The 72,089-nt window shown below is 41.9% G+C and overlaps 1 protein-coding gene across 1 annotated transcript; it reads left to right on the forward strand.

Moving 5' to 3' along the window:
* Window positions 1-26,524: 26,524 nt before the first annotated feature.
* TNFRSF11B (TNF receptor superfamily member 11b) lies at window positions 26,525-43,705 on the forward strand (the record flags this gene model as incomplete). Its single annotated transcript, XM_080340524.1, has 5 exons — window positions 26,525-26,944; window positions 36,150-36,519; window positions 40,176-40,370; window positions 40,691-40,915; window positions 43,317-43,705. Exons 1-5 carry the CDS (start codon window positions 26,831-26,833, stop codon window positions 43,703-43,705), a joined length of 1,293 nt encoding a protein of 430 aa, XP_080196650.1. The 5' UTR covers window positions 26,525-26,830.
* Window positions 43,706-72,089: the final 28,384 nt, after the last annotated feature.

Raw genomic sequence — 72,089 nt, forward strand, 5'->3', positions numbered from 1 at the left:
AGACCTTTAAGATCATTGGGTCCAATCATTAACCTAACACTGTCAAGCACAACCCAAGTTGTTCTCCCATATTCTTCAGTCAGTGAGACTTGCATCCATCCTTCCACACTTTTCAATACCTATAAAAACCAGACCACAGCTCATTTTGTTAATTCATTTAAGCTGAAGCAAAATTCAGTGTTTTTCAATAGCAACCACCAAGTGAGGAATGGACACAGGGAAGTATGTATGCCAGGGCCTCATCTACAGCTTGCATATTAAACAGTTTCTAAATGAAAAGGTGGTTTGCTGTGCTATAAAGTCATCTTTTTGCAGACCTACAGCCCACCGGAACGAGGGGACAGGATGGAGTGTGCCTTTTCCAGTATTCCCCACCCACTGACCCAGAGCATGAAACCCACAGAGTTCTTGGAACTGCAGACAGTGTTTGAATTCAGACTAAAACTGGAAAACAGAAACTGGCCTTTTTTTTTTTTTTTTTTGAGTCACATCAGTCAATGCTATTTACAAAATCGGTTTATGGAGACCACAGGTGGACACTCTGACTCATTACACATGAATACTAAATATATCCAAGACAATCTTGGAAAATCCCATAAAGAAAGAGGGAATAGCCGTCTGATTTTTATATTTATAACATCGGGTTTTGGATGCCAGTAATGGAAATTATATTGTTTTCACAAAAAGCAGGTGAGGGACAGTAAGGGACTGAATGATTGCCAGGCTGTGTGTGGCTGGACGGAGAAGAAGGCTCTCAGTTAGACGAGAGGAAGGTTTGTCATGCTGCCGTAGGTTGCCATTCGCATTTGTGGCAGGCTGTGGTGAGGTTAGCAATGCATTCCACAATTGTCAGGAGTTAAGCAAATGTTATGTCCTTTAGCCAGGGTGAAAAGCACACCTGCCCAGGAAGCTGGCGCAAAATTCGGTCCTGCCTCAGCTCTCCTTCAGTGCTACATGGAGAATTTGAGTAGTACTTACAGCCTCATATCCTGCCACACATTTTAGTCTCTCTGATCTTGAAAACCAGGGAGGTCCGAGGTCTGTAATATATAAAGGAAAGCAGATAATGGATCCCTTTATGTTTGTCGTCACTGAATTCTGTTTTGATGGATGTTCCAGTGCCCAGGCTTCTTTTGTTCTCACTGCTGAAGGAGGGCTATTGGTAAACTCCCTGTAGTCCCTCACTTAGCCCTGAGAAATGCAACAGGATAAAAATGAAAAAAGGCATAGATAGCAGTTCTAGCCCAAAAGCTCACTTTATACATAACCTGAGACACAACAGCTTCTGTTAGGAGAAACAGAGGAATGAGTTGGCTATTCTAATGTATACATTTCCCTGAATGGCTAGTAAAGTGAATAAACTAGATGCCAAAATGCAAATTTTTTACTTACAGATCACCCAAACGTATGTTGTGGGTTTATGGTATTTTTCATTGCCAAGATCCCAAACCAAATTCTGTCTAGGCAGAGCTGATCAGTTCCTCACTACTCCAGTCTTTGAAACAGCCTCAAGGGGTAGTGGTCTTCAACTAAAGGAGGGGAGATTCAGGCTAGACATGAGGAAGAAATTTTTTACGATGAGGGTGGTGAAACAGTGGCCCAGGTTGCCCAGAGAAGTGGTAGATGCCCCATCCCTGGAGACATTCAAGGCCAGGCTGGATGGGGCTCTGAGCAACCTGATCTGGTTGAAGATGTCCCTGCTCATTGCAGGGGCTTGGACTGGATGACCTTGGAAGGTCCCTTCCAACCCAAACTATTATTTGATTCTAACTACAAAGAACTTCTCTGTCGTTGCTGTCTTGCTCAAAGTAGCAATGTGTGGGTGGCTGTGAACACAGACACAGTGAGAAACTACTGATGCAAAGTCAAATTAGAATCACAGAATCATATCAGTTGGAAGAGGCCCTCAGGGTCATCGAGTCAAATCATAACATAACATAACATAACATAACATAACATAACATAACATAACATAACATAACATACATAACTCTAGCACTAAACCATGTCCCTAAGAACCTCGTCTAAATGCCTTTTAAACACCTCCAAGGATGGTGACTCCACCACTTCCCTGAGCAGCCTGTTCCAATGCCTGACAAACTTTTCTGTGAATAATTTATTCTTAATATCCAATCTGAACCTCCTCAGGCACATCTTGAGGCCATTTCCTCTTGTCTTATCACTTGTTACTTGGGAGAAGAGACCAACCCCCTCCTTGCTCCAACCTCCTTTCAGGTAGTTGTAGACAGTGATAAGGTCTCTCCTCAGCCTCCTTTTCTCCAGGCTGAACAGCCCCAGTTCCCCCAGCTGCTCCTCATCAGACTTGTGCTCCAGACACCTCACCAGCTTTATTGCCCTTCTCTGCACTCTCTCCAGCACCTCAGTGTCCTTATGATAAGCGGCCCAAAATCGAGCACAGGATTGAAGGTGTGGCCTCACCAGTGCCGAGTACAGTGGCACAGTCACTTCTCTAGTCCTGCTGGCCACACTATTCCTGATACAAGCCAGGATGCTGTTGGCCTTTTTGGCCACTTGGGCACACTGCTGGCTCATGTTCAGCCAGCTGTCGACCAGCACCCCTAGATCCCCCTCTGCCAGGCAGCTTTCCAGCTACTCTTCTCTGAGCCTGTAGCGCTGCCTGGGGTTGTTGTGACCCAAGCGCAGGTCCTGGCACTTGGACTTGTTGAACCTCATACAATTGTCCTCAGCCCAATGATCTGGCCCGTCCAGATCCCTCTGTAAAGGGAGAAGATTAAGTGGTCCTAAATGTTCTAGTCGAAGCTGTGTAGCAGAAGTGGTGTCACTTCTTTGTGAATACAGTTTGTATCAAGTGGTTCGTTGGCTGAGCAGATGTAATGGGGATTTACTTGTGGACTTTCTGACTACTAAGATCTTGTATTATAATTTGGCTCAGCTTGCTGATCCTTTGGCAAAATAGACACAACTTCAGAAAAGCTGTTCTTCTGGTACCCTGAATGACTAAAATTCAGGAGCAGGAGCTGGAAATTCCCAACCAGCCTATCTGCTTGGCTTGCTGCAGTCGAGCTCTAATGAGCTCCCCTCCATTTGTTCTGTGTGTCTCAGTAATGCTCCTTCCAGCCTGCTGCTGAAGTAGTTCTAATGGTGAATTCTGTTTCTTCAACTGCTTTCAAAGGAGATAATTCTTCCGTGTATTACGCTTGTTTCCATCCATTCACCTTTCATACTATCTACTTCAGTAGACTTAAACCAAAATAAAACATTGCTTGAAGTGTTCCGGATGTTGTTGTCGTTGTCTGTTGAATTTAACTCATCACCAGTGCAGAAGAGGCAAACAGTACAGCACAAATGGAAAAGTTTATTGCAAAAACATAGACATGGCGAAGTAGTATCCCATTTTTTTTTTCCCCTAGAAAAATGAATGTCTTTGTTTTGACCTTAAGTCCAGCAACTTCTACCAGCTCACTGTCTGCAAATCTTCATTCTGCATTGATCATCATAGTCATATGAAATTATTTAACAGGTATTTTCTTGCCAAGGTCACATGAAATTCATTAATGAAAACATAGAAGTGAATTTGCCAGCTTGTCTCTCATTGAAACACTCTTTTGGCTTAAAAGAACCTGCTAAGTTGTAAGAATGAGCAGGATTTGGCATTTTCCCAAGAAAAAGATGGCAATAACAGAGAGGAATGTTTGGCTATGGTGTATGGTAAGTGAACGATGCTTCCACAAATTTTATATGTTTATATTCTTAGACAATTCATGATGACTTAGATCTAGAGCTACTTTTAAATTACCCAGTGCAGGAGAATCCCACTGGTCTGCAGCCATCGTTAAGCCTTTTGCAAGTACCCCCAACAACAGTAAAGGGAAATGTAAGTCTTTTTGTGGGAGGGGGGATATAGGGGGGGCAACTTTTGTGGGACAAGGATAATTTTAGAAGCCTGTGTTTCATTTAAAGCTTTGCAATGGCTCTTCAGTTCCAGTCAGTGCAGACCTCGGTCTGTATTACAAAGAAGATTCACTCTCTTTCATGAGGTAAAACACAAAAGTATTTACAGGACTTCTGAAGCTCAAGGTTCATCGAAGTGAGTAAGAAACCTTCTGTATTTCGATAAACAGGGGATGAGGCCTTTCAAGAAAGAATCATGCCTGCTCTTGCCTTTAAGGCAATTGCTCTTTGACTGTTCTGGCTGCTCTGCATCCTTCAAAGGAGACCACACTGTGTCAGCTAAATGACTGAAAAAATAGATTTTTTCCCAGACAGTGTAAAGTTGGACTCTCCAACGTGTTTTAAACAAAGTTGAGACACCACGAAACTTTAGCTCGGTACGAATTGTTCTTTGTGCTGCTTCCACTAAGGAAAAATGCATAAGGTATTTCCTTTGCTGAACACAAAAATTCTTCTCACTTTTGCTGCAAGAGATTTGGGTTTAGTTCAAAGGCTTTACTTTTTAAACCATAAGAATTTCTTGCTAGACACTGTGTATGTGAGCCCGTGTGTACCTTTATGATTTTAAAATAAACATATTACAATTTTAACCTTTTGAAATTCCCCACAACAGCATTCTGCTTTCATTTCTTTTACTTCATTCCCAAATCAAGCCAACCAAAAGTCTTTCTTGACCTGATAGGAACCTGAACAAAGTCCTTTTTTTTTTTGTAATTTCAGTAAATTTGTGAGAAGGAAAGTTTGGATTGGTTTTTGTTTTTTCCCCAATAGTAATAAAAGAATTGGTGATTCAGTGCTTTCTTACATTCCCCAAGGTCATATAGATAAAATGTTGCAGCAACAAACATTTTGAGTCCTGGTCCTATAATATAATCATTGTATCACTGTGAGGGAAAAGGAAAAAAACTAACAATTCTTCGAAAAGAAGGAGAGCCTTGGGGCATCTGAGGATCTGCCAATATTTGTTGACTCCATTATGATAAACAATGTAGACGAGAGGGGACTTGCAACATACCTTCTTGTTGCCTGCTCTTCTAAGCCAAGGTTTAGCCACAAAAATTAGTGGGGAAAAGGTAAGGGTGAACATCTATATGAGAACCTGACATTTTAGGTAAAACTCTCTGTAAAATCTCGAGGGAGTTTGAGAATCTAGCAAACCAGAAACCATTTCCTCTGACTTGGGAGATTTGTTTCTCCAATTGGGGAAAACTCCAGCTGCAAGGAAGTTGGTGGCTGTTCCACTGCTGTGCCCTCGTTATAAAAAACAAATGCTTAAAGTATAATAGCTGCTGCTGCAAACATCCTTGTGGCACTCCTGCAATGAATAATCTGCCTAAGCAGTGCTCCAAGTCCCTAGGAGCACCGTGTGCGGCACTGTTTGAATGGACGGCACTGCCAGAATGAATAGGATGGACACCAGTGGCTTCCAGGCTGTGCTTGGCCCCTGCGTGGTGGCCTTGGCTGGGCAGGGTGGTCTGCACAGCAGCAGGTATGGCTGGGCAAAGCGGTGCCAGTGATGGCCGGTGGGCTGGATCTCCATCGCCTCCTCCAAAGCCAAACATGCCAAGCCATGAGAGGAGGACAGTCGTAGCAGGGAGCCGGTGCCTTGCTGTGTCTGTATGAGGCAGCAGCTCGTGCTGAGGCTGGGATGACACCCTCCTTTTCTTTCTCATCTCTACCCAGACCACTGGTCTCAAGCCACTGTGCTGGTTTGACTGAAAATCAGTTAATTTTCTTCATGCAGTTAGAAACCTTTCTTTTTCATAGCTAGCACAGTCATTATTTGGACTTAGTTTGAGAACAAGAGATAACACCCAGCACAGAGTCAGTGTTTTTAATTGCTCTGGTCTGAGAGCCAAGGACATTCTGAGCGCTCTGCCCACAGGTGTGAGGCACCGAGGAATGGGGGCATGGATGGGGCAGAGCTTGACTGACACCCAGACTGATCAGTAAGAGCATTCCATCCCATTAGCGTCATGCTTCATATTTAAGGAGAATTGGAATCTTATGTTTTTTCTCTCTCTTTGCCCTTTTCTTTGCTCTCTTTATTGGAGCTGGGGGAGTTCTGTTTGAGAATTTTGTTAGTTCAGCCTTTGCCATCCTGCCTTTTGCAGAAGCCTCCGGGCCTCTCTGCCTTTTTCCTGGCTGCTCCATGTGGATGGAGTTCATGAGGAATTGCATGAGTATCTTTTATTTTATATTCTACTTATATTATATACATATTTACTAGTAGTGTATTATTAATTTTTAAAAATTTTATTAAACTGTGTTTATCTTAATTCAAGTTTCTCCCTTTTCTTTTATTTCTCTCCCGTATTTGGGGGTGGGGAAGGCAGTGAGTGGCTATCATGGTTGTATGGCTAGCTCAGGTTAAACCACAGTAGCCATGAATCTATAAATCAGGAAAAGGACATACTACCGAAAAACAAAGATAGTGTGTTTGTAACTCATGAACACTGGATTCCAGAAATTCCCTCAGCTCAAATCCTAGTTCCAGTGGTAAGGACAAATAACCAGCCCAGCCAGAAACAGAGCCCAAGGACCAGGAAATGAGCTGAACAGATCTGCAATGTCTGTTGTCTCCCCTTGTCCCCCTCAGGCAGCTATTAAATATCATTAGGCTGAAATGCCTAAGGATAGGGTCTGATTAACACTTTTCTGGAATATACAAGTATCTCGTAAGTGGAATACAATAATGTAATGTTGTTCATTTCCAGAGAACCTACTGAACACTAGCTTCTTAAGTATACTGTGCACTATGAGTTATTTACTCAGCTTTATTGGTTACATTGAAGAAATGCTGCATCTTTTTTTAATCTAATGCAAAGCAGTGTTTTTATGTTTTTGTATGTCCTGTAGTCATCAGTGATTAACACCTTGCATGTCTCAGCAGTTTCTTTTTTCTTCCTTGCATTTTAAATAAAATACGATGGAAATTCAATACTCTGATCTTTATTCTCCCTTCTACCCACATAATTTCTCAAAGGTGTCAGATCTTATTCACAAGCCTCACTTCTTCTGTCATCAGAAAACTATGTCAATATTCCACCTCACCTGATGCGTCCTCTTGCCACTTTATCTAAAGATCAGAGAAAACATATGAAAAGTACTAACCAAACTGTGAACTATTGTAACTGTTGGGCCTAGAAACAACACAGTTTGCAAAACATGTTGTCTTTATTATAACTTACATAATAGCCTCAAAGTGAAAAGGCTGGGTGTGTGCAATGATCTCATGTACCCGTTATTGCCTCTAAAATATAAATATTGAAGCAGTTTGGGAAATCTGTTTTTTCCTCTGAATACTGGAAAGAGTATAAGCATAAAAAAGTCTAAATCCAAGACCACACTTAAGGTATTTCTGTAAGGAGGAATGTATTATGGAGCACACTGGGAAAGCTGATAGCTTGTGTCTGAGCTGATATCTATGCTTATTTTTATAAAATTAAAACAACAACAACAACAACCAATCTCTTAAACTGGAGTGGAATGCATCATTTGTATTTATTTGTCTCTCCAGGTCCACAGAATGCAGCTCTAAGTTGATTCACAGTTAAGAGATTCTTCAACTGGAAAGACTGAAGGTCCATTGAGTTTCTTTACTGGAAAACTCTGTCAGCAGTCAAAACGTTGCCCAGGAAAGAAAGCTGTTGTGATTCCAGTGTGAATTCCACAGTATAATGAATTTAAATTCCCACCAGTTACTGGTGAAATTTAACTGTGGGATACCTTGTTCAATAGTTTTCTTGTAGATGATGAATGCTTGAAGAGAAATATTTGACATGGTGCAGTCTTAAGATCTTTTTAATACCAAATTCACTGTGATACAATATACCCGTGGCAAACGTAGGAAACAAGAAAAAAGGGGCCACAATTCTATGTCAACTTCTTAGCTGTGGCCATTGGCAAGAACCTGCAATGGCTACAGCGATACTGCCAGCCATTCTTGGAAGAAACACCACCACAGAGGACAATTAATACTGCTTGCTTATTTTCTGGCAGCCTGCAATGCATACTGGGCAACAGAGGGAGAGCCAGAGGCTGCTTTAATTTTCAAGAATTAGCAATAAAATGCTGTGGCAGGATTTCAGAAATCAGACTGAATCCATATTAGCTTTATTGCACTCACAAAATACTGAGGCCACATGGACACTAGTATTGTCCTGTACACTCATAAATGCCACTCAGATTCTGGCACTGAACATCTGATTACATTTCATTTCATTTCATTTCATTTCATTTCATTTCATTTCATTTCATTTCATTTCATTTCAATCTTATGTTTTATTGTTCCCCCCCAGAATTACTTCCCCTCTCCTCCAGCCTGCCCCCTAAATTTCCTGTAACTGAAGAACGCATTTCCTTCCATCTCCTCTCTCTGTTTGGTAGAAACAGCCTCAAAAGATCAAGAAACAGAAGGATGGACTGTTCTTGGTATTTCTCCCAGGAATGAAGGTTTGGTTGCCAGTGGCTTTAATGTCATTGGAAGAGGCAGCTGCTATCCTGCAGCCAAGTGAGAAGATTAAATGATTTGGGGATAGTGAGTTCACCCAGAAGAGAAGGGGTGGAGAAGACAGTGTCTTGGCACAGTGAGTTGCTTTTGTGTTGGGAGAGCAAGTGCCTGGACTAGGCTGTGCTGGGAGGTACAGGCTAACCCAGAAATTACTAAAACAAATGGTCCTTAAAACATGTTTTGGAGTAGAGCCTACAGCATGTCTGCAGTGCACATGAGATAAATCCTAGAAATGGTTGTAAGGGACATCTGACTGCAACAAAAGGCTGCGTCTTACTTTAAAGTGCTCAGAAAGGATGGAAAGGCCCACTAGAAAAATTGACTGGGTGCTAAGAATGACAGATGCTACATGACTGCTGAGAAATTCAGTACCCGATACTGCCCCTGGGATGGGCAGAGGATGTGCCTTGCTTAGATAAAAGCACTGTGGTGTATTTAAAAGCCTCACCCATCCTTAAACTTGCTTCCTGATTCTTCAGAAGAGATTTCTGCAGTCATGGGAAAGATGATTGTTCCAGATGTGCATCTGGGTTTCTCTCAGCCTCTCCAGGCCACCCCCAAACAAAGGGTCTATTGGCAGATGCTCACCTCTCATTGAAAAGGTGCTCAGAGCATTTAAGTCAATATACATTAATTTTATAGTGATAAGAGTCCGTAGTTGTATTCCCCTGTGCTTCTTCACCTGGTTGGCATGAATACCTTCCCTGCTTTCCTGTGGAGAACAGACCCCGAATTCAGCCCTGCACTTTGAGCTCTCTGAAAATCTGAGCCTTGCTACTTCCCCTGTATCTAATGAAGCATTTCAAACCTGTTCTGCACCTATTTACTGCTTCTTAGACCTGCTGAGCAAGCACTAGCAGAGAAACAGAAAAAGAAGCTCTGCTGGGAGAGACTTTTCTTCTCTGTTTCCTGAAAAAAGCCTCTGGCCAGTATTAGGAGAAAGAGATTTTCTGTGTGTAAAACTTCTTTCTGGTGTTACTGGCAAAAACAAGGACAGGTTTAAATAGCTCCTGGGCGGATCTCTTTTTGCAACCAACATCCCCAGCTCAAGCTCTCTTGCAGACTGTCTGCCCTCCTGGTGTGCCCCTAATACACAACACATCTTTGCTGCCAAGTACAAGAATTTATAGCAGAGTGGTGGAACTGTAGTCAGAGGAAAAGGCACACAAGCTTAGTGGGAGAAAAGAGCAGTACGTCTATATGAACAATAAATAAAAAGCTCTCCCCTGGTAACTCTGCCAAGAATTCATTAGTTTGGTTTCCTGCCTGGTTGTAAACATCCAGTGGCAAATGTCCTCTAACCACATGGCTTCATCCTTACAGCTCTGCTCGCTCTCTCTCCCAGTGTGGTGCCAGTGGGTATACGGGGCCTAAAGTCTTCAGGTGCACTTGGAAAGTGTCTCCCTAAACATTTCGGAAATATTGCCTGGTTCTTTCCTGGGGCTTTCATACCTACTGCAGCTCTTGTGATTTCACTGTCAGTTGATGGAGAGCAGAAGTTGGGAGAGTTTGTCCAGGACTGGCTATTCCTTGGAAAAGGGCCCCAAGAAGCCAGTGGAGACCGTCTGCTGTCTCCAGATAAAATCAACTCGAGCTGACAAAGGTTTCTGTAACCTCTCCTTATACAACCCTAATGACACTGAAGCCATAGCTTCTCCACACAGTCTCTTCCAATATTTAATTGTCTTCCAAGAAGAAAGTATTTTTCCAGAGTCCAGTCTACACCTCTTTTGCTGTCATTTAACTTGATCTCTTCCTCTTCTGTGCTCAACATGGGTAGAGAAAAGCTAATTTTGCTGTTACTATTAACTTTTTTAGAAAGTTTGTCCCCTTTTCTAGACTAAGTCACCCCTGTTCATTCAGTCTTTTCTTTGCACAACGCTTCATTTCTCTCTCTTTCGTTTGTCCATTTGCTTTCTGTTTTGAGTAGATAAATAGCTACAAAAATGTTCAAAATGCCCCTTGAAGGATTCTGAATAAAAATCTTGTAATCTCTGTAGCCATCATCTCCTTTATCCATACTAATAAGGGAGGACAAGGTATGGGTAAGGAAACAAGCCCAAGGCACAGATAAAACAAAACATGTGTGAAGGAGATGGTAAGTCCCTGTTTTGTAGTTCTGGAGTTGTTTCAGTTGTACAGGTATTTCAGTAAACAGATTTCCCCAGAGAAGAGCGGCAACTCTGAAATACAGTGAGAGCACCTGTGTCTAGTACAACCAGCATGGAGTCCTCACCACAGGCTCTCTGCCACTGCACCATGCTCAAGAGCAAGGGAAAACTGGGGTGCAGGGCACCCAAAGATGACTATGAGTAAATGCCATTTCCCATTCTTTGTTCTTTCTATATCAGAGCTTATGTTCCTGCACAGTGGTGGATAGCTCTATGGCATCCTCCCTTCAGGCCTCTCAGGGGTACCTCCGTGTCCTCTAGGGCAACAAACCAAACACTTCAATGGCCTGTGACAATACTTACTGAAAGTATTTATATTGTATGTTCTCCCCATCAGCTTGCACTTTTGTAGTAGCAATTGTGCCTGGCTACACATAATGCTGGCAGTTGGAGAGTCCGTTCTATTGCCCGTAAACCACTTCTCTAAAGCTTCCGGCTACAGAGCTTTCACATCATTTGCTAGGATAGCACAGCCTTCTGAAGCTGTTCCCTGTAAGATTAAGTTTAGCCGCTGGCATAAATATAGATATTTGGCAACGTATATTTCTTGTTAAGATGCTGAAGATGCATGATGTAAAGAATTAAATGCTTTCCAAGATGAATATATAAAATGTGCCATGATGTATTTAGCATAGCTGCAGAGAAGAAGAAAGAACATTTACCAGCAGACTGGGTGAATGAAAATGCCAGGGTAGTTTTTGACAAACGTTATTTAACTTGCATCATTGCTTATATGCATTTTCAATGTAGTATAAGAAATGCAAACTGGTCATATTTCAGTGTAACCCTCTATTAGGGAAACATTTATAATTTCCACCCAAAGTACACGGGTAACAAGACAGCCTTGTTAGCAAGCTGTGTGTCTGAGTGAGTCACCAGCCTTTTACACCATCATATGGATCAGAGAGGATGCAAATCCGTGAAGATTTCCCTTTGGATCTGTGGATTTTCTACAAGTGCATCTGCTTCTGTTTGCCATCCCATCTCTTCGTGGAATGGAAATTAGTGGTCTGTGATTTTCCCAAAGTGGGCTTTATCTGATAAATTTACCAGCCACCTATTCCACTTGTGTCTTTTGAGAGGAATTGAAGAGGTAAGCTCGCTTAGTCAATCTGAATCTTCTTCTTGTGTGGACATGTACCAAGCAGATTTTTACTCTGTTTTGGTCTATACTGCAATATTGAGAGTCATAAGGTTTTCATGTCCTGTTTCATTTTTTTCTGATACAATTGCTTTGAGAAAGGACACAGCGATATGTTCAAGAGATCTTTTGAATATGGTTTTATGTGTGAGTTGACTCTTGAAGCCCAGAAACCTTTAAAAAGACATGGAGGAGAAAAAAATATTTACAGCATATTTTATTCTACCTTTTTTTCTGATATTTTAAAATTACTTAGCATTAACAGACGAGGCTGGCACCAGGGACAGACAGAGATGGGTAACTGGGGAGGCCTGGACTCTTACTTTCTCCAGGACACTCAAGATTAGCAAAACCCAGTCTGTGCTCAGAGTGATGTATCTTGTTGACAGAGATTGAAGTGATAGAAGGTTTTCCTCCATGAGACCAACTGGGAACCAGAATTCCCAGAATTACTCTGCTGCCATTCACCCCATTACAGTGTTAGAGCGTTACAACATGCCCCATAAATAAGTACTTTGAAATGTGTTGAATACTGACATTTGGTATCTAGCCTTGGTATGCCCAGACTGAAACTTCCCAGTCCTATTTTGAGGAAATGTGTTAAGGGTGAAGTTCCCCTTTCAGTGCAATAACTTCAGGAGTTTACCACACCACATCAGAATAAAAGCTTATTTTACATTATGATACCATTGCTATACCCATAACTATTAAGAAATACCATTGCAGAGCCAAAGCCATTATTTTTTCAATAAAGCCTTCATTAAAAAATAATCCTGTGAGTAACAACTGTTGGAAAGATCCACCTGTAAAATTAAGATATAGTTTCTCAATGAAGCTGTAAAATGATGACTGAAAGACAGACAGGTATCTTCCAGTGAGAAGTGAAGGAGAAATACTCAAACACTTAAGAATGAGAGAGATTTAACCTTCACAAACTGCCAAAGGAAGAGAGAAATTTTCTTTCTTGACATTTTCACACCAGTACTTTCCTGGGGGATTATGTTATAGTTGAACATAAGTTATTGGCAGTCATTGGGTGGTATTCCATGACTAGTGTTATGCAGGAGGCAAGGCTACATGACCTAATGGTCTGGTCTGACCTATGAATTGTTTAAATATAACTAGTTATTTTATGCATTTTTTTTTTTTCCAATTCAACATAGCTTAGCAGTTAGTCAAGATAGAATTTGGTTATTCCTAGTAAGGAAGAGATAGATGAATGTGGATAATGTTTACTTGACGTTTTCAATGGTCTGCACATCTTGATGTGGTTTCTGTCATGGTTTTGCACATGAAGGACTCCACAGAATGTGGGACATGACTGAGCTCATGGTCTGAGGTTATACGGTATGATATCCAGTTTTCGCCAAAAAAATAGAGGGCTTCTTTGAATAGACTGCAGGAATCCTTTTCCAGGGAGATCACCGCATGGGGTCTTCTCCTTTGATGTCATGTTTTCCACTGTGAAATTTCAACTAGTCATGAAGACAATAAAGGTCAAATTATCAACGGGGCAGAGGGTGCACACAGAGGGCACAGGAAGCCAACAGTGGCTCTGATCTTATGGTTAGTTCTGTAGCTGCCCTGGGCCCTGCGTATACTGGATATATTGGGTAAGCTGGATATAGTTTGCATACTGCTTAGCAGATACCAATGACATGTAGGAAGCCCTGATTTGCTTGCAGTCACTTTGTACCTATTTCTGTTCCTTTATGCATGCACAGGAGATTGCTTCTATTGAGGGGAAAAATATTCCAGTAATTTGGGTGCACACTCCTGAAGTGACTTGCTCTTAAATGAGAAAAGGTCCTCCTGATAGCTCCTGCTCAGTGGAACCCAAAACTTTTCCAGCAGGGAAAGCATGATGTGTGAAACTGTTCACCTGGAGAACGGATGAGTCCTTATGCTGGGAACATGTGAGGTTCCACAGTTTCAGGCAGGGGGAACCAATGAGTTCCCAGCTGCACCCCAGCCAGCCTCAGCTTACAAAGCTCGTTGGAAAACAGTGATCCTAAAATTATCTCTTGCATCACCCTTTCTCCTTGAGCTTCATTACCTCCAACTCTGCCATTAATGGGCTGTGTTTTCAGTGCTTTTGTATAATTTATCATGGCAGGAGTGATGCCTGTTACAACCTTGCCTTTCGGTGCAATACATAAAAGAGAACACATAAGCATGTAGTAGCCTAAAAATATTATTTTTGTATTTTAAATACACTGTGAGAACACATTCATACATAAAACCATGAGAGGGCAGCATTCTCTCTGTCATTCATATTCTCTTTCTACTGGAAAATTAAGAGTGACTTTCTTTAACATTCATCTCATAAACCACAGAGAAGTGTTATATATAATTCAGAGCTTGGTTCAATATTCTTTGTAATCAATAGGAATGTTTCCCTTGATTTAAATAGGTGTTGGACTGAGGCTTCAGTTGTTCCAAATGACATCAGGAGGAACTGCCTGCATAATTTAAATCAGAAGATACTGAAAATAAGCAGTCAGGAAATAATTTTGGTGGTGGTTAACCATTGGAACAAAATACCAAGAATACTAGTGTGTTCTCCATTTCTTGATGTCTTTGAATGCAGACTAGATGTCTCTTTGGAAAAAGTGGACAAAAGCTGCTGGGTTGAATACTGAGGTAGTTCTGTGAACTGCATGGCATAAAAGAGAAGTTGATGCTGTATGTATGCAGACAAGATAACCCACGCATTCTTCTTTACACTGTTAGTAATTAAGCAATGGAACAACACCTTAAGGTTTCAGGGAGTGATTTTACAGTCAAAATGGGATGTATTTCCATATGACCTTCTTTAAGTCACTTCAGAGCATTTGCATCACCTGTATTACACAAGCAGTCAGGTTTGGTAAGCAAAAGGATCTTTCTGACTCTGGAGTCCATTAATCCAGCCAGTATGATAGATTCAGTGCAAACTTCTATAGCTGTCGTGTGATCCTACATGCAATATATTATTGTAGCAATAAATGATTGGATTTTTTCAGAAGAATTAACTGTGCTTTTTTTGCAAAATTAGAACACTTTAAGATAGAGAGAGTGGTTTTGAAAAGGGGAAGCAGAATTGTTTACCTCCAGATAAGCGCTTCAGAAATAACTTAGCTCACAAGAAACTATGGATTTTTAGCCAGATGAATATTTAGACATCTCACAATGTTGTTCCAATGTAGAGCGGCAAGTGCTAATTGGCATTCTTGCTTGCAGTTTCATCAGGGAGAAGGAGTATTTAATGAACATGGAAACCAAGCTATTCTTTCTATACTGCTTGACATGGTGACCCAACTCCGGACTCCGCGGGTTTGTGATGAAATTGTATTTTCTTATTTGTTTACTTCGTCTCCTGCTGCTGAGGGAAATTCCTGTATGTCTCTTATTCACTGTATTTCAACATCCCTAAAATGATGCACGAAGTTTTCACTGAGAATGCCCTTAGGAGGTACCACAAACTGTGGTTTCACAGGAAAGTCATTAGGACAAAAGCAATGGTGAGCAAATGTACGATTCAGAAACAGTGACATGCCCCAAGCAACTGTTTAGCATGTGAGAAAGCAAAGGGTGTTCACAAAGGCTGACAATAAAAGAAACAAAAATATTATTTGATCAGAAACCCATTTACCTTTAAATTCCACTCACATTTTCTGTCATTCATATGTAGCACCTAAAAAGGTTCCCATTGTCTTAGGGAGAAAGAAATTGTGCCTGTGATTTTTAATTAGGACCATCGTAAAGAAAAATACTAATTTTCTAGTTATGTTTTGAAGACTACTAAAGGGTGTTAGCATCTGTTAACTTGAAATATTTTCACATTGTTTCCATAACAAAGAAAAATGTGAGGTATTATTTAATTTCCCGTAACTTGCAGTATAAAAATGAACTCAATAACAAGTGAGCTTTGCCAAGACGGCTGTATATTTTTTTTGAGAAATAATGTAGCTGGTTCAGACTAGCCCACATTTTACATGGGGTTTGAATTAGCACTTTTTCAATGGATCTTAAAAGCCTTTTTCTTTGCTGTTCAACTTAATACTGAAGCTCCAGTTCAAGAATGTGCTTCATAGTGTGAGAAACCTTATTCAAAGCAGTGGGCTACACATTCAGAGCTGGACATGTGCTTACATATCTCAAGAACAAGGGCTTGGCATACAATGAAACTAACTGGTGTCTGTGGGACCCGCACATGATTTGAGTCTCACCTAAGTTTTTATGTGATGTCTGAGATAGTGCCTGGTGTGTAGGAGGCCACTGCCTCATGGTTAACCTTATCTCGATCTTATCTATTCGGGTAACATTCAAGAGGCCATAGCCCCATTGTGAGTGGTGTAAAACAGGGAAGTATAAAATGCAAATCGTCAAGACAGGCCCCAAAAGAAATGTCACAACATGTAAGGAAAATGAATAAGGTAGTAGCAGCAAGCAAGATAACAGCTTTATGGCTTTTCCTTTTTGGATGGAAGATGAGGTAAGGTTGAGAAGAGAGGGAAAGGCAGAAAGGCTGCTGGAAGATGTGGAGATGTAGATGAGGGGTGAAAAAAACCACAGCGTTTCTCTGTGGGGCAATAGAAATCCACTCAGGAGTGTTGAGAGGTCCCCAATCTGGGTTGTGCTCCAAACAGCCAGATTCACTCTCCCCCTCTCATGGAATCCAGCCCCTACCACCCACCATACGGCAGGGAGAGGGGAGATGGAGAGATAACCATCGCTGTCTGGCTTCTGCTGTTGCCACGGTGGCTGATGGATCTCCTTGGGCATCCTTCTCGTCTGCATGTCTGGCTGTAGTTTGCTTTTTTCTGCACAGCGTTGTTGGGGAAGGCCATGAATTTTGACTCATTTTAACAGTCAGCTGATGTATTCAACAGGGAGCTTATTTTGCTAAATAAGCTACAAAGCAAAACACCAAGAAGCATATTCCAGTGAAATAAAATACGGACTCTAATTGATGCAGTAGTTTTGAATAAATCTTTCCATTGTCACAGTCATCACACTAAATGCCAAGGCCTGTCAGCACCACTTCTTAGTTACCTACCCAAGGTAATTATACAGCTCTTCTTACTGCAGAACCAAACTGCATCCCAGTTTGAGGTATTAATCTTGTTAACAGTCCTAGTTTATGGCTTTTTACCCAAGCAGAATAAAAAGAAAACAAGGCAAAAATAAATGACAGGCTCCATCTTGCAAGATAATCAGATCCCATCTCTACTTGCAGAGCCAAAAGAACATGGAGATCACTGTAGATGTCTTGCTGGGAGTGGGTAGATGAGGTGGTGCCACAACAGAGAACTGAAGTCAGCTCTTTCCAGAGTCTTACACTGGGCCACCCGTCCTTTTGCACAGAAATGGCCTTGGGGAAGTAATGTGCAATTTCTTCCCTTCTCCTTTTACGTCCATACTCCCAGGCAGTCCCCATCCCCATGGGCACGAGGCCGAACATTCGATTTAGCAAACGTTCGCCAAACAGCCCATGCCACTCACATACAAGATTTATAAATAGCAAATTTGTTGCATTTGGTTATGGAACTGTGATGCTTTTCATCCCTTTGCAACTTCAAACTCTGCGTGTGTGCAGGAACAGCAGCTACTTTGTCCTCAGAGTTGCCCAAGTCTATACAGAAGAGAGGCATCCAGTCCACACTTAGGCTGAAATTTGTCCTTTTGGGTGACTACCTAAGGATATTTCCACTTTCAACATCTAAAATCAGTTTATAGGCAGAATGGGAGGAAAAATGAAGCCCCCATTTATGAGAAACATGGGGCAGAGGGAGCAGAAAAGGGGATGTTACTGATTGCAGTCCTCTGTTATTGCAGGGCAGACATCACATGGTTCTGTTCATAAAATTCATGGTTTGGTGAAAAAAAATGTTCTGATATGAGTCTGGCACCAAACTGTGTCCTTGGCACCTCAGTGACTTCAACTGGTATCTCTGGGTTGTAGGTCAGATTGCAATTAGGCCTTTGAAATTAGAAGAAAAAGAAAGGCTTTTGGTGGCATTTTGTGCAGAATAGGTTTAAATAATAAGTGTTTAGGCTTCCAGAACTGATATTATATTTTGAGGGGGGAAAAAAAAAAAGGAAATTTTTTATTTTCTCAATTTTCTTCTTCTTTCTGCTCTCCTCTTGCACTAAAGGGCCAAGATTTGTCCTTGTAAACTTATCTGTAAAAATCTATTTTGTTGAAGATTCTGCTATTGTGAAGAAATCCCATTGTATTTAAAAAGATGTGTTCAGGCAAGTCTTATAAAAAATATTTTTCTTCTGCAAAATCTACCCTAAAACCCCTTTACAATTTATTTGTGATAGTCTGTAGATTTTTTTTTTCCCCAAACTACTATATGGCAAGGATATAATTTTGAATTAAATTCTAACAGCCCAAGAAGTGTATGAAAAGATAATAATTTTCTATGAAATACCAAAGGACTTTCCTCCATGAGGATATAAGCAAGACCTACAAGAACTGGTAGTCATGCTGCAGAAGGATTTTTCAGGCTTAGAGAGCTTGGGGGAGGGTGTTTGAGTACATTAGTATTCACTCCACATCTTCGCCTGCTGTTCCACATGCACTGTTTTGTGCCTTCATAAACTGCTCTGGATGCAGATCAAAAATATTTAAAAGAATTCACAGGAAAAAAAAAAAACCAACACAACAAAACAAACAACAGAGCAGCAGTTTCTATGTATTTCCACATTGCATCGCCTTCATTTTCATTGACATTTACTGTTAGCCTTTTTATAGCAATATGAAAAAAGAAGACAGAAGCAGAGAACAGAAAGGCTTTCTCTGATAAGAAAGGCTTTTACATTTTAGAGAGAAGTTCTCACAACAAATCAGAGTGCTGTAAGCTTCCTTGTGCACTCAGCATCAACAATTTGAAGCATGCAGCACTGAATTCTTTAACTGAAAGGGCACTATAAAATAATTATTATTCTTTCTTGTTTGCAGTATCTGATTATAAATAGTAAGAAGTATGCTAATCTGTTCTGTGTTAATGCTTTTTAATAGGGTGAACATTCACTTCCTCTCTTTTAATTTTTCGCTCCTCATGACTCTTGAGTCCCAAGGCAGTCCAAGGGCAGACCTCACCAAGGAGCCACGCTTCCATCTCCTCGCGTTGAAATCAGAGCTGCAGGAACACTTATTGCAAAATCTTCCGACAGATCATGTGGGCAGGATCACCTGCAATATATGGCTTTATCAAACATGTTCTGCTTCTTACTAATTGCTTAGAGGGAGAAGCCTTTAATTTCTTGTTCACTGAGACAAGCCTGGATCATGGCCCACCACCACTGACTGTGGCCATTCCTTAACATTTGTCCTAGTAGTGATTTTCTTGATTCATTAGGAATGTGGTAATATGCAAATTTGTGTCACAGTACAAAGCTGTGTTCTCTCCTCTGATAGGAGGCCAGAAGAATTCCAGCATCTCTAGAAACATGGAAGTGTATGGAGATATCCTTGAAAATTGAAAGAACTGAGGCTAGAAAGTTGAGGGGAAACATCAAACCAAACACTGAGAGCAGACAAGCGTAGAAGACAGCTGTGAGGGAACCTTAGAATTTTTTAGAGGGGTGAATGAAGGTGGATTCAAGGAAGAGGTGCTTCTTGCACACACACATACATGCAGAGAAGTCAAACATCCAGTGCTTAAAATGCACATTGTATGAAATACAGCAAACCCAGAGTGTTGAGGCACAATATGGCAGATGTGAAATCTTCAAATCGACAGCATTTCCTTGTGGACAATAGTCACTTGTCTCTGAGAAATCTCTTTAAAATCCCAGGTTCCTGCTGGGTGAAGCGCTGGCATTTGTGCTGTTGCTCTCAGGGTGCCACCCTGCTGTGCCTATGGTGATGGAGAATAAATATGCATGAAGCTGACAGTTAGCTTGGCTTCCACCAAAGCTTAATTTAGCTCACTTGTCAGCACAGAATAAGAGAAATTAATAACAATAATTAATAGTTCTTTTAACACAGTGAGTAAAGAGCAGCATGTGATAAAAATGCTAAATCTAGGGAAACTTCAGAGCTGGGAGACAAGGAGTACGCAGTGCACTCCACATTGCTGAGGAGGTAAAACATACTTTACAGGGCACTAAAGGACTAAACAAAAGAAAATGTCTGGTCAGAGGGAACACAGGAATGTGCTGGAGCATCCAGGGAGGAGGTAGCTCAGTCCACACCAGCTGGAACGCATCTCCTGAGGAGGCTGAAATTCCTTCCACCTTCTCCCCCCTCCTTTTTATGGTTTTCAACCTTCTCTGCGAAGAAAAGGACAAAAGTTTTATTATGCCTGAAGTTTGGCCACAAGCAAAAGTACCTAAAAGGTGCTTCAGGGTATTCAGAACATGAGCGTGTGCTATTTCTGCAGGGACGTGGCCATCTTTCCGAGTGACTTTTGCCACCATCCACAAATTGCATATTCCTTCTGTGTTACTTCATGAAGGTCCCTCCTTTTTTTCTTGGCTTGCACCACTGCACTTCCTTTGAAGCCAGAAGCTGCAGAGCTGACATTGTACAAGGAATTTCAAATAAATTCTGATAGCTGTTTTGGGAAGGAAACATTGGGTGTTCCACTATTGATTTTGTTACTTTTATTGTGATTGTTTCTGTGTATACCTACAAGTGGGGCTTTTTGTGGGTGGTGCTGCACAAAGTTCGAGGAAGGCAGCATACTTTCTTGAGAAACTTTAAAACATTTTTAAAAGTACAGCAAGAAGACAGCAGAGAAGTATTATACATTCAATTTGTATAATATGTATACACACATATATTACATACACTTGAAAAAGGTCTTCCTTTATACCAGCCTGTCCTGTCCTTCAGACACTCATCTCTCACAGGCAGTGGGTGGCTCCCAGAATAAAAAGTAGAGTCTTCAAACTTGATTCAAGAAGGGTGACCTATGAACAGAGGACAGTGTTGAAGAAGACATAGAGATGGTTGTGGGACAATGGGCAAGCTGAGGCTGGTCTCAGTGGCGTGGTGAAGGAAACAGAAGCCGAAAGGAAAGAAACATGAAGATAATTAGGGAGGGAAAGGACCGTGTACCTCTCAAAGGCACGGACAAGATGCTTTAACTTAATTCAGTGGGAAAAGGAGAGGCTGTTGGAGAAGTTCAAAGGAGCGTAGTACTCATATGCCAGAGGGCGAGGTCAGAAACTTTGTATAAATAAGGGAAAAAGCACTGGCATGTGTGTCTGAAACTACCAGATGTCTGATGTTATCTACAAACCTCACAGGACTGACATACAGACTGCAGCTGGAAGATACTGCTTTTATGCCCAGTCTTCTTACTTTGGTTCATTCCCTCAAAAGGCTGCACTCTCTCACAGTGCTGCTTCTGTCCATCCTCAGCAAGGTCCACACTTGAGGTTCTGGTCTCTTGTCTCATCTGTGTTTCAGGTTCTTCAGCATTCAAAGTCCCTGCTGTACTGTAGAGGTTTACTGCTGCAAGAAGCAGCCACGGTCCTGTGCCAAGGAGCAGCTGGCTTCTTCTCATGGATGATAACTGCCTTTAGCTACTTTCCTGGTTGGAAGGGGAGAGACCAGCAATCCACAGGTGGTGAAACCATTTGGATGTAAATTATACAGGCTGTCCATCAAGCTGCACAAGCCAATAGCTGCTTCACAGTTGAATGAACCCAGCATGTGAGAGATTTAAATTCAGAGCATGTAGCAAGGAAACCTCAGACGTCCATGCAAAATTCATTGAAGGCCAAGCACGGCATCATTGCTGGCCTGACATCCTTGAGTATGTGGAAAACCAGAAGGAGGGAAAATTGGTGCTATGTTAATACCACCCAAATATACACAATGAAGTCAGACTGAAAGCAATGAAATTACAGCCGCTCCTCATGAGCTAACAGGACCATTTTCCTTAACCAGTGACCTTCAATTACAGAGTAGCAAGCAAATTAGTAGAGACAAAAAAGAAAAACCTGTTAGCCAGAAAATCTTACTGGCTAAAGCTTGTCTTGTGTCAGTTCCAGTTTACGTAGCTTTCGGTAAAGTGTGTGCTGTCTCTTTTGGAGTACTGGTGTTAACTGGAAATGTTGATTCTGGGAACAATGAACTCCTTCTTATCAAATGGCTGGGGCTTACAACTGAGTTTTTTAGAAGACTTTAAAGCTTTCTGAGTGCTTGAAGAATCTGAATCATTGCAAGAAGCCTCCTGATGCTACAGAGATCAACTTAGGGATAGATTTGAGGCCAAAAAAGGCCAAGGCAGGAATGACTAAATGAAACATCCATTTCACAGTTCCCAGGCCTCCAGCATCCCTTATGCTCAAGGTTGGTTGCCTGTAGGTCAGAGTGACGGTGAAGCAGACTGGGATGCAAGTGGGATGCAGGTTGGCGGCTCCCATACAGAGGTACAGGGCTTACTCTCAACTACAGCCATCTGAAATTCAGGAGTCTGATCCTACGTGGTTCAGGTTGCCTACACAACCTGAAAATTCACAAATCCAGATGAGTGATGTAGTATGAATCCACTTTGAAAGGAGACTAGAGAAGATAATGTTATCTGCAAGCTGAGGATGCCCATATAGGGAACCAGCACTTTTCAGATTTAAAGCTGACTTAATTCCTGAGGTAGGCAAACTTGAACAGCAAAGAATATATGGCCTTCTTCATTATGAAGTTGGAGATGTTTGTATCTAATTGTTTATGACTGGTAACTTTATACATTCTGTGAATCTAATTTTTCAGTTCCTCCGTTGCAGCCTTCAAATCCTATAATCCAAATCAAGTTCTGTTTTGATAGGACGAACTCCATCTTTCCTTCTCTGGATACATGGTTTGACAAGTGAGCTTTTCCTTTTGGTGTATTAGCACCTCGCATCTGCCTCAGATTTACAAAATGAGCCAAGGTCTCAATCAAAAAAATGAGGCAAACCCTTTTACAAGATAAAACAAGTCACACAATTAAACCGAAGATAACCACTTAGGTATAAGTTTTCTTTTGACAACATTATTAGCTAATAACCTTTCTCTTCCTTCAGTATATGTTGGCATGAAACTTTTTCCCCAGGGTTTCTGAGTTATATGAGAGAAAAGGGATGGGGATATATCTGCAGAGGATTTTCACCTACTTCAGCAAAATCTGAAACAGGCTTTACTGCTACCTGCACCATCACAGTGTCCACAGATTATCAGGTTTCCTTAAGCCTTCATTTTCAAAGTCTTCCCATGATAGTTCAGATCATCAGCTTTTAAAATTTAAACAGAGAGATTAATTTGTAAGGGACTGCTGTAACAGCATGGTAGAATGCCAGATTGTTTCCTTCTTGCAGCTACTAATATGTTTGCTTTCAGAAGCAATCGATCTTTTTGAGATCCCTCTTCCCCTTAGTTTGACAGAAATCTGTTAATGACAAAGCTCTGACTGTTCTCTAAATGCAACATGTGGTGAACTTTGAGTCCCAAGCCTGAAGCCACAGTCTTCCCACTGTTTGTTGCTTGGGCTCAATAAACATCACACTGATATACTGAGATGACTCAGCTACGCAGCGTCCACCTGGCAGCACCAACTCTCTGGTCTGGACTTGTGAGTTTTTCCAGATAGCAGACAGGCTGAAAGAGCACAGCCATTTATAGACCTGGTGATTATAATGATGCATGGGAACAAAAATAGATTTATAACAATCATAACATCCAGGACAGCAATACAAATAGTGAGCATAAAAAACAGGGAAAGATAAATACCTGTCTGGAAATATGACTACTGCTGAATCAATAAGCTGATGTCCTACCAAAAGCACGTCGTTACAGATTGAAAGCAATGTGGTATCAGTTACTTTCAGTCTGCCCAGTGAAGGTGGCCCTTTTCCTCTAGTTTTATCACAGAATCGCATACTGTTACAAGTTGCAGCGAACCATTTTTGTTAACTAGACAGCTGTTTAGCATCACTTTTAACTAATGATTTTTAAAACAAGTTAGTCATATTCCTGTAACATGCAATGTACTACTTAATGCCTATATTCACCACTTCAGGTTTGTTAGTAAGAGAAGAAATCCTGATATATTTATTTTAGTTTCTTTTCCTATTACATGCTGTATACTGTGTGATGGATAATGAATAATTAAAGGCACTTAACATTTAAAAAGCATTTCAGGCAGTGTCTCTTCCCTGTTATGGCATGTAGTCACAACGTGGTTCTTCTAAACACTGCTGAGAACAGCTTGGTTGTAGCATGGACAAGCGTTTATTACAGGGTTTACTGCCTTGTCCTATGATTCCATGCTCTGCAAAGCACATCTTAACTAATTCCCAAAGGCAAAGTGGCAACGCTGTAAAGCACTTGTGAAAACATTCAAACTGCAGTTTAAACCTTGTTGCAGCACAGTTCTTCTCTGAAAAGTGACACTGAAACCGGCATTGTGGGATCCTTTATTTATTGTCTATTTGTGATTTCCAGATCAAACACGCTAAGTACAACTATACAGTTCCCTCCTAACATCCACAGCCAGCTCCACAGACTCCAATGAGATTAGAAAGTTGAAACTTTCATGTTCATGTATCACTGAGGTGATGATCTCCTTATCATCGGTCCAAACCTGCTGTCCCCTCTGAAACAGATACACCTTGGCCCCCTTCCATTTAGCTGAATGAGCTTGAGGAGGATGCTTTCTTCTCATTAACCCCGGTCAGTGTTTTCACTGCTTATGGGAGTAAAGTGTCTTTTCAAGCAGGTCAGCAGGTCTAACTCTGAACACAAATATACACAGAGCAGATGTGTTGAAGAAGGTGCCACTTCTATACTATAGCCACGATTTCAGATACAGAATTTTAATGGCTTTTTATTTTTTTTCTGGCCTGTTTCAAAGCATAAAATATTGCAATCTCTAGAAAATTCTGATATGAACAATATTCTCTCTACACATTAACCTGTTGAAACATGGGCTTACGAGCTACATTTTTGTTTCTCTAGAGAGCCATCTGTTGTGTATTTATGGCTAGAACCAGCGATGAGAAGACACAGCCCAATCCAAGGCCCACTGAAATTCACTCACACTGTTCAATTAACCATGTGGAGCATGCGATGGGTTTGGTGCTTGTCTTTCTGCTATGTTTGAGTGGGGAGCGATCAGCCTCACTGCCTCCCAGGGACCTCTGTGTTGATGCTGGAGCTTGCTGTTCTCAATCAGCAGAAGAGACACTTTTACATGTCCATCTCTCGACCTCTGAGGCAATAAAACTAGTTTGGCTTAAATAAATTCTGCTGATGGAGCAGCTACAGCATTCTGGTTGACACTTCAAGGTGGTCACTGTATGAAAAATACCATATAGCTACCATTATATGGTAAAAGATGGACATTTCAAAAATAGTCCCTCCCCATTCCCTACAATGAAAATGTAGAGGTATATCCTGTTTATAGGCACTATTGTCCCTTTGTCTGGGAAGTATGTTCATAAATATATTTAAGAATAGATGCTAAAGTACAAAAAGGCTCTGCAAAGATGACAGGAACAGTTAGAGCATCCTTTCAAGGTGCAACAGGAATGAAGTGGTGACTACTACCCAACAGGTACTCCCTTGGTCAGTAGGGTTTCTGTGCCAGTTTTCACATCACCTTTTACAAAAAAATCATCACTAATTTGAGTGTGTCAAATTTTTATCATCCTGACGAGTGTAATCAGCATCTGTTCCAATCGTTGGTTATGTCTGAGGGTTGTTCAAACGGCTACAGATGTGTAAGGAGGTATGTGCAAGGCTGTCCTTCTTGAAGACAGTGGTTTCCTGACTTAGTGGAGCTGAATTTTTGTGAAACAATATGCCTCACTCTCTTGCCAATCCTGCACACCCTCGTGACTCAAAGGGGCAAAACTGAACAACCCAGAGCCAATGTGGGCCCCAGATCTCAAATGTTTGAGAGCTGGAATACCCAGAGCTGAGGTTTTGGTCTGGCCCGTGAAAAGGGAGCAAAAGCCATCTGTGAAAACTGGAGGCACATCTGGGTTTGGCTTCTACCCCAGGATCCCACAGCCTCCCATAATCACTTTCTGAACATCTGCAGGTTGGAAGAACAGATCCTTTCTCCACACCTTTCCTTGGGAACCCATGCTCAGCCCTGTGCCTGGTACACATGGATTCCCCGGGGCTTCTAGGGAGCCCTCTGAGCAATCCAGAGAGGCAAGACCCACAGGGTTTAATCCTTATGGCTTTAGAAAAACGTCCTTTTCTAACTAAAAGCACCACATGGCAAGTGGAGAAGGAAGAATAGGCCCCTGAGTGGCGCCTCTGCTTTGGACAAGAGCTTGCTGAAAACACTAAGCCTCCCATTTTTTCAGACACTGACTGTCACTGACAAATCACAACCACACACCGAAAAGCCCCGCATCATTTCCACAGGTCTCTCTCTCCTCCTCACAAAGGCCCTTGGGGCTGGGGCTGGCGGTGGGTGGCCCAGGCAGCTGGACCCCCACCATGTCACGCAGGCTTGCCCTGGCACAGGCAATGGCCGTTCCTTGCATTCCTGCCCCAGCAGGAACAGGAGAACGGTGGGGACCCTCCTTCCCCTCAACCTTCCCCTCCCTGGCCTTTGCTTCCCAGCTATCCCCGATCCTGGAAGCCCCTGTGGAGCAGAACGGAGAGGAGCCCTCTTCCTCCCCGGGAAATGGCAGCCGCGGGTGCGCTGCCACAGGGCCCAGGGCTCAGCCTCCAGCAGCAGCTTTTGAACGTGTCTCCCAAGAGCCAGGGGGCACCCAGAGACCCGTTGTCATCCCCAGAGTGTGGGTGCCCCTTCCAAGGCAGCTGCTCAGGGGAGAGGTGGTGACAGACAGCCAGACAGCCAGAGCCCAATTAAACCCTCCCCTGGCCAGCCCCTGACACTCCCTCCTGCATTTTCCAGTCTGTGGTTACAACGCTCAAAGGGTTCCATTAAGTCATCAAGTTTTACAGGTTCCTTAAAAAAAAAATATAAATAAATAAATAAAGAGGGGGGGAGAGACAGCGAGCAAGAGAGAAAAGTTTGGCCCTGGCAGGGAATGAGTGATCAAAGCTGAGCCAAAGCTTCCTGTTACACCGGGACTATATATATATCGTCTCTTTAATGTTGGGGGATGTCAGCCGGCTGCCGGGAGCCCGGAGCGGGAGCCGCGCTCTGCCTGATTTCCAGCTCGCTGAGGTTTCTTCCACCGACCACAATGAACAAGTTCCTGTGCTGCACGCTTGTGGTAAGTCCCTTCAGAGAGGTAGATGGGCTTTAAGATGCATTACGGCTTCAGAGATCAGGCTGTAAGGACGTACGATTTTTCTTCTGGGTTTTTTTGTTTTGGTTTGTTTTGGTTTTCTTTAGGTTTTTTTGTTTGTTTGTTTGGGGCATTTTTTTGTTTTCTCTCCGTTTTCTTGGTGAACCCTTTTTGTTTCTTCACGCCGAGCTTTCCTGGTGAGTTTTGGACACATCCAGCTCCAGGGAGGCAGCAGGGATTTTCATCCCGTTTTTAAGGTAGTGGCATAGTTTGCTTTGCTTTTGAGTTTTTTCCTGTCTGACTCTCTCCTTTTGTAAGACTTCATCCTACCGGAATGACACAGAACACTGTATCTAGAAATGAATTTAGAAACTATAGGCTGGAGTGTTTGAATTTTAAAAAGCTCCATCCCTGCCTGTCTCTAATCTCTGCTGCAGTGGCACTGGTCAGTAGCTCAGATAAAACTGGGAAAACTGCTGTGAAATCCAAGAAGAAAAAACCAAAAAGCTCAAGCATGTGGTGCTTGTTTGGCTTAGAAAATTCAGCTTCCTGTGCAAGAAAGTGATGAATTAGTAGCTGTGTCAGTAGCTATTACAGAAAAAGTCGTGTTATTAAATCTGGTATAAGCCCCTGCTTTAATGAGTTTCTGTTTACTTGGTGATTTAGCAAGATACTTCCAAATGCAAATTTAGAAATGTTAGCCCTGCAGTAAATCTTTCAAAATGTCATTTAATCCATTTAGCTGTATGGAATTTTATATGATGTCAGATTAATTAAAACCTGCATACAGACAGATACTGTGTAACATCTATTTGGAGGATATTCATCTTTTGGATAAGAAAACATTCAAAGAAAACATCAAAAATAATATTCAGAGCAGGCTGTTATGCATGCCTGCACAGAAACTTGCTCCTGGGTTGTTTTGGTGAGTACAGTGGCATTAATGTTGCAGCACAGCGTTAGAACTGAGATCCATTTATTTTCAAAGCTCTTTATAAATGCGACAAGATTTCCAGGATCTGATGAGTAATGCATGTTTGTTACTCTCTGTACAACTTTCTGAAAGAGCTTTTTGAGTAACAAACCCAAAGTAATTAATGGTGCAAGGGAAGCAAAAAGTTGTCAGGCTCGTGGTCAGCAAAGAAACACAGGACAACTTCTTCACCTCGTGCATAATGTTGTGCCTTCTTTGTCTATGTGAAAACATGGGGAATTAATCTGGGAATTTTAGCATTGGCATGTTGTCGGCTTGGCTTCTTATCTCTGACTGTCATAAAATAATCACATCAATATTTTGATTTTGATTAAATGTAATGTGCCTGTTCATGTTCTCCCATAAAGTAATAGCTTTTGGTGGAGTTCAGCATAATCCTCTGGCAGATGAGTCTCAGAGCTGAAATTCATCGTGACAGGAGTACATACCAGAGCGCTTCATCATTCAACTGGTTTTTTTAAATTATTCTTTAAAAGCAATTTGTTTAGAGTTATTGTGAAGTTTAAGTACTGCCAGATGAGCTAGAGCTCAGAAAAGTACTTTCAGTACCTGTTTTATAAGAACACTTGTAAGAGGCGCAATAGCAGTTCAATGTTGTATGTTTGGCTGGATACCTTAAACCTAATTTGGAGACACCATATCTAAAAAAGATTTTTTGGACATGATGTACTTTCAACCTTGGACTCTTTGCTAGAGTTTCAGAAAGGGGACCTGCTGTGATGGTGGATACATGTACGCGTCGTTCGCTGGAACACTCAAACTGCTTACAAACATTATGAAATCAGACTGAATTAAAAGAAATTCCCCAGAGCTGGATCTTGTTACTTGTCACGTAACTGTCTTGACCCTTAAACTTGACCCCTCTGTATTTTTGGCTCTCTGGGCACACGTGATGTGCTTTTTCTGGCCTGCCTGTTGTGTTTGGTGTGTGTAGGCAGCAGTGGCTTTGCAGCCCGCGAGGGTAGGAGTTATCTTTCTGTCTGACTTTCTTTCTGTCTGTCTGCATGTGTGTTGGTTAAAAATAAAACACCAAGGTTACCAGAAGAATTTTTAAAAGATTGTCACAATTTAAATAACACCCACTGTTCAAATCTCACAGAAACTTTAATTTTGTTCCTTCTGTATTTAACTTTTATGCTAGTAGATTTACTACTCTGATGGTCTTCCTGGAGAAAAACACCTGTTTGCTCATAATACTGGACAGGCTGTTTCTCTAGGTAGATGGTCAGTTGTTGGTAATTCTGTTCAGTGCAAAGGCAGACTGTAGTCACGGTGGTAACATCTCAAGTTTGGGTTATCTCTAAACCTTGCTGGCACTCTGGTGAATAATGCTTCAAAGCATGAGCTATGGACAAGACACATCTTTTGGTGAGTAGCTGGTTAGGCTTTTCTGTTTTCTTCCTCCACAAGCTTCCAGACCAATATAACTCATATAAATGAGGACTTTCAATTTAGCACTTTGATAAGATGCAAAACTGCTCTTTGACGGAATGTAATTTTCCTACCACTGAAAATGAAACAGTATTTTAGACCTCTAAATTGCTTTGTGAATCCTGAACTGCTTTGTGAGTGGCAACTAATTGTACCTCACAAAGTCTCTAAAAGGTTTGAATTGTCCACATATTGCTTTACTGTCAGAGAAATGGAGATGGTGGTTGATGTCCTCAGTTATGAATACAGGTGGCTTGGGGTACTCATTAGTTATATTCATTATATAAAAGAGCAGTCTCCACTCTTCCGTACAAAATTAGGTCCTGTTATGCCCCACGTGGGTGGATTGCACTGAAGCCATTGGCAGAATGGTGGAACAGCTTTATAAGCTAACCTCAAACCAGCAAAAATGGCTCTGTTTCAGCTTCTGTCATGTACCTGATTCTCAGCTGGGGTCCGCCAAAACATCCTTCATCTGGGCTGTGCCCATGGGGTGAGCTGTGCTGCATGGCTTTCAGCCCAAAGAGCTTAAATTTGGGAATTGCATGGGGCCCCTAGAACAGCAAGGTAAGGAGAATGAGATCTGAGTATCTCTCCACGTGACAAATATTTAGCACCGGTTGTTTGCGATAGGCAGCCATGGATCTGACCCAGCATGACACCATCATGTACCGGATCTAGAGATACTGTTTTGATCTGATAAGCTACTGATTAGGAGGACCCCTTTAACATCATCCAGTGCTATATTTTGCCACTGAGGTTTCTCTGAGGTCTGTGCATTGTTTCAGTGAGGCATTCTGCCTAAGGCCTCCTTCCTTAGCTTTGTCCAAACACTTGGTGTAGAAAGCAAAAGTAGGAGAGTTATGAGGTTTTACTTTGAACCCAATGCAAACACTAGGAGCAATCTGACAGATGCTTTGAACAGTTATTTATCACACAGGAAAATATGCTTCAGAATAGTTGTGGAATGTGAAACAGAAACAGATTTATCTTTCTCAGCAAATTAAACATTCTCCTTCGGTCTACAACCCAAAACCACAAAGCCAAACTATATAATAATATTTTCATATGCTGAAAAGCCACTTTCTTTTCTCTCACAAAGCAGTGATTTCAGGGGATGATGCTTGAAGGATTTTTCCTTTATGTGCTTTGTCTTCCAGTTCATTTTAATTCAACAAGAAAAAGCAAGTGGCTCTTTGCCTTACATTTAGAGATGAAAGGAAAGGGCGTGTAGTTTTTTCATGCCCAGGATCTGAAAAGAAATTTTACAATCACATTATTTCTCTTTGAAAAGCATCTTCTAAGGGCTCAAATAAATGGACTGCACGGGAGTTTTATGTTAGCATTGACATTTTGTGTATGCTGACATAAAGATGGTATAGAAAAATATAGCTTTAGGCCTAATGTGTTGAGTGACACAACCAAAGAATTGCTTTTTAACCCTAGGTAACTAATTTTGAATGAGTTCTCAGTATTTGCATTGACTTACATGAGACTTATATTTCAGTACTTACGGTTCATCCCAAGTCCTTGCGTGGAGATGGTCATCCTGAGGGGTACCCAGGATTTGGACCAGGGAGATAGACAAGGACTGAGCTTTTCAGTCCTTTCAGAACTGAGCCCATGACACTGGAGGCAAATTTCACCCAATGGGTTGATAGATGTAGCTAATGATACTAACTTATGTTTTGTTTTAGTAATTATTTTGTTACTGATAGCATTTCATATTCATAGAGAAAAACAAACAAAGAAAAAACCACCACTCTAAAACATTTGGGATTGATGTTGGTTTTTTTTTTTTTAATTAAGCTTTGTATTCCAGTGCCCCTAAGAAAACCCTTTGCAACTGAGCGTACTCTTAATCAGAGTAAGTTAATTTGTTGAGATGAACAACATAACTGAGTATCATTGTCTTACATTGGTGTTGAGATATCAAGGATTCCTTGGGGTTTAAAACTGAAAGGACCTGCCTAGATCATTTCATTCTGTTCCCCAGCTCTTCCAGGAAACCAAAGGGTGTATTTGCTTTCAGAAATGCATTGCGAGCTATGTTTAAACTACTTGGGTTTCTGCACCTGCTTCTCGCTTCTCAGTACAAGGCTGTTCCCAAACTTCCTCTGAAGAGAGAATCACCTTTTCGTTTGCCAGCATTATCCTTTAACAGAGAAGGTTCTTCTCCCTCTGTGTGTTCACTGCCTATTTTTGCTTAATCTCTAGGTAGTGTTTTGAATTGCCAAGGTATTGAACAACTGTATCTTTCTGACCTTTCTCAGTACCTCTTCCAGGTTGAAATAACCTTCCCTAAACAAGGATGAACAGAATTTTATGTGATCTTCTGAATGACAAATCCATAACTCGGCCAAGTGTAGTATTTATAGATTCCAGCTTTGGTTTCTTAAGGGTTAAAGGGTGAACATGTTCGTGGCCTCTACTTCTGATTCCAGTAAACTGAAGCCAGGCTTCTAGTTCCTTCCTCCTTTCAAACTGGAACGTGCCTTCTTCTCCAGCAAGTGCAAAAGAGGCCAGTGCCAGCAGGATTAGGGAGAAATCCTGCTTTCTGTGAAGCTTTGAGGAAGACCGATGTTCAGAACTAATAAGTTCTGATTGTAGCATTTTCATGTGCTTAGATAGTGCTTTTTCTTACAGCAGAGATGAAGATGTTTAGTTCATTGCCCATCTTTAAGTATGAGCATACAGGTCAGTCAAAGGTTTTATGTGACTGCGAATTTGCTAACAAGTTGGTCATAGCATGGCTTAGGAGGAGAAATGTCAGAAATAACACAAAATGCATTGAATTAGCATTTTAATTTGATTCAGGAACAGGCTTTTGAAGTGCCTCTCCTTAACATCCTTATTTACTGTATTTTATTTTGCACACCAGAGCAGACTTGCAGTGCACAAAGTGGGTTTGCAAAAGTAAACCGGATTGATGAAAGTAAATGTAGACATGAGCTCCAGAGATGCACCAGATGTGCTGTAACCACTAACGCATGCTCAGTCCCTGAGAGCAGACTGAAGTTAGTCCAAAATAACCCCCCAAATCATGCATAATGTGGATGTCAGGTGCTCAGCACCATCTGTTTTGCTCTACGAATCTGCAGTAACAGGTGACCCAACTTGCTAATGTAAGCAGAAATTCAGTGTGTCATAGGCCAGTAGAAAGGACAGTTTAGTGATATTCCTCTCTAGCTTATTCTGTGAGCTCGGGGACAAGAAGAGTCTTTTCAGTCTGTTTGTGTCAAGTTGCTGCAGTAAAACTAGTAAAAATCATAGTTAATTACGTTCCACCATTCTTCTTGCATTTTTGCAAAACTCCTGAAAAACAGATTGCTTCTACTTTGGCACTTGATGGAGGTTCAAACATAACTTCTGATTTCTGGGTTGCATATTAATACTCAGAATACTTATGTGTGCTAGATGTTTTCAGTCTGCATAGAAGGCAATCTTGCTGATTTGTTATCTAAGTATTATTAAGGGACCTGCAGTAGTCTTATGAAGAATTGTGGGTTTGGGAATTGGAGTATAGAAATGTACTTAACAACATACTAATGGTTGTACTGGGTCTAAGAAAAAAATAATCCAGAAAAAAAGCCTTTAAAAGCCCCACATGCTGTCTATGACTGGGGCTGTTAACTGAAGCAAAGAGGAGATTGAAGAAAAAGGCAAAAAAATAGTGACATTTTTCCAAAATGCTCCCCCAGACTCAAGCAATTTGTGCTTAGGGATTTCCTGATCAAAAAGGGATTTATATGTCTAATAGCCCTTTATGAGAATTTTCCTCCACTATTACATCCAGTTGCATTTTGAACTTTGAACTCAACTACTTACCATGTCCTGTGGCGATGAATGGCACATCTCCTGTACTATTAGGATCATAGTAGTCAAACAATAATAGTTATGGTCATCTAGCTCTCTGTTGAAAATGATGTATAAAATATTCTCATAAAATACCAGGCTATTGCTTGCATTTACACCTTTAGTTTGAATGAATAGTCTTTTCTCATAATTGTTTACCAACTAAGAGTTCGATCCTGCACACATATGGCTCAGCCACTGATGGATGGATAATGGCAGCTGCACAATGTGTGTTTCTGGGAAGGAAGGGAAGACAGTTGTGATGTGCTTTTCTTTCAAAAACACAAAGAAAAAATCAAATGCAAAGACTGATCATCCTTTCAGTGATACTGATTTATTAATCCTATTATTATGGTTATTGGTTATGCTCATTTAGATTAATAGTATTCTGGTTGCCATTAATAATTTATAGTTATTGATACTTCCAAAGGCAAAACTTTGCGTCATCTCAGGCACATATTGTTGAAGTATTGTTTGCTCAATTTTTTAAATCAATTCATCTCACATTGAGTTGAATTGTTTTCCTTTTTTATTGGTTTGCTTCACATAGCTGTAGGTTCTTCAGGAAGCAAGTGCCTCCGTTTTTCCCTACAAAGCTCCATACAATTATAACCTGGTTGCTGAATCTGAATTATTTTAAATCCTGATCTGCAGCAAAACCTCTCAGTTGCCTCATCTATGATTTCCAATGTAAATCATCAAGCAAGGAAAATAGCAAAAGCTTGTTCTTACTCCTGCGTGTTGCAGAGGGGAGTTGATCAGCCATGAAATGGTCCATCTAACTGCTCACACCTGAAAATATGGCAGAGGCATGACCTAGAGGAGCAGCTTCCGCTGCAGTGGCAGCTTGGCGTTTGTTGTGAGCCGTGCATTGCAGAGAAGGATAACTGGCATTTCTGCACGAGGACGTGCTGTCCACATGTCTCGTTGCCATCCCTAATCATATTCACAGTGTCAGGTTTTCATCTGGGATGGGTACTGTCTTGGTTTTCTGGAGACGTCTGCATGAAATGTGGGCTGCTGCTTGTCTTTGTACTATCTGTGCTGCGTGTTGCAGTCTGTTGCATTCTGCAAAGGGAACACGTGTGTCCATGCAAGTCTTGAAGCCTCGGATGCTGTATTATCTGTTACTGAATAAAAACCATAGAAGAAAACCTGACTGTTCACATCAATAATTAATGAGATTCCAGGACTTCCTTCTTACTAGAGTAATAGCTGTAGATTTTGTCACAGTGGAAGAGATTGTGCATTGAGATCACAAGAAAAAGTAGGATCTCCACCAGTAGAAATCAAAGATTGGAGAAGTTATAGGATTTAGTAAAGGGTAACTAGAAGAAGCTATGGGAAATACCCATACTACCTGCATTTCGTTCTTCAGGCTGTTCTATACAGTTCTATAAGAAGTGGATTCACAGACAGGCAGTAGGAGAAGGCAATAAAAATATTTTCTTAAGCAGCATTTAAGCACTTGATATTATTTAGTGCAAATGCTGTGACTCCTGTTAATGCAGGTGAACGATTAAATTGTCCTTTCCAACCTTAATAAGACTATCACTTAAGAAGTGCTGTGCTGTGGCAGAAGTGGGGCCCTTAGGTGAAGCCTCTTTAGGAAATACAGGGTCTGAATGAATAAAAAGAATTAATTCCACTTACACTTTGGGGACATTTGCATTGGAAAAGAAGAAAATACGTTCTTGCAGTTGAATTGACAGCTTCGTATTAGCTGCCTGGGATTAGAATAGCAACAAAGACAAGTCAGCTGGATTTATATTTTGAATGGATATATAGAAATAAAAAATCTTCATTCAGAGACAGTTTCATAAAATGTACAAGTTCTAGAAGAGAATTCACACGCTGGTGACCAGTGCCGGGATAGAGCCGGATTCTCTGTGTGGAGAGGGAGCTGCTGGCAGACCCCATGGTGCTCCTGGTGGTTTGTAGGGAATAAACCCAAGAGTTATTTTTTTTATGGGCTCATGGAATCACAGAATCAAATTTTCAGTTACAAGACCAAAATGATGTGTTGTGGAGGTTGTCTTTACGGAAGGACAGGGTCATCTCACTTTGCTAGATCCCAAATTGCACCAGCAAAGCCGAATGCTGCAGGAGTGCAGCGGTCATGACGTGTGCCGGGACTGAACCAGGTCCTGACCGCAGCCTTGAGCTGATAGTTTTAGGTGGGAAGTGAAAGCATTAACCTGGGCTCTTCAAGCTCATGTGTTGAAGTCCTTGACGTACCCTTCATGAACTGCAGCATTCTTTGCCCCTGTCTGAAGCTGCATCTTCATACTTGATGTAGCTGCCATATTTTATCCCCAGAGCAGCTGCTCTTCAGTGCAAGATTAAATGCTAAGCACTGAAAAGTAACCTATATTGTTCTATCCATTCGTTGCTGATAAAAAGAAATAATGTAAGACATCACCTTTAAAGGTATCTGTGGTAAAGGTGCAGTACACTGATCAGGTTTGTGTGCTCAGATATCATTTCCTTTGCACCTGGAGTACTTGATGCTAAAAACACAGGAGTGCATGATCCCTACCTCACTGTCCATCGAGCCTGTTGCCAACAAAATGAATAGACCAGGCTGTCTGGTGCCCGGCAGTAGAAGGTCATTGCCCAGTTATATTAGAAAGGGTGTAAATGGGATGAGAACAGGATCTACATCTCTGGAATAACAAGGAAGTACTTCCATTGGGAAGATCTGCTGGATAAGATCCTAAAATTTTCCCATTCTAAGACAGACATGGGAGAGTCCAGAAACTGGCTAATATTTTATAAATTTCTAATGCAAATGTATTTTTGAAGATAGCAACATGAATAGACTCATAAACTCATTAAAATTTAGGTTTCCTTGTGACCATGGTGCTCACCAGAACTAAAGTGAGTGGTGTTTTATTTTCCTGTTGCTAGCTCTTGGACATTTCTGTTAAGTGGACCATCCAGGATGACTCTCCCCCCAAGTATCCCCATTACGACCCAGGGACATCTCGTCAGCTCCTGTGTGACCAGTGCCCTCCTGGGAGCTACGTCCAGCAGCACTGCACGGCCAGCAGCCCCACACGCTGTGCCCCGTGTCCGGACCAGTACTACGCCGAGGAGTGGAACAGCAACGAGGAGTGCCAGTACTGCAGCTCCGTCTGCAAAGAGCTGCAGTACGTGAAGCAGGAGTGCACCAGCACGCAGAACCGCGTCTGCGAGTGCGTCGAGGGCAGATACCTGGAGCTCGAGTTTTGTTTGAAGCACACGGAGTGTCCTCCCGGATTCGGCGTTGCACAGCCAGGTATGTGGCGCTTTTCAATACGCACAGACTTAATTAGAGCTCTACGGCACGTCAACGACTCGTGGCAGTTACAAGATTAGGAAAGAGGCTCGTCCAGATGAAATTACAGGACAGTAAATTGTAAAGGCAATTGAACCTGTTCTAGTCTGCATCATTTGGACTGTAGCCAAGGGAACATTTCTCAGTGGAATACCCTGCTCCTACAGTAATATATAACTTAATGGCAGTAGCAAATGTAGCAAATTGCACTCTAATGAGAAACATGATGGATTGCCTCTTTTAAAGGAACATTATCTGGAATGTAGTATTTGTGTGTGTGATAAATAATAATGTTTTTCATTTTGAAATCTGCTATTTCAAGCAACTGTATATCTTGACAAACACCAGGAGCACTACATGTTTGACACCAAGTGTATAATTATAACAATATTAATATAGCTCTAGCATCACAGCAATATGTGGTAATAATTAATTATCAGCATCCTAAGTGGAACTCTTAGGGAACCTGTTACTATTATCAAACAAGCAAACATTTCTTTGTCAAGCAGGCTGGCATTGTGCTGGAAGTCTGGTGGGGATACAGAGCAAAGCTGCATTTTTCAGTGGAGTGTATTCTTCATTTAAGACAACATAAATTGTTAAAACAATAATAAGTTCTCCTCTCAAAACAAAATACATAATTTATCATTTGGCAAATGTCATGGCCCAGTTCAGCTCCAGTATTTAATATAGCCTGAAAGAATTGTAAGCTGTCATTGCACCAGAGATTGGAAACTGCCCGGGGAAGAGCACTGAGGAAGGGAATACACAATATCACAGCATTTTGGACACAGACTACAGAATTAATTCCCTAGGAGTTACGTATATACAGTGAGAATCACTGGGGCTGGCCTGTGCACTTTAGAGCTGTGCTGAGTGACAGGTTGGGAGTCCTGTCTTGTCTTCACAGAGTCACAGAATCACAGAATGGTTGGGCTTGGAAGGGACCTCTGGAGACCATGTAGTCCAACACACCTGATAAAGCAGGTTCACCCAGGCCAGGTGTTCACTTAGCAGTGCTGTGAACATCTCATTGGAGAACAACTTTGACATAAGGAGAAATGTCCTTGCTGTAGCTGCTCACCAGTCCCCGAGTAACTGGTTAACTAGGCATTATCCTGGTGCTCTTGCCACTGTTAAACATTTCCACTGGCAGCTACCACATTTCCATATTATAAATCTTCGTTAACCTAAATCCTTATGCCCAGGGGCTTGGGTTAATGAGATTCCACTGTACTTCAGCAGTAAGTCAAATGGGTACAGAAATAAAGTTCTCAGAAAGACCATTTGGAAGACAAACAAAAAAGTATAAATTGTCTGAGTAACCAGCCTGCTCCATCTCTGCAAGCACAGTAAAACTGTGGCAGATAAATTTGAATCCCTCAGTTTCAAATGAAACAAACTTTGGAAGAAGATAAACTGCCAAATCATGTGATTTATTGGAGAGTTGGTTCCCAAAAGACCATCAGGATGAACCAGCTAAACCGAAGCAGACCTCAAAAAATGAATGAAAACATTGTAAAAATAATTGCGTCCCCCTGTGTAAATAGTCGTTTTTGACAGGAGGCATCGACCAAGAATTTAATAAGCATGGCCCACACTGTGTTCCTGGTTTCTGCCATATGATAGGCTTGAACGTTTTAACGATGTAAATTCAGGTGAAATAAGACCTCAATGTAGAAAAATACGCTTCTTCTGCCACACAGGGAGATGGTGTGGTCCAGTGTCTCATTTGAAGCTTAAAACATGCTGGTTGCTCATGATTACTTCAGTTTTCCCCTTCTGTGAGTGCAGAGTAAGGTTTTGTTCCTTTCTGCTGTGTTTGGTGCTGTATGTGGCAGAGTTTTGGGCCGCGATGTGCTGGGGAGGCAGCACCATCTCCCTGTGCCTGGGGAGAGCGGAGGATTTGGGGTGAACCGGAGGGAGCAGCAGAAGGGCGGCCGGGCTGCGGAGGCTTGTACCCTGAACAGCAGCAAAGATGCAGCTGGCAAAGCTGGGAAGTGGCTCAAGCCTGAGAAGGCTGGTACATGACTGGTTTTATTTCCCTCTTGTGCTGCGAAGGTTGTAGAGGAAGCTCTGAGCAGAACGACGCACCGTTTGCAGGGACTCTCTTTCCCTGTCCGGAACACAAGAGCAGCGTGTCTGTAGCAGGGAAAGCTGCTAGAAGTTGAGACTTCTCAGCAAAGCCAATTGCTGCAGGTGCAGGGTTGGCCTGTGTTGATCGAGCCCAGAGCCACGGGCAGTGCCCATCGGGCAGGAAAACAGGCGGGCAGACGCCAGCTGCAGAAAGCAGAGCATCTGGGGGCTTTGGCAATACACACTGTTCCTGATTTTTCAGGTGCACAACAGCTAAAAATTTCTCCTATGTTTTCACTTGTTGTCTGATAAAAGAAGTGTTAGGTAAGGTGTATGCAAGTATTATTCTTTGTTTCACATCCCGTAGAAAACTAGAGGTTCATACTCTTTTTCTGTAAGGAAATTTCCAAAATAAATAAAATTATTGAAAAGCTAGCATTAAAATAAGCACCCACATGTAAATACTTCCAAAATACACTAGATGGAGGCATTTTCTTGTTCAAATATAGTTTCCAATTATCTCCAAGGAATTTTAAGCATGTGCTTAAGTTCATGTGCAGTAACAGAATATTAGATGCTAGACTTTAGGCACTTGATAAATGTTGGCTGAGTAAAGATAAATTAAGAGTGAACATATAACATTTATTGGTGCTGTTATTTTCCTGCTACTGGTGGTTAGACTGTTCTCATTGTTCCAGATTTCATGTATTAATTTTCTTCCTTTTTGTCAATGTGATAGAACTATATATTGTTCTTCAATTGTTGTATCATCTATTTTATTCTGAAGTAAAACTATGCCTTATAAAAGTGAAACACCAAGCAAAACATATGTATGGATATTTAATATTTTTCCTATGTTGAATGATCTACTTTCTCTGCTTTAAATAATATTTTATTCAAGCCCAGAAAAGAAGTTCAGAAATGTTACTGAAATTCTGTTTTCCCATATAATTTAATATTTGAGTAGGGAAAGTACTTTTCAGAGGGCTGTTAGTTGATATTTAGTCTGGCTATATTTTTAGCTAGAACTAAAGTAAAGCATTTGAGTAAGGTTCTGGACAGATATTAGCATTTAGAGCAGTATCTTGTGCCATTTAATTATATGCACAGAATATTTGTACAGTTGAAGGATGAAGGTCAGACATCATGTAATGGCTGAATAGACTCAAGTAATTACCAATCGAAAGATATTATTTCAGTAAATTACTGATTAAATCAGTAATTACTGATTTTAAAGCTGGTAACAAGTGTATGTAAGGCCACTATTTATTACTCTAGCAGGAACGTAATTCTATTAAAGAATTTTTTTTATTTTTAAAATTTAAAGTGTGTTGGTATTTTGGGGGGGGAGAGGGGGTCTTTTTGTTTGTTTGGTTGGTTTGGTTTTTGTTTTTCCTAAATGTGATTCCTTCATAGACCAGAAATGTGACAAGCAGAAGAATGACAGTTTTGGGAGAAACATTTCCTTTTTGTGTTCTTGTGTATTTTTTTCATAGTGGATATTATATGTAACTGGATGCGTTGTTTTCCTGTTTCCTCAGGTACCCCTGAGAGCGACACAGTGTGTAAGAGATGCCCAGAAGGATTTTTCTCAAATGAAACATCGTCCAAAGCAGCGTGTCTAAAGCACACAAACTGTAGTGCACTGGGTTTCAAAACAGCATTGAAAGGAAATGCAGTTCGTGACAACGTCTGTCAGGAAAATACAGATACGGCACCTCAGAAATGCGAAATAGGTATGTGTCATGTTAAGAAAGAGTGGCCAGAAAAGATACCTTTAATTATAGTTAAAATGAATGTATCAGCATTGATGAGAAAAATATGTAGCTTGTTAGCCATTTGCCTGCCATGGTGATGGCCATAGTAGAGTTGTAATTATTGTAGGTCAGACCAAAGGGAACTTATGCTCAGAGAGTAAGAGCATTATAAAGGCCACCTTTTAGTTTATTTTTAAAGTATTTTTCTTATCATCCTTGCTGTTTGCTCTTTTTTTTTTTTTTCAGAGACAAGCAGGATAACGAGATCAGAACAACTGACGTCTTCTTTTTCATTTCAGATGTAACCCTATGCGAGGAGGCTTTCTTCAGGTTTGCTGTTCCCACGTTTCTTGCACCCAACTGGCTGAACATGCTAGCGGACAGTTTGCCTGGGACAAAAGTTAGCACAGAAAATATTGAAAGGATTAAACAAAGGCACGGTTCTCAAGAGCAGACCTTCCAGCTTTTGAAGTTATGGAAGCAGCAAAACAAAGAACAAGATATGGTCAAAAAGATTATTCAAGGTACCTTATTTCGACAGAACATATATTAAAAGCGACCTTCTAAGTGGCATTTTAAAAATTGCTTGGGATCAAATACCCTGAGGTGGTGTGTTATGCTCTGAGGATGACCTGCAGGGCTTGACAGAGATTTACCGATTCAGTAAGCACAGTGAAGTTGAAGGGAAGCAGGAAAAGAACTCAGCTTCTCCCGATCAGTCCAGGACTGAAGTCTTCCCAGACTTGTAGCCCCCTTGGGAGCTTGTGTTGTGTCACAGCCAAGATCCCCTTTGGAGACTGCACAACTGTCATAGTTTAAACCCAGTTGGCAACTAAGCCCCACGCAGCTGCTCACTTACTCCACCCTGGTGGGATGGGAGAGAGAACTGGAAGATTAAAAGTGAGAAAGCTCATGTGTTGAGATAAGGACAGTTTAATAGGTAAAGCAAAAGCTGTGCACACAAGCAAAGCAAAACAAAGAATTTATCCACCACTTCCCATGGGCAGGCAGGTGTTCAGCCATCTCCAGGACAACAGGAATCCATCGCGTGTAATGGTTACTTGGGAAGACAAATGCTGTCACTCCAAACGTCCTCACTTCCTTCTTCTTCCCAGGCTGGGCGCAGAGTGGCTGGAGAGCAGTCAGACAGAAAGGGACCTGGAGGTACTAATTGACAGGAAGCTCAACATGAGCCATCAGTGTGCCCAGGTGGCCAAGAAGGCCAATGTTATCCTGTCCTGTATCAAAAATAGCGTGGTCAGCAGGACAAGAGAAGTGATCCTTACCCTGTACTCTGCATTGGTGAGGCCACACCTGGAGTATTGTGTTCAGTTCTGGGCCCCTCAGTTCAGGAAAGACATTGAAGTGCTGGAGCGGGTCCAGAGAAGAGCAACACGACTGGTGAAGGGACTTGAACACAAGACCTATGGGGAGAGGCTGAGGGAGCTGGGGTTGTTTAGTCTGGAGAAGAGGAGGCTTAGAGGTGACCTCATCACTCTCTAGAACTACCTGAAGGGAAGTTCTAGCCAGGTGGGGATTGGTCTCTTCTCTCAGGCAGTCAGCAATAGGACAAGGGGGCATGGGCTAAACTCTGCCAGGGGAAATTTAGGCTGGATATTAGAAATAAATTCTTTACAGAGAGAGTGGTCAGGCATTGGAATGGCTGCCCAGGGAGGTGGTGGACTCGCTGTCCCTGGAGGTTTTTAAACTGAGATTGGACATGGCACTAAGTGCCATGATCTAGTAAACGGACTAGAGTTGGACCAAGGGTTGGACTCGATGATCTCTGAGGTCTTTTCCAACCCAGTCGATTCTGTGATTCTGTGATCCCTTTGGTCAGCTGGGGTCAGCTGTCCCAGCTGTGTCCCCTCCTGAGTTCTTGTGCACCCCCAGCCTCCTCACTGGTGGGGTGGGGTGAGGAGCAGAAAAGGCCTTGACTGTGTGTAAGTGCTGCTCAGCAATAGCTCAGGCATCCCTGTGTTATCAGCACTGTTTCCAGCACAAATCAAAAACACAGCCCCATAGTAGCTACTGTGAAGAAAATTAACGCTATCTCAGCCAATTTGTCAAGTTGGGAAAAAGTTTCCCTTTGTTACATCTGAGAAGTGGCTGTTGGGATGGGGGGAGCTGGATCCCTGGCACGAAGGGTGCAATTCGTTCTCTATAAAATGGAGACTGACAGCTCAGACTAGCTCGTCTATGCACAGAATGGGGACGTGTGGGAGTGAGGAATACACAGACAGGCTTTCCCTTCTTTTTCCTTTCCCATACCTATTTGTCATGCCATCTCACTGCTTTGTTTGTGCTGAATCTGCCAAGACAGGTGTCAAAGGTGAAACAGTGCTGCAATGTTAACACCGAGGTTTCTATAAGAGTCAGGCCAAGTCTTTTCATGTAAGCCACCATCAACAACCACCACATCTGAATGACCTTTTGACCTCTCAGAGTAGATTTGAAAAATGCTGCAAAATGTTTTTTTCTCCCTCTCCTTTTTAATATGTATGCTTACGTCAGACTGTGAAATGTCTAGAATACTTCACAACTGAAAATGACTGCTTTAGCAAAGCTTGCCTAGACATTTCTGAAGAAGAAGACCAAATTTTTCTTTCACTGGAACCAAATGTTAAGAGTCCTATCACATACACAGAACATGTTACAAGATAGATGAAACGAGTGTATAGCAATAAATACTTGCTGCTAAGTTTGTTTGTAATGTGGGGATGTTTGTCTTTGCAAAGTTAATTAAATTCTTAAGTGCTTTTCCTGAGCCTAAAAAAAAACCAACAACCCTGCATTGCTGAATTATTCGAAATAGCATAAAAAAGAGAAGGAATATTCACCTTGACATTTGGAAGGATTTTTTGCAGGCCATGATGAAGTTGTAATTCATTGTACTTACCTCTCTTTCCTTTTCACTCTCTATAGATATCGATCTTTGTGAAAATAATGTCTTAAAACATATTGGCCACCCAAACCTCACCTTTGAACATCTCAACACACTGATGGCAAACTTACCAGGCAAGAAAGTGGGAAAAGAAGACATCGAGCGCACGATGAAACTATGTCAGCCTACAGAGCAAGTTCTGAAACTTCTCAATCTGTGGAGAATAAAGAACGGTGACCAAGACACCACTAAAGGTTTAATGTATGGACTGAAGCACTTGAAAACATACCACTTTCCAAAACCAACCATCCAAAGTCTGAAGAAGGTGATTAAGTTTCTTCACAGATTTACAATGTATAGATTATACCAGAAACTCTTTTTAGAAATGGTAAGGAACCAAAGTAAATCAGTGAAAGTAAGATGTGTCTAGTTCAAGATATTTTTCATTCTCCACTGACTATTTTTCCCTAATTACTGCCAGCAGTAATTATACTGGAACATTGTTTCCCTACATTATGTCTTGCTATTTATAGAAATGCCTGACTGAAATAGCTCTAAGTCTTTTGCAGTGTTTTTGGAAGTTTTTCTTTAATAAAATCACTTTTGTAAAAGCTATTAACCTGTTGTTAACACTAAGGGCCTGATTCTGCATTTTTGCACATTCAGAGTTGAAAAGCCCCACTATAGTCACTAGGCGAGAAAAGAATGTCGGACCAGGCTCTACTACAGTATTTGCTATTTATATTTTTGGAGATATAAACATTTCTGTTGTACATATTTATTAAGTTAAATGGAAATTGTATGAGACTGAATTTTAGAAAGAGAAATGAAAACCACACTGTATATTTTCTAGTTACATAAAAATGATCCCATATATTTTTCTGGCAAAAAAAAAATTGTAGCATGCTCTAAGATTTATTAATTTCTTTACATTTTGTATTTAAAAAAGAAGTATTATTGCTTAGTTTTGTTTGTATAAGTTGTGGTATCTTTTGCTAGGGATGTTTTAATTTATCCAATGATTTTAATTCAAATATGGTGAAAATATAGCATAAGTGACCTGAATATTTAAATATTCTGTGAGGAAGTGAATGTACCATATTTAAGAAGCTGGATTTTTACATAAAATTTCATAGTCTTATTTTATATAACAATTAAATGTTTCAGTTTACTTTTTGACTGGTGTTTACCTCTTGACTCTGCAGTAGGAACTACTAACAAAGACAGACCATGTGGATTTCGCTGCTTATCTTGGGTTTGGCTCTGTGCTACTCCCTGTCTGGTCTAGGATTTAATATGTGAGCCAAGTACACATTGACCAGCACTGGATTTTAATGGTCACTGTACAGGTGTAAAAGAAGGTAAAAACTATTAAAGGTTGTAGTTCAGAGGGTGCAGGCAGATGTGATACAGCCAATTACAGCTCCATTAGATGCGTTTGGCCGGGCATCGCTCCTGGCCCAGCGTCATTCTTGGAGAGCTCACAATCTTTGCCCTGACCACAGCTTGTAATTTCATGGAGGAGAGATGATGCACGGCCCTAGTGGGCTCGGAAAGCCTCACGTACTACCACTGTGTTTAAAGGAAGGGAGCATGGAGAGGTCACATAAAATAAAATAAAATATTCACCATTGCCTTCAGCTACAAAAGGAGGCACCTGCAAAGAGATGGGCCCAAATACGGGAACAGGGAGTGTGTGTGTTGTTATCAAAAGCTCACACAATTTTAAGGACCAGTGATCATTCACAGTGCAAGCCAAAAGCTTTGGTGGCTGCAGAGAGAGGCTGGATTCTTGTTTTGTTCTTTAAACCATGCAAACAGAGTGTGAGTATTCAACATATTATTTTCCGTTGTGCAGAGGAAGGAAAAGCCATCAGCATTTAGCTTGTATGACAAATTTTCCTCTATTGCAGATGAGAGCATCTTAAGCAAAGGCTGAGAAAGAGATTCCTGGTAGATATGATAGGTACTCATCAGAAGTGCTCTCCTTACAGAGGGTACAAATAGGACATATTGCTTTAAAACACTTGGGTTTCGTTTTCACTGAATTTCCACACCACTTTTTGTATCAAAAGGAATAAACTCCCTTTTATATTTCATGTCCTATATATTAGCATCTCATTTATCAGTGTAGCTGAGAAATGGTGCTGAACACATGCACGAAAATCCTAGTTTTATGTTCATTCATTTGAAATCATTTACATACTTTTATAACAGAAACTGTTTTTACATATAATTAAAAGGCTTAAAAGATGATAACAACAGAGTCTCAAATTTGCAAAATAGAGACCAGATGTTTCCATGACTCTGCCAGGTGTGGAGGTTTGGGGTGTTTTAAGTATTAAAATGAGAATAATCATCTCACTGCCAGTGAAGCGAAGAAGAATCCCACACACCTCTTATGAACATTCCCATCCTAATCCTTTCTGCATTAGCTCTATATAATACAACAATTTAGCAATTGGTAGCATAGTTATAGTGTCAAGTAGCAACGCAGTTTAAAAATGTATCATTGGAATCACTTTAACAGAGTTATTGGCTGGGGAAAAGCACAACTGATTCTTAGGACTTGATACTGCGTTTAATTTATACATTTATACTTCCATATTCCAACTGATTATATCTAAGTCTCATTGTAAACAGTACTGTGAATGTTTGTGGTCCTTCATGAATGACAGTACTGAAGAAGGTGCTCAGAGCCACCGAGTATAATTTATGCTATAGCTACCATATTAATATGCTATACTTCAGTGGAGTATAGCCTTGGCTGGATTTTCTGTGAAACTTTAGCCTTAAACTATTACCTGTGCCTTTTAAAACAGGATTACTTTACTTTTCTTTTTTCCCTGCCCCCTTCCCCAAACATAAAGTTACACCTGCTCAATGAATTATACCATTTAAAGCTGATTCAGCTAACCAGGTGCCCACGCTCAGGTAGACACTTCACAGCCAGTTTAGGCCTCATTTATCAATTCAGCTTCGCTCAGCTGGAAGGAATCGAACACTTCACATCCTGAGCAGGCGACACTTAAACCTTATTGCCTTCCCCAAAGAGCCTCCAGCCCAAAATAGCCAAGACAAACAAAAGCAAGACCCGAGATAATGAGGGAGAGGGTGAGGGAAACAGAAAGTGGGAGGGTTGCTTGGAAAAAATGTTGGTTTGGGGGTGGTAGTTTGTTTTTCAGGAAAGGTTGCAGGAGGAAAGGGGAGTTGTGTGGTGGATGAGGAGTCCCTGTGTCCCAGGGAGGGGAAGGAAGAGGGGCAGGAGGGCTGGGGCCAGCCAGCCACAGCTGGGTCTTGGGGGAGACACGAAGAGGGATGCTGTGCTCAGGGTACCCTGGCCTGCCAGGGTACCAGTGCCTGCCCCCTCCCAGCCCGGCTGCAGACCCGGCAGAGCCAGGGCTTGTCCTGCTGTGTCGGCTCCTTCTTCACTGAGAAAAAAGACATGCAGGTTCAGGAATCTTTGAGGGAAGCAGTGAGATGGGCTTTAAGGCAAGTTCTTCAGCTGTCGTCTGCCCAGCCATGTTGTCAAAGAGTGGAAACCACGCTCAGTTATCAAAAAAATAACATGGGTTTAAAGCAGAACCTTGTGATTTCAAAATCTACAAGCTCGTTTCTTAGATTTTTTTTATATGTGCTTTTCCTCTATCAAGGCAGTCTCTTGGGTCCCAGAAAATACACAGTGTTTTGGAGTAGGAGGGAAATTAAAGAAGAAACCAGATATTAAGCTCTTTAATCATCTTTCTTTACGCTACGCACATCACCAAGCACAATAGATTCCTGGTCCCTGTGACTCATAGATGCTCTCATAGTAAAATTACCATCAATAATACAGTCTGCTGTAGACTGAATGTTTTAAAATAAAGCCTGGTATTATACAGCATTTAAAGAGTTCAGAGAGCTGGGTAACGAAGGTTCAAAGAATTGGTTAGGAATGCGCGTATGTCTGTGATCAACCACATACACACACACACACACATTTGCACATACTCACCCCGTTCGCCATGAATACAACTTGTACTGGGGCTTCAACAGGCTGTGGTGATTATTTCAGTTAAATCAAGCCCTTCATCACCCTCAGACATCCATCATGCCCATCCTGCTATGGGTCAACATGGCCACCTCCAAGGCAGAGATATCAGGTCTATTTGTGAGTCACCTTCAAAGTGCCCGAATTTTCAGCCTTAAAGTAGTTCAAAACTGTGTCACAGAAATAAGCAAATATTTATAGAAAAAAGAACCAGCAATTTCTGCAGACTATCAGAAGCCATTCAATTTTGGACAAATGTCAAATATAGGAAATACCTACTCTCCAAAATATTTATTTGTTGAAATAATGTGGAGAAGAAAAACAATTGGACAAAAACAATGGGAAAAAAAGAGAGAGTTTTACAATTCTTTTCCTTCACCTTAATTAGATGGTAGAACCAATATCGGCAATAAGCTCAGTAGTGAGGATGGACAAAAATATCTACAAAGCTAAGGCTGCAGTCATTGTGTGACTATTCTCAGCAGACTCAAAGGACAAATCTATGGGAAAGGACTATAAGAATGTGCTCAGAATTGCAATGAATTGAGTAATTCTATTTTTATATTAGAGTTTCGAACTTAACAAAACTTGAGACAAAGTGAAGCAGGTGAACGCAATGTTAGCGTAGTTTATTCCACTCATCATCATCCTCATCCCTTGTATTTATGGCAAGTTTGCGTAGGATTCCTCTGTTTGTCTTTTTGCATATAAAAAAAGTTCTTTCATACTACCAGGTTATTTTTTTTAAATCATCCTGACCTTTAGTACCTAGGAGGTTATTTAAAAGGAACCACATGATGAAAGATTGTGGCTTTGGCAATATTTCTTACATGAAGAGGACAGGGCGTGGTTCAATAATGGTGAAGACAGAACTTTCTGGAGAATGTTTTTCTCTTTTTTGCCTTTATCTAAGAAGGAAAGTCTTCGTCCACTTTTAAATAAATAAATAAACTTTGTGGCAACAACAAGGATGTTCAGAACTTTGGCAGCACATAAAATGAGATTTCTGTTGATTGATAGTATCTATGGTGTGTTATTGTGCTTCAGCTTGGCCTATGACACTCAAAATAAGTGAAATGGTACATCCTAAAGGACAATTAGTCCTATGTAATGCAATGGAAATTCAGTGTAAGAGATGGATCAGGTCCTTGTGTTCTTTGAAGTGGAGAGACAGAAACGCCAAAGACTAAGGTGCTTAAATACCAGAAGAGTTGCAGGAGCCCCTCCTGGCTGGACTTAGGGAAGATGAACATAGACCCATGTTTTCGGGAAGGGCGTTCACACTCAGGAGATGTGTCAATGCTTGAAGAAGGGTGTGTTTTTTGGATTGCAACAAAATAAGCCGAGAGTGGCTGGCAGGCCAGTGAAGCCGGCGGGAAACCAGGCTATTCCGGTCTCCAGGAGCTAGAGAAGAGCAGCTTGGTTTTACACCGCGTGGGTTGGGAGCCAGCACAGGGATACAAGGAATGGGCAGTTACCGCTGTTGAGAAGTGTTTTGAAAGTCTAAGAAGACTGACGCGCTGAAACCTCAAGAAGCCAGAGGAACGATGCAGGAAAATTACAATTCGTGCCTCAAAATCAGACTTTCTCCCTTCAAATAATCACCAAAACCAAGTATTCAGAAAACAAATCTCCCTTCTTTGAACAGAAGATATTTCTTTGGCAGCTAATGAACAAAACCCATAGCAGTATTTGGGTGATTTTGTGTTGACGGAGGATGCTCGCAGGCAAGTGATGGCAGCACCAACGCAATTCAATGCCCAGCTGCAGACCCAGTGATGTTCCCAGGCTCTTTTTTTGTACCCTGCAGGGACATGGACACTTCAAACTCAACACAAGGATGCCCAGCCCCACCAACAAAATTACTGTAAAGATCTGTCTACTGAAACTGGCTCCCTCCTCCCCCATCCCATCACTGGCTTAGACATCTCTGGGAAACATGGTGTCCTAGCCTGGCTCTCCCTCGTGGTGTGATGCACCCACATAATCCCTTTGGGTGCAGACAATTGCTTCACTCACCCGCCACACCTGGAGCTGCTGGTGCCCAGCAGTGCACAGCGGCAGGGAGGCGGCAGTGGGGAGGAAGGACACCCTCCTCCTCCACCTCAGGAGCTCCGACCCACCAGCTGCCGGGAAGGAGCCCTGACTCAGCCTGGAGACAGGGCAGGACACACCGGCCTCCAGCCGGGAACGGGGCCACACCGGCGCCCAAGTGCGCATTAAACAGTCATAGAAAACAGTGAAGCCAGAGGCTGTGGTTGTATAAAACAGGCACAGAAAGAAACGCCTGCTAGGAGAGAAAGTGATGGCCAGGACTTGCGACGTCTTCCCTCCTCTCTGCCAGCCTCTGAGGGAAGCAGCCACACTTGAAGGCTATGAGATATCCCACCCCACATAACCCACTGCTTGGGCATTTACTCCATTACTTCATAAAGGGTTGTGGCTGCTGACCCCATGGTGAGGGTGCAGCTTTCTGTCCCTGCACCCCAAGGATGGACTTGAGCCATGGGACTGCTGGGTGTGGAGCAAGCCTGGCGGGGGATGGTGGGTGTGTGGGGTGATGTGTTCTCACCCAAAATGCTTTACATCTCCAGGACAGCATTGCTCATCCACCGTGCACTGCCAGAGGCCGTGGGCCTGGCTCCTCCACCGTTGGTGTCTGTACAAATCTGGAGAAACTCCACAGAAGTCAATGGAAAAATCAAAACATGTGAAGCAGAAATGCTACCCCAGAGAGCCCAGTCAGACAGTGGTGCTTCAGGGGCAGGAAAGATCCTTCAACCGAGGAGGAGTGCATTCATTTATCAGCCAGAGCAAACAGTCAATTTGGTAGCTAGTTTTGTAACCCTGCTGTGACAGTAAACCTGAAACTACCCCATATATTCCATTTTTAGTAATAATACCCTGACATACAGCATGTCCTGTTCAAGGGGGCTTGTGAAATTTTACTCAACATGCAGAGGAGTTCATATATCCTAACTTAGGGATTGGCAGCAGGCAGCAAATGCTGTATTTTACTCAACTATACAAATCTGGAAGGATTGTGAGGCCTACATACTTGCCTCTTTTCTTTCGAAGATGAATAAAAAAAATAAATCATTTATTTAACCACAATAACATTAGAATAACTCCATAAAGTTCTTAAAAGAAGCTAATCTTTCCCTGCAGTCATGTGGCACATCGAACCGATGGCAGGGCAATCTGCAGGAGTTGTCGGACAGACTAAGCACATAGTATGGGGAGAGGCTGTGACGAGGCTCGAGGTTTAATTGTAGGAGTTCTGCTCAAGAAGTATCAAACCCCCTCTGTTCAGCACTGTGAATTCAAGCTACAAGTCAGCCCCCATTAATTTTCGGTGCCTGTCGGTTAAACTAATTGTAGAGTGTTTCTACATGCCCAAAGAGAAGCATTTCAAAAAGTACAGTGTTGGGTGAGACACATACACAGGTCTGACTGTTCATGTCCCATCTCCCTTGTTCCTGTTCTGATCACACCATAGCCCTATGACCGCTGCTTCTGCGTTCTTGCTGTTCACAGTTTGTTGATGCAATTGCTTCCTCTGCCTGCTGTTACCCTGCGTTTTACCTCTCTCCTGTCCAGCCATGCTGCTGTCCTCCTGTTGCCACGCAGAAAACCTGCAAGGCACAAACTGAGACTGCAAGGAGCAGCATTCGCCCCAGAGTCATCCCGCCTTAAATAACCAACCCTACTAGGAATATTTTGTCAGTGGAAAGGCTCCATCAGGGACAAATAGGACGGCGAAACACCATGCTATTGCTCTGTGCTATGCTGTATTTACAAGCTGCTTTGGAAGTGCAGAAATTGCACCTATTCCCACACAAATCTCCGTGCTCCTTCTGACACCACAGTAAGAGGGTGGTTACTGCGACATCCCGCAATGTAATCCTGAAGGGTATAGGACAAACTCAGACACCCACGGAATACAGAATAAAAGGACTTTGACAACCAAAAAGCCTGGGTTATATGAAGGGTAATGACTAGGAAAATCCTTAAGCTAGGAAAATACAGCCCTGTGAAGAATCATCATTGCTCCCACGGTGCAGGTATTATAAGACACATGCTCCAGTTTCACTGCAGCAACAATAAACCTGACGCAGACGAAAAAGCATCAGTCCTGTTGCATGGTTACCCTTGCTTAAGGCTGAAATACCTACAAGCCCATTCAGCAGAGGAAATACTTAATCAGCAGTTTCCTGGGTTTGCTCTCATGCCCCAGAGATACCATTCCCATTGAAAGTTTAACTGTAGAAATAAATATATACTTCCAGAGTTAGCTAACTAAACAGTAAATAAAAATAATTACTAGAATAAGAATAAGAATAACATTTCCTACTATTCTTTAATAGCCAAATGTGTTCCTCTTTTGTAGGACAAAACTGGATTTCAAATTCAGCCCTGGAGATACTATTCACTCTTGCTCCAGAGTCAGTTAATGTTCAATTCAGAGATGCCTGGAGGGAAGCTCTTGCCAACACGAGAGGGAGGCTTGGAGTAATTTCCCCACCTCCTGAGCATTTTACTACCTTCTTGGTAAGGTATCCTTTGGGGAGATAATGGGTCCTTGGCCGTCATCTACATAATGCTCAGTGGTGGGTTTTTTATGTTCCAAATGTAAGGTGTTTTCCAAAAAAATTCCCACTGAGGCATAACAAGCTGATAGTGTTTCCCTGAAAAAACCCACGTACTGAATCTTGTGGGAAAGGATGCTGACTCACTGATACTGATGGCTCAATACTGAGCTCTGATACAAAGAAGTAGGACAGTTGCATTTTTCAGGCAGGAAGAAGAAAACTATAGAAATGGGACAGCAAGGGAGAGGAAAGGAGAATTTTATGTTTCCTTTTGGCTGAGGACATACTGTAAGAAGGGTGAGTTTAGACTCTTTTGTAATATATGGGTTTAGCTGCATGAATATGCTTTATTCAGGTTCTCTGTGTTGTGCATAAGAAAGTACAAATTCAATATTAAATTTTAAATTGTGGGACATCTAGCTCTGTTCTTATCCCAAGCCATGAAGAAAATCTTCTTCTCATTTCTCTTCAACTAGACTTTGAAAACAATGTAATCCTCCGTACTCTGAGTAAAACCTGAAATGGATGAGAAAACATTTATAATGGACATTTTAGAACTGCCCTTTGTGGAAGGGCATCTGATTTATGATGTGGTATCACTCCTGACTTAGTCGAACAGCTTATGCCCAAAAGTATAAGGCAATCTTTAGCCCCATGTCAGCCATGAAAATATGTGTCTTACTTCTAACATTTATTTTTAATTACGATTGAAGGTTTATGCCTGCTATTCTTCGCATGTCCGAGGCTTACTTGGTTTTGTTGGATTTCTAAACGCTTTACAAAAAAGAGCTACTGAAAAATTAAATTGCCACAGGCAAGTAAAATAGAGCCAGTCTGCACCAGTGCCAGCATAGACAGTCATTGCTGCAAAAGGAAATACTTTCAGTATGACAGCTACCATCTTCAGACAAAGAATTATGAAGAAAAATGCTATTCTAGTGTTTATTCAGAGTAAGAAAATCTTCTCGGTTCTGGAAAGATGGGCTGAGGAGAAATGGATACAACTTAGTTTTAGTTCAGCTCTACCATGCAGGATTACCCGAGCAACAACCACAGCCGCCGGGCGCCAGCCCAGCCACCCCACGTTCTGTCTCGCAGCCATTTTAATCCCCTGAACGCAACTCCGAGCACCAACCAGGGAAATTCTTGTGGAAGCTCAGATTTCAGATCCACTGCCTTTTCAATTCTCCCTCCCAGACAAGCGTTTGCTGGTTGTGCTGAAGGGGAATTTTGAGCCCACAGAGAAAGGCACCTGATTGCCCAAAGACTTTCTGGGTTATGCTGATCTGTCTGGTTTCAGTCTGGTCTCCACAGATTTTCTGTGAACCCTGTTTCAGTTCCTCTTTTCTTGTGAGTTTCTCTGTGAAGAGAAATTGAATTTGTCAGTGGATGCCTGATTCTGGTCTTGCTTGGACTGGTATTGCATGGCTGTGCGTCTTGATTTGGAGTTTTATTTACTGAAAGCATAAGAGAATGTCTGGGCTCTGCAGCCTAGCCCAGACCAACCTCTGTTTTCTCACTGCTACAGCTCCTTCAGTGGAAAGGGGCCACAGTCAATATGAAAGTGTAGTGAATGAGCTTCTAGTTCCTGGAGACACATTTGCAGCTAGAAGAGAAAACAGGGGTTACCGCTGGGAGCAGTAATCAGGGAACTCCTATCACCAAGGTTCACTTGCTACTGGAAACAGCAGGAAGATGAAGGGAAATGGTTAGTGTCTGCTTGCTGATGGCAAGACTGGAGAAAAAAAAATAAATCTCAGATTAAGTCTGTGGGTCACTTGTTCAGTGTTACCTTGAGACAGTTCAGTTTCCTTTTAAATGCTTGATTAAAATAATATCGATATGCTACAAGTGGACAAGTAAAGTATTTCACATCGTCTCTGTCAATTGCAGTTAACACTTCATGTTTCGCTGCTCAGTCCAATACCTTTGTGCTCAGAAAGGTTTGGCACCATGGTTTGTTTGACATTGGCAAGAGAGAGAGCTTCACCTTGGTTATGGGCTAAGGGCACCTGTGTGGCACCATGTTCTGTTCCTCTCCCAGGGCCATGAATCCACCTCCCTTACAGAGCCCCCTGCAGACACCGACAGGCAGGGCCTAACAGGGTTTAAACACTGGGCAGAGCCTAAAGGGGTTTAAACACTTTGCTGGATGTGAAAATTCCCCTTCCTCTGTCAGGAAGGAATGAGGGAACCCCGACTGAGAGAGTCAAAGGGTTTAGATCATTCGCATGGGAAAATTTGAAAGTGCTCTCGAATTCGAAGTCAGAGGTTAAACTAAGCTTTTCCTTCTGAGGAGACTCATTTATTTGCACTCAAGCAGGCAATTGTCTCCCCAGCCCCCGCTCCCAAACCAACAAAAGCAAATGTAATATGTCCAACTTAAAGCATTTTAAATTAAAACAGCAGAGAAAAAAAATTAAAATATTTTCATAATCTGGTTTTTATTTTCTAGGCATGAAAGGGTTGAGCTGAGTTAATGTGGATGTCAACCCCGCTTGACTGCAGTAAGTGCAATGGTTCCAGTTCACACAAAAGCTGTAAAATCAGGGGAAAAATGTATTTAGAGCTTCAGAAATAATTAAATCATGTGCTTATGTTTATACAATGAATGGTTAGATCTGGCTGCTTAGAAAACCAAGGGACAGAAAGTAAAGTGTTATCTTACACTGTGTAAATATATGTATATATTTTTCCTGGGATTAAATGGATGCAGAAACTGTTTCCTTTAACAGGCACTGCCACAAACAATTTGTGGGGCAAGGATAGAACTATTTAGCTCCTCTATGTGAAAAGGACAAAAAGTACTGATCTAAAACTGCCTACTATGAAGAAGGACTAGATAAAATGGGGAACGAGAGCATCCTGACTGCAGCAGCTCTCTTCTGTTGGTTGCCTCTGTTTTCTGCCTGAGACATGGTAGAGAACTAAATGAATCTTGTTTTCCCCTTGGCTTATATTATTTTTTAAAAAAAAGGCCTCAGTTTGTTACATTATGGTACATTCAACTGTGTAGGTCCCCTGTCCCACTTTCTGTCCCAGCACATCCCTGAATTTCTCTGCCTTGCAGGCTGGTTTTTGTGGGATAGCTGTGTACAACCCCTTAATGAAGTCAGATTAGTAAATCAAACCCACTAGCCATTGCATCCAAAACAAATAGGGCCCAAAGTTGCGAAGTAAGGAGGATTTTGCCTGCACTCCTGCACCTCTTCAGAAGAGAAGCCAAACTTTTAAGAATCTTGGCAGAAGATATTAGAAGGAGCTTTTCTTACCAAGTGAGAGAAACAACTGGGTGTTGAAGTGATTACCTTCAAAACAGCTCAAAGACAGACATACTTATTTGGCTTTTTTTTTTTCACCTGGGTTATCCATTACTTTTTTTTCAGACAAAAAGTACTTGATCCATGTTCCACAAACAGTGAAAGTGGCTTTTATTTGACATTGTATAAGATTGTCTGTAAATCAGCAGTGTGGCTTTTTTTTAATGGCACAAATGAATAATTGTGACTTCTGTGGAAATTCTGGAAAGAGCACACAAGGAGAAAATCCGTTATTTAGCCCTTTCTGGAAGAAAGGTCCTTCATTTCTTAATAACTGCTGATGTTCCTGCTTTAGCAGCCTATGTCCATTCATATGGCCCTGAATCAAAAAGGGCCTTTACACTTGGGGAGTCTAACTTGTCCTGCTTCCCATGGCACTGGAATGGATGGGGAGGAATCATGCAATGAGGAAAGGCTTCAGAAGAGCCGACACACTAAAGAGAAGTGAGCCCAGACCTGTATCCTGGATCTGAGCCACCCTTTGATTCTGGGACAACTGTGATCAGGGTCCAGGCTTTCAGCTGTACTCCAGTGCCTGTGACCGAGTTTACCAAACCCTCTCCATTTTCTCTCCCAGTCATCCACTCATGGTAGTTGCAAACCCCTCTCGTGGGTCACTCCACTAGCTGGCTGGAGGGCAGTCAGGTGTGATTTGGGGAAAACAATTCCCTCTGTGCGAGTGTAGCAGGACGGAGCACTGAGGCACCTCTCCGTGTCCTGTAGCTCTGCCAAGAACAGCTCCCCATCATGTAAGTCCAGTGAAGCTGGGAAAACTGAGGCAAAAGTGTGGTGAATCTAGACACAAAGGTATGCCCTTCATGTTCTGGGAGCTCCTGCTGTAGGGGAAAAGACCCCTTTTTACCTGGGAAAGGTAGCAACCATCAGTCACTTTTGATGGTTTGGTCTGCCTGGGAGTCATCCTAAATGAAATAGTACCAAAACCATACAATCTAGAGATTCTGGATGCTGCCAGAATATTACCTCATCCTAAGAGTGGCTGCAGTGGAAAATACTGACTAAAGTGACTCTACAAGGTGACTCTATAAAGAGCAATCCTAAAGTGAGACCCTTGGAGCTCTCCTGGATCACAACAAGCTGGGACTCAATACCTCCCTCTAAGGTGAGATGCTCCCCAGAGACATCTCACAGTGAACTGACAATGTGAAGCCATGGGTGAGGATGCACCTCTCAAGTTTTAATGAATCACCCATTGAGAAATGCTGATGCATTAAAGTAAGCAATTCACTTAACTCAATAGGGAAATTTTGTAGGTGTACCTCCACATAAATTCCACATATACACAAAGCTATAGGTTAGTGTATGTGAGTATACTCAAATAAACATGGATCAATGCGCACAAGTATGTGTGTGTTTATAGATGGGTATGTAAGCTTTTAATCATACACCTGTGTGTGTCTATATGCAAGTGATGTAACTTTCTATTTTGTAAGTACAGCGTGACCCTTGACATTATCGAATCTGTAATCAAGTCACCATTTTAATTATAACAAATCCCATTTAATGTTATTTTTCAGCTGTTGATTCAGCATTACTAGAAATCATATATTAAGCTTGTGATCTACCTTAATAAATCCTAAATTGTTCCTAAATCAAAGCTGTGTAACATTCCATTCTGTGACACTGTGACTCAGTATGGAGAAAGAACAAAACCCTTATTGCTAGTCTGACGGCTCATTGGATTCAGGGACAGGGAGAAGCAATATGAGATGTGTCTTCCAGCAGTTCATCCAACTGCCCGTGTAGGGCAGCAGCTCCATGGCTAAATAATCTCTTGTTATAATACGGCTGAGAAGCCAAAGAGATCTGAGGAAAATGGGGGAGAGCAAGACCACCAAAAGAGGGATTCAGAAAGAGGAGTAGGCAATGATGATGGAGTAAGTAGGATAAAATGGAAAACAGTAATAATTGAAGGGGTAGTTTGCTGTAGCATGCTATGTCCTAGCTCTCACAAGGCACATCTCATGCATGTTAGATACCCTGCATTTTTATGTCTGGTTTTATGTTGGTCATAAAATAACTATTCCTAAGGTGGCTGTTGGTGACCTGCATTCTCAGAGGTGAAAACCATGACTGCAGCCAGAGAAGGAAAACCTGGAAGAAAGCAGAAGTAACACATACTGACAAACAGAACCAGAATCCAAGCAGAAGGAAGCAAGCAGCAAATTTCACCGTCTTTTACCAAAGGTACACAAGCTGAATATGCATTGACTTTATAATTATTCATTTATTGTGTGACTCCTGGTTTTCTGAAGGTTTAGCACTCACTCAGGAAATCAGAAAAGCTGTTTATTGCCCTACAGTATGTCAAAAATCAGGAATCACCTTCCATTAATAGCTGAGATTATTCAAAGCCTTCACAACAGCAAAACACCAGACAGGCTGTCTCAATGGGCAATGGGCACAAACTGAAACACAGGAGGTTCCCTCTGAACATCAGAAACCACTTTTTTCACTGTGAGGATGACTTAGCATTGGAACAGATTACCCAGAGAGGTTGTGGAGTCTCCATCCTTGGAGATATTTGAAACATGTCTGGACACAGTCCAAGGCAACCAGCTCTAGGTGGCCTCGTTTGAGCAGAGGGGTTGGAGCAGATGACTTCTAGAAGTCCTTTCCATCCTCAATCATCCTGTCATTATGTGATCCTGTGAATGCCGCAAGGTTTGTTCACATATGAAACCTGTTGGACCTTGGCCAGGAGGAGCAGAGGCTGTAAATGGTGTAGAGCTATGTCAGCCAGGCTCATGTCATCTGGGAACAGCCCCAGAGAGATCATGGCACATATTTCAGGGCCCTAGTCCTGCTGTGGAATCAATCATACAACAAAGTGTTGAAGGTGTCTGGACTCTCTTTTCCTCTGCCTCTCTGGGACTGGTTTTCCCTTCCTCAGGAAAGCCACTTGCATTTGCTTTTAAAGTCTGTACTTCAGGAAAAATTCTTCTGTTTAGTATAACAAAGTGGACTTGAAAATAGATGGTGTTCATGTATGCTTAGGTCAGAAGTGCACTTGGCTCAGCTGATAATTATTCTGTATTTTTAGCATCAGGGTAGGCAAATCTTTCTATTTTCTCCATTGTACACAAAAAAATGTATTTCCTTCCTGTTACACACCCAGAACTCACAATGATTGTTATTCTGATGGCACTGCCTACTTTGTTAACACATGTGCAAAAGCTGCTTTAAAGCAGACAGATAAATACAGCCTGGCTTTATTTTAAGCTTTTCTCTTTTTTACTGACGTGAAATTTCAGCTCGATTGGAGTGATTACTAAGCTTTGTAGTCTGTAATTCTTCAGTTCAAATGCTACAATTCTAAAGTAGATCTAATGCGTTCAGGTCAACATTCAGAAATACACACTTAGTATATTCAGAATTACATTATTGTTTGTCTTGATTTTGCTATTAAATAATCCTCAAATTTTTAGTTTTGGTGAGCATAGTTTACAAGAAAATCCCTCTTTTACTTCTATAAAACAAGCATAAGTGAATATCCTTAAACTACTTTCATGTGTTCTTTATTAAGATCAAGTAGTGATAAAAATGAATTAAGAATTAAATAATTCCTCACAAAAGCCTTTTTTACAGTCAGTAGAATCTTTCAGAGATTTAAGAAGGGATTCTACCTCATTAGGTGGCTAAGTCTTGCCAATCTGTTTATATGGAGAACAAATGAAGTACAGGAATTAAGATGGTTTAAGAATTCAAGTGAAACAACTCTGTAAGATGTTGCAGGGAACAATGCTGTGGAGTTTTTGTTGAAATTCCTGTTTATTAATATGTGACAAATCCTGTTGTCTGGCAAAGTGACCCCAAATCTCAAGCTCTCCAGTCTGGTGGTAGGGATTTTTCCCATTTAACCAGCAGTGGCAAGTGTGACCTTGACTGGACCGAAGGCCTCTGCAACGACCATGGGACAGCGGCGATGAACGACCATGCAGCTCGTGCCAGCTCTGTGGTCGGCACACACAGAACAGGTGGATGTGAGGGGTCTGGAGGATTGTCCTGCCTACAGGCTTAGATATTAGAAGAGAATTAGGTCACTTTACCCTTCCCCTCTGTATATTAGTCTTTCCTCCATTTCTCACCAGGTCTCTTTATGAGTTGTATTTAATAACACCCCTGGATGGTTTTAGAAAACATACTGTTTTAATGCTTCTTTAACAAAACACAAATTCCCATCAGACATAATTTTATGGTCTTATTACTCATACAAATGTTGAATTCGCCTCATTATTCTTATTGACCTTGGCTTTACTTAAATCCTGTGGTTGTGCACTAGTGCTTCTGCATAATATAAAATAATTTCCCTTTGGTAAGATTTACACTACAGTGCTTTAAATATGATTGAACATCTCCTTGTTTTTGCAAGAAAGCAAATACGCTGCCCTTTACCTGACTGTCCGTTCTTATTGGCTTCTAAGTTGAACAGTCTTCTGATTATTTGCTCTTACCCTGTAGTGCTTTGCATAACCCATGAAGATCATTTGCAGATTAGAGTGGTGGACTCTGGCAAGAGAAGGGGAAAATGGACTGGAGAGAGCTGGAGTATGGAGGAGAAAGGCTATGACTGTCCATGGGAATTATTTTCCCTCCTATGTTCTTTTGACAAAAAAATTGTTTCCAGATGTCAGTGCATGTGAGTCTCCCAACAGAAGCAGCAGGTAGCCTCTGGTGAGGGTGGCAGAGAAGAAAAGCAAATTGGATCTACTACTGCACTGTCTGCTCAAGCAAACCAAAATTAAACAGCTTCTCTGCAAGTACAGGACCTGAATGGAATTTTCCACTTTGTTAGAAAGTGTGTATTTTTCAAAACCAGCCCATTTCAGAGGGAGCACACATGCCAGCTTCCTCAGGAAGAATTTCACAGTGTCTACCTGGAATTTCCAGTGAAAACAGCCTGCTCAGTCTCCACGACAGCCTGTTTGTCAAGGCACATACCTGGGGTGTGAGAGATCCAGAGTCTTGGCTCCAAGAAAGACACCACTGGAAAGGAGAGACCCAGAGCACCCTAACTGAGGAAAGGCAATAATGTGGCAGGAAGGCACTTATTATGGGGAAGCACAAGCTTCAGGTTCATTATCTAAATACAAAATACAGGCTTCACTGAAGTTGACACATCCCATGCGCATTCCCTAGGCTCCAGGGTGTTGAATTATGGCAGTTCATTTCAGTAAAGAGCATTAAAAAAACTTCAGCACCCCTTGTAATTCTGGATTAACTGACTTCTGTGAGCATGACTAGCATGCAAAATAACATCTCAGCTGTGCAAAGTGATGGTATTAACACATCTCTACACTACCAATATAACCTTCCCCAATATTTCTTGATGGTGCCTACCACGCACTACCACTTTGGGATTTAATGTCTTTTCCATGCAAGAATAGAACCCAAGCAAGCAACAAAACAGACTACAGTTGAAATTCCCCCTGCCTTAGAAGGCAAGACTTCAGCAATTGCATACACTGAGACCCAAAAGACAGATGTATTTGTGATGACAAAGCTTTTATGTCAGCCTTGATGTTACTAACATCGTGGGTTTAGTTAGTAAGTCCTTAAACACCGTGTTTCACAAAGAACTGAATCAAATGTAATTGAACTTAATGGTACAGCCGCCAATTAGTAGTGATGTTCATTTAGTTTCTATTGAGATACCCTCAAGAAATGTAGCATGTCTTAATTTATTGTGCCCATCTCAGGTTGAGTTGGTTGTGTCTGCACGTTTCTCAGCTCCTTTCAAAAGATAATTCAGTCAGCTCTTCCAATAACAAAACCATCAAGAGGCCATGATGCCACATTTCATGCTTGTGCTATCATACTCAGCTCCCAATAAAGTACTGATTACTATTGTCAAAGTGCCACGGGCCTGCCCAGAGACAGAAATATCTTGTTGCAGAACCATTTTTCACGATAGCTAATCAGAAGTCTATTAAATTTTCTTCACATGCAAATGATAATCCACCTGTTCACCATCACAAAATTTTCCTATACTGTGAAAGGCTACACAATCTGTTGACTCCACCATATTGTCCACTTCTTTATCTCTTTAAAATATCCATACCTGAACACTTGGAGAAGTCTTTTGGAATTACCTGCTTTCACTCATCTCTCTCATCCTCCCCTTGCCATTCCTGTTTATCTGATCTACTTTGTCTGACTCTTTGAAAGAACAGAATTGCAAAAGCAAGAAGGAAACCAATAAAACAATTTTATGACCTGTTGACAGCTCAGTTACTTTTGTGGACATGGAAAAATCAAACTATTTGCATATTCCTTCTTTGTCCTCTTGACAGTCAAAACTGGTAGTCACAGTCTACGTAGACTATGGCAGTTAATACTGGTCTGATGACAAAAGTCATGGTTTGAGCCAACCTGCAGAGCAAGTCGCCCTTCTCCCAGGGAGAAACTATTTATTTCTTCTGTCTGATTCTCTCTCTTTCAAGCTCATATCATGTCAAAATCTTCTCTTTGGAAATATATAGAAGGTACATCTTTCTGAAAATGTTTGGACCACACTGGAATCAAGAGATGATCCTTGCACTACACAACAATTTCTCCCACTCTGTGGTTTCTATCAGTGATGAGGGACTGGTCTGAGCATCAATTTAAACTGTATTTTAGAACTGTAGTGGAGAGTAATGCTGGTTTTCTTAGTGGCACATCATACTCACCTATGACTAAGCATTATATTGCAAGAAGACTGATATTCTGTGAAGTTGCATCACCAAAACCTGACTAAATACCCTCTTTCATTGCATGTCCTGAAAGACAAAGGGGCTTAGTTATGCTTTCACTGTAAGTCACCAGTAGTGCTACTGAAAATACTGGATTAAGACCCTAAAGGAGGAGGATGTGCTCACAAATAATGTATATGACCTATCTCATCCTTTTTTCAGAGAGCCCTCCTTTGTAAATGAAAACCCCTGTAACAGCATAGTCTCCTACTCACATAAGGTGCATTGCAGTATGGCTGGACTTAGCAATGGTGGAAGAGGATATTGCAAGCTTTTGTCCTTGCTGAATCTAACATGACACTGACATTGAAACACTGAGTTACTTGGCTTGCCCATTAACGGAAGAATATGCAGACATATGTGTGTGTTGTATAGGAACTCTGAATGCAACTGGTGGAATAAAATACCTCAGAGAGGGAAGTTATTTTTATGGTTTTCCATGTTCCAGGTGGCACGCAGCATGGCTCCCAGCTCCACACTTCCTCTTTCTACCAGAGAGGCGGAAGGGGCTGAATGTTTCTCTTGAGCTTTATATGTTCAGTCCATTGGCAATAACCACGCACAGGTGCAAATACCAAGGGGTTTCCGTTAAAATTAACAAACACCCTAAGACTCAACCCAGACACCTGGGAAAATTAGATATTTTCCCCAGACACCATAACAGGCTATACTTCCCCTCTCACAAACTCTAAGCCTGCCTATAACAAAGGGAACACTATTGAGGAGAAAAAGGAACCCAGAATTAATTTGGGAGAATAGACTGGCGATAAACAATTTTTCTGCCAATGTTTTGCACATTCCCATCCTCCAGCATCGTTGGAAGTTGTTGGTGTTTTGGTTTGGTTTGGTTTTTTTCGCCTTACCGGATTGTGTGAATCCCCATTAGATAAATGCCCTCTCACAGATACTTTCTCACCTTTCCACATCCCATTCAGTTTCTCATCAGATCCAAAAGTTTTTATCTTCTAGCAAAATGGTGTCTAACCTATGACCAGACCTTTTCACCATCCCTTGTCAAGCAATTGCTGCCCAACTGTGCCTGGGGCTATCTGCGTTGATTCTGAAGAACCTCATGATCCAGGTGGTAACTCAGTCTAAGAAACTAGATTGAATGTGACACCTCAGCTGCTACCTCTAACTGCAGTGCCTGGACCTGACCTAGCAAGCTTCAAGCTGTAGAGATACAAAGGAAGTTCACAGTTTCAGACCCGTTTCCCATCACATTGTCATGTTTCAATCATCTGGTTCCTAACTCAGCCGGGAAAAATTACCAGAACACACATCCCCACTCGCACTCTTGCAGATGTCACCACCTCGTAGAGACATCACGCACAGGCAAGAAGAACCATCGTCCCTGCATCAAAACTGCAGCTGTTCATGTCTAACAAAGCTAAACAGCTAAAATATTTGCACAGACAGAAGGAGAGGTCACCTGTTAAATGAAGGATGATTCATTGTCCAGGGCACCACAAGATAACAGCAAAGACTTCCTTTTCTGTGAGCTCAGAAAAGGTCACTAAAGGTGCTTATTTTTTGTGTGCTAATGTGCATTTGCAGGTGGCAGTAGAAGCAGACATGGCTCCACATCAGACCCAAAAAGGCTGTCTGTTCTTCAGAGGCATTTTTCTCTGCCAGTGTCTGCCACACTTCCCATTCACTCCCTTTGACACAAGTTCAGCAGCAAAAGCCCAGAGGAAAAGCAGAAGCAATGAAAACATCAGAACAATGAAGAACACACACTCAAGAATCAAAGTCCATACCCTGCCCTTCCGGGCTGTGCTCAGCCCTCTGGCTGTAGCCACTGCCAATGGCCCAGCCACAGCCCCTGGGCTCCACTCAGGTGGGTGCCAACTGGTGTCCCAGCCCCATACAGGCGTTTTCTGGCAGTGCTGGCCTCTGAGCTATGCCCAGGCCTTGGCTGGGAAGGTTCCAGCTGGCCCTGGCTAATCCCATGCTGGGAACACCATGAGCAGTGTGAACAACCATACACTGGTGTCCAAGCCCTACAAATTTCCCTGGGCCTGTAGCCCAGGTACTTACTTGTGGAGTCAACCCTCACCTAACATCCCCTCTCTCCTCTTTCATTTTTCCCTCTGTACATGCTAAGTGTCAACCAAATCCTCAGGCCCAAAAGTCTAAATAAACTAATCTGTGTTTGTGGTAATAGTGGTAAATCAGATAAACTAACTGAAATTTCCCCCCAAAAATCTGTCTTTCTACAACATTTCTTATCTCCTAGCTGCCACCTCTACTGCACTGTGCATCACCACTGGAGATGCTGCCCACCCAGGCAACCTCTCCTGGCATCAATATGAGGAAGGGTAGTCCAGCACTACACAAGCAAACAGCCTTTTCAACGTCTATTTCTCAATTCAGCCGCAATAGCCCACAGGTACTCAGTGAGTGCCATGCTTGGTGGGGCCGCCACAGGATGGGGCTGCTGTTTGGCCCTGAGTGTGTCTGCTCTCCCCAGGGTGCAGCAGCTCTGCATCCCACCATGTCCATCCTAGGGATGTGCCTGAGTGCACGAACATCTGATCAGGGTGAACATAGATACAGCATGGGCTGGGCAGCCAAAATAATCCCTTTCTGCAGAGTACTGGCTATGGAGGTACTGGTCACCACAAAGGGATGCTCATCTCTGCAGAATCTGTAGGCCGAAATTTAAACGTGCCCCCTCCCTACAACTGTGAAACCTCTGTCTTGTTGCTTGTTTTCTACAAGAGACTGAACAATTGCTATTTGGGCCAAAACTTAATCCAAGTGTCGCAACAATGGACCATAATGACCTGAAAGTGGTTTGGATTTGGTTTTTTTGCTGTAGCAAGCCAGATGGAGAGAGAATAGTGATTTTTCCTTGAGGATCTCAAAGGAGAAATCAAATTTTATTAAAGATACCACAGAGAATGATTGCTTCTTTCACATTTTATTGCTCCACTCCACAAGAATAAAATATATGAAACTAGCCCAACCACATATCTAGTCATACAAAGGCAATCAAAAGCACATTACAAATAATATATGATTCAACACAGTGAAATATCATTCATAATACAATTCTAATCATCCTAGAAAAAATGGAATTCCACGGCCTATGAGATTTTCCTGACCTGTATGTAACAACAATCGGATTAGTTTTTATCCAGCATTGTTTCTTTGAGAATGAAAGGAAACAATATTAAACTAGATCTGGGAGGAAGGAAGACTTAGAGTATGTGTCTCCGATATAGACTTATCGTTGTAAAGTGAGAACAATAAAGAAAAGTAAATTTAGAATCAAAAGAAAATTAACAGAATAAGGAGGCCTGACCATAAATCTGCAAATAAGTAGTTTTTGTAATTCAAATGTGTGTTGTAGCCCAACAAAATTAAAATCTGAAAGTGGTAGGAAGTGTTCATTTTTGCCATCTGGCAAGTCTGGGGTCCAAAGACAATCCCAGACCTTATTAAAGTCAGTGGTCTGGCGAGATCGTCTTCCAGGTACAACAGACCAGCTTGGACAAAAAACAGGAGAAATTAATCAAAACAGTTACAGAGCCATAAATAAATATTAAAACATGAGTTGTTGTAGAAATTCTTTAGAAATTAGAATTTCTGAAAAACTTCATGTTTTCTTTGAACAAAGCAGTAAAGTGAGACAACGCTTTATTTGACAAGCCTGTGCTGCTCATTTCCTGTGCTGGCAAAAAAATCATGAATAGGCACAATTTCATAGCTACAGGCCTGTGATTGCATTTCGGCAACATCATATGTGATCTGTTGGTTACAAAGGCCTGTAGACAACTGGCTTTAAAAATTAGGAAATGAATGGGGGATAATAGTGGTTCAATAAGATGGGACATCAGCACAAGCACTTTTCAGCAGATTTGTGTTTAACACCCAGTTCTGTGCACCACTGACCCAGTTGAATGCACCATTAGCAAGTTTGCTGATGATACCAAACTGTGAGGTGCTGTTGACCCTCTTGAGGTACAAGAGGCCTTGGAGAGGGATCTAGATCGATTGGACTATCATTAGTGGCATGAATTTTAACAAGTACATATGCTGGACTCTGCACATGTGATGGAGTAACACTGGACACAAGTACAGACTGGGAGAATAGTGGCTGGAGAGCACCCCTGCAGAAAGGTCATGCTGGTTGGCAGCAGCTCAGTACGAGTTAGCAGTGTCTGTCCTGGCAGCCAAGAGGGCAAAACCCATCCAGGGGTACATCAAACACAGTGCAACCAGCCAGTGAGGTGATCATCCTGTGGTATTCAGCATTGGTGCAGCCTCATCTCAAGCACTGTGTGCACTTCTGGGCACACCATTCTAGAAGGATGTGAAGGTCCCTGAATGTGTCCAGAGAAGGGCAATAAAGCCAGTGACAGGGCTGGAAGCAATATCCTCTGAGAGGCAGCTGGGGACTTCGGGTTTGTCTAGTTTGAAGAAAAGGAGGCTGAAGAGTGACCTCATTGCTCTCTGCAGCTTCCTGAGGGGGTCACACGGGGAGGTGCTGAGCTCTTCTCCCTGGTATCCAGTGATAGGACATGTGGGAAAGGTTCAAACCTGTGCCAGGAGGACATTAGGAAGCATTTCTTTACCAGGAGGGTGATCAACACTGGAAAGGGCTTCCTAGAGGGGTGGTCAAGTGATTAAGAGATATTTGGACAATGCCCTTAAAAACATGCTTCAACTTGGCCAGCCCTGAATTGGGCAGATCATTACAGGTTTCTTCCAACTGAAATAGTCTATTCTATCCTACCCAGCCTCGATAATCAAAGGGGTGAACGCACAGGGAACCTGCCATGTGCTCTACCAGCGGTGTGCAGATCCCCAGTGGGACATTTTCTGAATGCAGTGATCAAGTATTTAAACATTAAGGCAGTGTGAATTCTCTTTGCTGTCTCATTACCAACCCAACTTCTGGCACACAGCCCCTCTGTGGTGGTGCAGGGACTTTTAGGGACAAGAGCCGGTGCAAACTGTGAGACGGCTTGTCCTGGGCAATCAGCTGAAATTCGTGTCCTTAGTGTAAAGGGAAAACCATGAAAGACAGACACTCTCAAACTGGAGAGGTGGAGGGAAAAGAATAGTGGAAGGCAAGAGCTCCAGGGGAAGTTGAAACATAGCCGACCTTTGTTGAAAGATACATCAGTGATCCCTTTACCTCTAAAAACATCCCAACGTGTTGCTTCAGGCTCAGCTGGATCCAGAAGAGCCCTCAACGTCTGCATGATTGACGCAGCTGGACCGAGGCCCATGTGCAGGGCTGTGTGGGTGCCAAACTCAGACGAGACGATGGGGCCATGTGAGGATGACATTTGTAGCTGGTTGGCTGGTCTGAGGGCCCCATTTCATTCCTTGCGCCAACGTCCATGGTCCATGCCAATCATGCTGCAAGACTATCCAGAAAATTATATTTTGAAGCAAGAACAGAGCCTACTTAATCCTGGTTAACGCAAAGCCTCTGTTAAAAAATGATGTGTACATTTTTAAGAGTTTGTTTCAAGCTGACTAGACCACAAAACGGGGACATTCTTTATTACCATTTATCCTGAAGCAAGTTAATTTCCGTTCACCCTGAAGCGAGCCTTAGGGAGCGAGGAAGAATCACAAGAGCTAATGGGGAAGGCGTCGCCTATGTAACACCACCAAAAATATTCAGTTACTCTTTCCCCACAAAGCCACTGGGTAATTTAAAATAATAAAACATCAGAAAACAGGGCAGCTCGCTTCTCTGTAATTTAGAAGCATAAAAGGGAACTGATGCTGTAATTACAGACTGAAAAACCAAAATCCCTGTTTTTTAAAGTTGCTTCAGCAGATTTTTTTTTTTTTTTAATTGCTATTAGCTCCTCCAAAGTGGGGACAAAACATCTAGTAGAGGCCTTTGTTCAAATTGGAATAGACTGAGGACAAGCAATGTGCCCCAAAAGGTGCTGGAGAGGACCCTGCCAGACCAGAAGTGGCCAGTGTGCTGCAAGGCAGATATCCGTGCTGGCACTGGGATTTGCTGCAGGCAGAGGTGAGTGAACAAGAGAAGATTTAGCGTGTCTATGGTATTCTCCATCAGACCAGACCACTATCCTCACTTCGCACATCAGCCATTTGAGACACAGCGATAATAAGACTGATAAGAAAAGGCTGCCAAAGAGACAAAAATGAAGCTAAGATAACATGCCTTCTGCATTTTTCTTAAAACTACTAATCCTTTGGGTTCTGATGTAGTTAGTGTATACACAATGTAGTAGTTATATAAGTGGAGTGTAGTTAGTTATTCTCCAAAATTAGCCCAAATCCTGCAGGATCATCGCAACCATGTGAGAGATCAGGTGCCTTCTCTTCAAACAAATGGAAGGAAACCCAGAGGGGAAGAGACTTTTTCACTGAACCTTTTCAGAGAAGTGAAGAGAGACAGCGTAACTTCAAGAATAGCCTGGCTTTTCCAGTGAAGTTCCTTGTTCTGAGGTAAGAGGAAGCCACTTTCAGCAGCTCTGCATCCTTTCTCGGTAATTCAGGCTGATGGTGTTGGTCATTGTCCATTCTACTTGGAAGGGCAAAAGAGATGGTCTCCTCCCTCGCTCTGGGAACACGCTGTCTCCCACGTATGCCAGAACACATTTGCAGGCAAGGCTTCTGACTTTCTCATTTCCTTTCCTGTTTTGTTGTACGGGGATTTTAAGCTCTTGGCTTCGGAGTTCTCTTTTTATAAAACTTTTGCCTCTGTTTATTGTCATTTAGTTTTCAGTTGGTTTTGTTAAGACGTCCAGTAACCTTCAGGCGCAGATGCCCATAAATTAAAATGCATTATTATTACAATAAAGTTGCGTCACTGCTGAAAGTCAGACTGTCCAATATAGACCTCTAAGTAGAGGTCTAAGTGAGAAGTTGTATGGCATTGACCTTTACAACAAGCAACACAGCAGAAAGTATCTAATCTGGGAGGTGGAAAATACGGAGAGGAGATGTATAAAGGCATGTTCATATACACTTCTGGTGGCCTTAAAAGTTCATCTTTGAAAACTGGGATGACCATGAAAATCCTTAAAACTTTCATAGGGAGCTGAGATGAATTATATGCTTATAAGGCTGTGGTTGTTCTAAACTATTGGGATTAAATGCTAAAAGAGGCAGCATGCTTTGCCTTCCATATCAAATGAGCCAACCCGCTTGAGAGAGCAGTGACTGTGCACTACCACAATTATAGGGAGAGTTTGCTTATTGCAGCAGCCACCTATGAAATGAAGAGTTCCATGATCAAATGAAACAGGCTACTCTTTTTTTCCAGCTTTTCTACGAATACTCAAATGAAAAAAATTCACGTCAGGGCTTTGAATACAGAAAAAAATACCCCAGGAGTTGTGGCTTGTGATTTCTGTGATGAAACCAACACACAAACATTCAAAGATTTAGCAGTTTTCTTTGCAAATGTGAAAATGCTAGGTAGGATCCATCTTGCCGAACTTGGAAACCTCGAAATTGTGCTACAATTTTAGTACCTAAAAAAGCTAAAAAAGGTAGCCTAAGTTGCCCTTGAAGATGCCTTGGAAAGCTTTCAAAAGAAAATTCTTCCATCTGATGTAGATGTATAAGGTTAAGCAAAGAAGATCTACATCCAAGGGTCCTTCAAAAACTGTTTCTCTCCATTTACTGTGCAGAGAATCTTATCTCTTAAAAATCTTAGATTTTAAAAGGTAGCCACAAGTTAGTTGCCTAAGTTAAGTGAGATGGATCCAACTCATTAATATTTCTCTTTCTATGTACATTTTTAACCTCAAGTGCCCCCCATATGAAGATCGTAAAGGTGTTCTTATATATAAAGATGCACCACACTCCTGTGAAGAAATCAAATGTTATTTCCATTTCCCCATACGGAAACTGACCCACAGAAAAAGGACAAAATTACTTAGGTTAGGTATGTGATGCCGTATTGGGCTTGTGTGGCAGGGTTTTGGTAGCAGGGAGGCTACAAGGGTGGTTTCTGTGAGAAGTTGCCAGAAGCTTCCTCTATGTCCAACAGAGCTGGTGGCAGCTGGCTTCAAGTCAGACCCAACACTGGCCAAGGCTGAGCCCATCAGCAATGGTGGAAGCACCTCTAAGATAGTGTATTTAGAAAGGAGGAAAAGTTGCTGAGCACACAGCAATTGCAGCAGGAGAGATCAGTGAGAATATGTGAGAGAAACAACTCTGCAGACCCCAAGGTCAGTGGAGAAGGAGGGCAGGAGGTGCTCCAGGCACCAGAGCAGAGATTCCCCTGCAGCCCGTGGTGCAGCCCATGGTGAGGCCAGCTGTGCCCTGCAGCCCAGGGAGGTCCATGGTGGAGTACAGGTCCACCTGCAGCCCATGGAGGTCCATGGTGGAGCACAGATCCACCTGCAGCCCATGGAGGTCCATGGTGGAGCACAGATCCACCTGCAGCCCAGGGAGGTCCATGGTGGAGGAGGTGGATGCCCAAAGGAGGCTGTGACCCCATGAAGAACCTGCACTGGTGCAGGCTCCCAGCAGGACCTGTGGCCCCATGGAGAGAAGAACCCACGCTGGAGCAGGTTTGCTGGCAGGACTTGTGACCCCATGGGGCACCCACACTGAAGCAATCTGTTCCTGAAGGGCTGCACCCCATGGAAGGGACCCACACTGGAGCAGCTTATGAAGAACACACCGTTTATGAAGAACTGCAGCCCATGGTAAGGACTCAGGCTGGAGAAGTTCATGGAGGACTGTCTCCTGCAGGAGGGACATCGTGCTGGAGCAGGGCAAGAGCATGAGGAGTCCTCCCCTGAGGAGGAAGGAGTGACAGAGACAACATGTGATGAACTGACCACAACCCCCCATTCTCCATCCCCCTGTGATGGTCAGAAAGGGAGAAGGTAGAGAAATCAGCAGTGAAATAGAGCCCAAGAAGAAGGAAGGGGTGGAGGAAGGTGTTTTTAAGATTTGGTTTTATTTGTCATTGCCCTACTCTGATTTGGCCGGTAATAAATTAAACTAATTTCCCCAAGTCAAGTCTGGATTGCCTGTGATTGTAATTGCTGAGTGATCTCCCTGTCCTTATCTTGATTCAAGCGCCTTTCATTATATTTTCTCTCCCCTGTCCAGCTGAGGAGGGGAGTCATAAAGTGGCTTTGGTGGGCACCTGGCACCCAGCGAGGGTCAACCCACCACAAATGCATACTTATGAACTCAAGCTGTACCTCGTCCTTCATTTTCAGGACTGTGAAGGAATAAAATCCACACCTGTGGTCAAATGCCATCTGCAAAAGGTTGAAAGAACTGCCAAAATAAATCCTTCAAGCTCAAACCAGACTCTATTTTAGTGAAAAAATACTTCCTAGAGCCTAAGTTCTACTGTCTGCAATCTCTCATGTTAATGTGTCTTTTTAATTTATGCTTTATTAGTCTTATTCATGTTCATCTAATTTATGTAAAAATCCATGAACTACCAGTAATTTCCGCCTACTGGTTGCCTTTATGTCTGAAATGTTTTCTTACCATTTCTTGGCTGGCTTGATTTCTTAGCCTTTTCTAATTGAAAAATTATGAGTCCTGATTTTTATTTGGTTTGGTTTTGTTTGTAAAATATCCGATGATCTAACAAACAGAAAACCTTACAATAAAAATCTGCCCTTGGAAAGAAGTTCTAAAAGTCATGTCTGATTTGTCATAGGTTTTCCCCTGGATACAAACATTTATTTTAGGCAGTAGGAATCAATACAGCAGATATTTGAGGGTTGATCTAAAACTACACAGTGACACTTGAACTCCTACTGTCATTAATGAAAAGTGCTACTTTCCGTTTTGCTAACCAGGAAACAGGCAGAACTAGATATTTCTTTAAAAGCCACAGTTGCAAAACTTTTACATGAGGAAGTCCCTTTTCTGTTTTTCTCTGTGAAAAGTTACACTGTCCTTTACACATACATGGATGCCTTTCAACACCTTATTATGAGAGAGGATGACAGTAAACATCCCTTTTTGCTGAGGTGGGACAAGTTGAAGCACCACCAATCACTCACTTCAGATTTTAAATAAAACATATTAAAGCAACTGTGTGGTATTATTAAAAGAGATTTTAAAACTGACTAAAAATAGCAGTAGCTTCCTCAAGAGAAGTGAGAATCATGGCTGATTTTACTGTTGC

This window comes from Nesoenas mayeri (assembly GCF_963082525.1).
Source record: "Nesoenas mayeri genome assembly, chromosome: 2".
Lineage (NCBI taxonomy): Eukaryota > Metazoa > Chordata > Aves > Columbiformes > Columbidae > Nesoenas > Nesoenas mayeri.